Source organism: Thamnophis sirtalis, unplaced genomic scaffold (assembly GCF_051295495.1).
Source record: "Thamnophis sirtalis isolate CommonGarterSnake01/CBP01778 unplaced genomic scaffold, rThaSir2_p1.2 scaffold_2, whole genome shotgun sequence".
Lineage (NCBI taxonomy): Eukaryota > Metazoa > Chordata > Lepidosauria > Squamata > Natricidae > Thamnophis > Thamnophis sirtalis.
The window spans coordinates 3,357,175-3,427,071 of NW_028261382.1; the positions used below are offsets into that span (position 1 = coordinate 3,357,175).

General features: G+C 45.6%; 3 protein-coding genes and 1 long non-coding RNA gene across 4 annotated transcripts in view; 2 read left to right on the top strand and 2 right to left on the bottom strand.

Moving 5' to 3' along the window:
- The first annotated feature begins 3,066 nt into the window (after positions 1–3,066).
- Positions 3,067–20,300, top strand: TSPAN3 (tetraspanin 3). Its single transcript, XM_087704011.1, has 7 exons — positions 3,067–3,225; positions 11,861–12,052; positions 13,079–13,153; positions 15,583–15,684; positions 17,549–17,701; positions 18,704–18,787; positions 19,971–20,300. The coding sequence occupies exons 1-7, from the start codon at positions 3,163–3,165 to the stop codon at positions 20,061–20,063; spliced, it is 762 nt and encodes a 253-aa protein (XP_087560137.1). The 5' UTR covers positions 3,067–3,162; the 3' UTR covers positions 20,064–20,300.
- A 671-nt stretch (positions 20,301–20,971) lies between these two features.
- Positions 20,972–22,533, top strand: LOC148048428 (uncharacterized). The gene is made up of 2 exons (XR_015695333.1): positions 20,972–21,809; positions 22,332–22,533. It is a non-coding gene; the product is annotated as an uncharacterized LOC148048428 (long non-coding RNA).
- A 2,512-nt stretch (positions 22,534–25,045) lies between these two features.
- On the bottom strand, positions 25,046–57,200 carry PSTPIP1 (proline-serine-threonine phosphatase interacting protein 1). The gene is made up of 15 exons (XM_087704013.1): positions 57,077–57,200; positions 48,523–48,623; positions 46,374–46,448; positions 35,885–35,919; positions 35,014–35,120; positions 34,369–34,431; positions 34,180–34,278; positions 33,229–33,274; positions 32,800–32,879; positions 30,896–30,994; positions 30,530–30,626; positions 29,280–29,370; positions 28,050–28,120; positions 26,552–26,661; positions 25,046–25,801 (listed from the first exon to the last, which is right to left on the bottom strand). Exons 1-15 carry the CDS (start codon positions 57,107–57,109, stop codon positions 25,670–25,672), a joined length of 1,239 nt encoding a protein of 412 aa, XP_087560139.1. The 5' UTR covers positions 57,110–57,200; the 3' UTR covers positions 25,046–25,669.
- A 3,836-nt stretch (positions 57,201–61,036) lies between these two features.
- Positions 61,037–69,897, bottom strand: part of RCN2 (reticulocalbin 2) — an 8,863-nt gene continuing 2 nt past the window's right edge. The window contains exons 1-7 of the mRNA XM_087704014.1: positions 69,733–69,897; positions 68,609–68,714; positions 67,341–67,537; positions 65,072–65,185; positions 63,619–63,715; positions 62,308–62,450; positions 61,037–61,694 (exon numbers count right to left, since the gene is read on the bottom strand). The exon at positions 69,733–69,897 is cut by the window's right edge and continues 2 nt beyond it. Of these exons, the coding sequence (XP_087560140.1) occupies positions 61,542–61,694; positions 62,308–62,450; positions 63,619–63,715; positions 65,072–65,185; positions 67,341–67,537; positions 68,609–68,714; positions 69,733–69,846 (924 nt within the window). The 5' untranslated portion in view covers positions 69,847–69,897 and the 3' untranslated portion in view covers positions 61,037–61,541. The remainder of the gene's footprint in view (positions 61,695–62,307; positions 62,451–63,618; positions 63,716–65,071; positions 65,186–67,340; positions 67,538–68,608; positions 68,715–69,732) is intronic.

Consider the following 69,897-nt stretch of genomic DNA (forward strand, 5'->3'; position numbering starts at 1 on the left):
CGGTATATAAGTCTAACTGCTATTAATCCTTTTCTTGAATGGATTTACCAAATCTGCATTTCTAAAAGTTGGCCCCTTAGTTTCTACTTTTGGCAGGGAGCTGAGGCTCTGAGCCGCTTTTCTTTAGAAACATGTTTCTCCTTTAGGGAAAATATAATATTCTGCCTTTTTAATATTTCCTAAAACATTTCATTCTTCTAAGAGGGGTGTCTGCTAACTTCTTCCTTCACTATCCATTTCTGCACACATTGATGGAATGCTGAAACATTGCATAATCTTCCAAAGGGTTCATTCCTACACAACGAACTATACTTTTTTTTTCCCAGCATAGGTATACAGTATATGAAAATACCTCCGTTCTTTAAAATATTCAATTCAGGGTTCTTATAACCCAGCAGATATTTTTCAGAGAAAGCATCTGCTTTGGTTTCTGGTCTGCTTGTAATATGGTAAATAATATTAAGACAGCCTAAGATTCAAGCTTTAAAACAAACGAAACAACATTTTTGTAGTATTGACTCATTGACTCATATTTTTTTCCCTCTTAGAAAAGTAGGTCAAGCAGCTAAAAGTATTAACTAATGGGAAGACTCCCGACAGGATCCTTTCCTGTTTTTATTTTTTCACTTGTCAACTTTTATTGTCAACATCATGCACAGCAGTCGGAATTGCTTCATACATGCCATACTTCAAATTCTGCCTCTCCATTCTTGACAGAAGAGTACATCCTATTCCTCTTTTTATTTAAATGTCAGCTTCCTCTTGGCAGTAATCAGATTATCCCATAATCACTTGCTCAAATCTGTCAGAAGTAATTAAAACACAAGCTATATATGCTATATCCCTCTCTCTCACACACACACAGACACACACCTTTCCTCTTTATAAATCATTTGATTCTTGAAGTTCAGATTGAAATAAACAGATAAAATTACCCAGGGAATAAATTTAAATTTGGAAGTAAAAATTGCGGGAAGCAACATGCATCTCTGATGGAAACTTGTGAAGGTAAAATGTTCTCTCTTTTTTTTAAGCCATGTTTTCCTAAATCAGGGGTCCTCAAACTTTTTGAACAGGGGGCCGATTCACGGTCTCTCACATTGTTGGAGGGGGGCGCAGATTGGCTGGGCAGGCGTGGCCAATTTAGCAGTCCATTTTGCCTTTGTCCTTGTTGTACTTGCTCAACCCAAGGAATCTATTTACTTAAGACCTCCCGCAGCAGCTTCAGGCTCCTTAAAATAGCCCATTAAAAAAAAGAATAAAACAAACAGGATTTCCTTTAAAATAACTCCTGATCATGTTTCAGGTGACCACACAATAAACCAGACTGAGAACTGCACCAATTAAGACTGCAATTAAAAACCCCAAGATGAGCACTGAGAGACATCGGAAGCAAGCGGAAGGCAGCAAGAATCAACACACACAGACACACACACACATAAACACACACACAGAGAGAGAGAGAGCCTCCAATGGTGAATTAAGGAGGGATCATGGTTCCTTAGACTGCTGGGGGCCGGACTATAGTTTGAAAAAAATATGAACAAATTTCTATGAACACTGCACATATCTTCATTTGTAGTGCAAAAAAATGCGAAATAATACAATATTTAAAATGAAGAACAATTTTAGCCAACATAAATATACTACTAATTCAATGGCGAGTGTGGGCCTGCTTATTTGGGATTACAGGGCTAAAGGTCTTTTAAGCCTGAAGGAGAATTCACAAACTTGAGTTGCTTTTTGCCACAATTGTGCAGGTGTATATTCACACATGGAATATCTACCAAAATTGTTCAGCGACCAATTTGGTGGATGTACTTTATATATGGGAAGAATCAAAGCAGTGGGTGAATTCTCCAGGAAGGCCTGGAGGAACATTGTCCATTGAGTCGCGATGGGTCAGGCACAACTTCGCAACTAACCACAATTAAGCTATAACTCACTATTGATTGGGAATCGGATCTAAAACCAGGCTGTATTCAGAAGGTAGTAAAATATAGCAGGTACCCCTGGCTCGCTGTGCTGCTTTTGATACCATCAGTCAGATAACTTGCTGGACTGGTTTTGCAGGTTGGATAAAGCATTGCACTGGTTTCATTTTTTTTACTGCGGGGGGGGGGCAGTTTCAGAAAATTTGCAAGCCTTCTATTTAACCCCCTGACATTTGAGCTCAGCCATCCTAGCAGAAAGGCCCTCTCAATTCAACATCCCCACCTTCCAATGGCTCAGCGGAAATTCCAGAGGGAACTGCAGGGCTGAACACCAGTTAACAGGACCAACCAGTTAGAAAAGCCTGTTTCCATGCCACTATTTGACCTCTCTGGCAAATCAAAAGATGGGTTAGGAGAATCTTCATCAGCTCTAACAGGGTGGAGTTGTTTACTTTCCCCTTTACACCCAAAATCCATCTTAAATTGTGTTTTAATAGCAAAGATGATGGTTTAAGCAACTCCTGGACAATATTTTTTTTTTAAAAGAAAACCTCATCCATTTGCCACCTAAGACATTTCAGCTGGCAGATCTGTGCTGTTGAGGTCTGTTGTGCCTTGCCTCATTGGGATAAACGTTCGGTTGTTAATATATATATATTCTTCCTCTCCGCTACGAGGCGGCTTCTCCTGTAGAACATTACATTTACACATCCTGTTGTGCTCAGGGAATAATCCATCAAAAATGCAGGACTGGGATTATCACCTTGGACATAGTTTAGATGTAGTCGAGCCCCTGGAAAAAAACAAAACCGAGGGAATCTTGCCGCCCCTCTTCAACGCAACCCAGATAAGATGCTGCCCTTCGCAAAACTCTCCAGGGAATGACCAAAAAAAACAACCCACCCCCAAATCCTAGTCCAGTTCCTTTCCGGGCTCAAAAAAGCAGGTTTCATTGCTTCCCCCCCCCGGGACTACATTTCCCACCATCCCTCCGCGCCCCGGCGGCGTCAAAACGCGTCACGCGGGGCGCGTAGGCGGGGCCCGCCCCTTCGCCTCTCCAAAGCCGGCCCGCCGTCACGTGACTTGCCCGCCGGCCATGTTTCCAGTCCCTCCTCCGAAGCGGCTCCGCCTCCATCCGGGTCCTGGGCAGGGGCGGAGCTTGAAAGCGGCGGCTGAGGCGGCCCGAGCGGGGCGGGGAAGCCGCGGGACGGCGGCGGCGGCAGCGGCCATGGGGCAGTGCGGCATCACCTCCTCCAAGACCGTCCTCGTCTTCCTCAACCTCATTTTCTGGGTAGGAGGCTCTAGGCGGCGCCCCCCCCCCCGCGCCCTTCTTTTCTCCCTCAGCCCCCACTTGAGGGGAGTAGGCCTTGCTCGAGCCTTCGCCTCAGGGGGCGCCTCGGGGGCGGCCTCGTCTCCCTTTCAGCCGCCCCCAGCTTCTCGGGAGCTTCTCCTTCCCGCCGTCCGAGGGGTTTGAGGCCCGTCGAGAGAACCCCACCCCACCCCTCTCTTTCCTGAGGGGGGGGGGAGACACGGGTCAACCGGGCCAGGGTTGACCTCTGTTGGGGGGGGGGAGACACCGAATAGAAGGGGGGTAAAGAAGGCCCGGGGTTCCTCCCTCCTTTAAGGGGAAGGGGGGAGGCAGGAGGGTCCTATTGAGGGTCCCATAAGAGGGGGGGCGGGTTGAATCCCCCTTTTATCCCCTTAACTTGGCCCCCTCCCCCTCAGGAAAATGGTCTTTTTCGTCTTTGAGTTCATCATTGCTGGGTTTATATGGGGGTGCTGGATGAGGGCTGCACAGAACTGGCTTCATTGGGGAAAAAGGGGGGGTCCTGTAGCCAGGTTTTAAGTTAATTAACGGCAGGGGGAGGCAGGACGGGGGGGGATGAAAGAAGCCCCTGGTATTCACCTTAAGAAGAGAGGGGGTGGGGGGTTCCTTGAGGGTCCCGTAGGAAGGAGTTTTTTGACCCCTCTAAATGCCCTCTTTGGTTCCCCTTTGGGACATAGGAAAGTGGGGTGCAGCCAGCCTTTTTTTTTTTTTCGAATTCATCATTGCTGGGTTTATATGGGGGTGCTGTGCTGGATTGGCTTTATTTAAAAGGCAGGTTGGGGGTTCCTGTAGACAGGTTTTTAATTAATTAATTAATGGCAGGGCAACGCAGGACTAGGAGGGATGAAAGAAGCCTCGGGTATTAACTTTAAGAAAGGGAGGGGGTCCATGAGAGTCCCGTAGAAAGGGGTTTTTTGACCCTTCTAAATGCCCTCTTTGGTTCCCCGTTGGACATAGGAAAGTGGGGTGGTGCCTTTAATGTTTTGCTTCATCGTTGCTGGGCTTATATAATTTTTGCGGGTTGTTGAACCACACAGAGTTGTATGCCGGCCTATTTATAGGGGAGATAAAGGATGGCTGCAGCCATGTTTTAAGCGAAGGGAACAAATACAGGTCCAGGCCATCCAGGCACCACCTTGGCTCATCAGTTGAGCCAAGGTGGCGCAGTGGTTAAATGCAGCACTGCAGGCTACTGCTAGATCAGCAGGTCAGCGGTTCAAATCTCACCGGCTCAGGGTTGACTCAGCCTTCCATCCTTCCGAGGTGGGTAAAATGAGGACCCAGATTGTTGGGGGCAATATGCTGACTCTCTGTAAACCGCTTAGAGAGGCCTGAAAGGCCTATGAAGCGGTATATAAGTCTACTGCTATTGCTATTGCTATTGCTATCCCTGCTTTTTACAGCATTTGGAGGAGAGAGAGAGAGATGCCCAGACTGCAAGTTGGCCGACACATAGATTCAATTTCTTATTTTTGTGATATGTACCTTTCCTAAGGCAGTCGGGGGCAAGATCAGACCGGGTTCCCCCCACCTCCATAGTCACAGATGGATAAATCATTGTGTCCTTTGATTGCTGTTTCGAATTTTGTTGGGGGATGCCGTAAAGAAAGAAAGGGAGCCCCCCCCTCCCCTCCTTGGGAAGGCAAGATGAGCATCTTGGGGAATTCCCCCATACTTAACTATCCTGTGGCTCTCTGGCCCAGTTTGTGACCCCTCTCAAAACATGGGATGCTGCCTCTGGAATGGGAATCACAGAACCCAAGAAAATGAGAGCAGGGGTGTGTGCAAACCTCAATTTATTACAGGAAGTCCCCCAAAGGATCTGCCAGTTCCAAAATGGTGAGCTCAGATGCAATTTGGGAATTGGACCAAGGACCAAGAAAAGAAAAATAAGACAACACCTCTTTTCTTGGTTAGATCACCCTCTACTCAAACAAGATCCTTGTCTGCTTCTTAAGAGCAGGGTTCCCACTGGGCTGAAAGCCTCTTTAAGGCTGCAGGCGTGCTTAGTCCTGCATTCAGTTCATCCTTAAATAGATCTTCTTCTCAAGCTTTAATCTGGGCTGGACAGATCTGGGCATGCATGGCAAGGGAGGGGGTGGTGGTGGAAGGAGATGAAAGGGTTTGGAAAGATAATGGAAAGGCTCCAAAGGCTGCCTTTTCTTCTGGGGCTCCTTTCATTGTGGCAGCAAGACAGCCGCCGTTCAGGGTGGATTTAGTTTGGAGTCCTGCAGGGTGGAGTTTGGCGTTCTGGTCCTCTGGATAGCTTAAAGGGCTCTTTGTTATTCCGGAAGGAAAATTCAGAAGCGCCTCCATAAGGGAGAATATGTGTAGCTCAGGTTTGAAATGAAGGCTCCTTGCTTTCGCTCTGAGCTTGGTGGATTCCTTGCAGGTGTTCCATTACCCAGTCTAGGTAACATCATCCATGCATCAGGGCATTGATAATGTTATCTACTTTGGGTAATGCAATCCTCATTCAGCAGTCAGGCAGCACCTTTTGGGACCTCTAACCAAACGGTGTGAGTTTTTAAAAGCTGCAGCTGACTTCATTGGGCACATAGACAGATAATGTGAGCTGCGTATCGCAGAAGCTGATGCCTTGTAATAAAATGTGTGTTAGTGTGAAAAGGTGCTGCCAAGACTCCTGATTTTTTTTTTTTTTTTTTTGTGACCATAGGCTCACAGGGCTGTTTGTACTGCATGTAAGAAGGTGGCAGAAATTGCTAAAGAGCAACTAATTGAAAATTGCTATATATGAGATCACAAGAGTACATTTTCTCCTAGTTAGTGATGTCATTTGAACTTTACACTATGCCAGAGATACTGCTGTGATCTGTACTATTGGTATGATTCTCATTTCCCAATTTCCTTGCCATTTTAGAGGAATGCTGCATATATAAGGAGCTGAGAAGAAAGGTTGAATAGTAAACAATGCTCTCAAAGCTGGCCAGGAAGGCTGATCTCCTTCTGTGTATCCATCTGGGCCTCTCCCATCTAGCTTCGCATCTTTGCTCCAGCTTTTCTTTCCTCAGTTTGGAGACCAGGAACCCACTGGTGGTTGATTAGTAACCGGTAACTTCTGGGGTTAATCCCAGCCTAGAGAAATATGAATGGATGAAGGGCCAGCACAGGCCACATTTCTCAAGGATGCCACATTTCTTAAGGATGGCCACCTCTGCCGCTTACACAAGTTCCTTCCAGTCAAATTTCACTTTGTCCCTTGATATTTCAAAACAGCTGTTGAAATAGAAATGTTCTGCACTTGTAGAGCATATTAAAATAGTGCGTGCAGGTTAGTCCCTCAATGGTGCAGTGAAGCTGGAGGAAGAGCACCGTGTTATGAACTTGGGAGCAGCAAGAGCTGATTGTGTGAGAGAACATAGCTCCAAACCATGATAGTAAACACGGTGCAGACTGCAGTTGAAATTTAATTCTGACATTCCAGATTCGTTCTCCCAGCTGTTTTAAAAATAGACCTTAGAAAGGGGGAAAGAGTCCCTTAATGCTATACAAACAAAAATATTGCTATGAGTAATGCTCATTTGTTTGTTTGTTTTTTAAACAGTTGTTGCTAGTGTCCAGCTTTTTCAGTTTCTTTTATTTAGCGTATGGCAAATACATGGACTTCTAGTGGTTCAAATGTTAATGTCCAGTCCACCCAGCTTTTTCCATGATAAATGCTTATCCCCAAAGATAGAACCCTTATTTGTATTGATAACTGAATATCAAATAAATACTTAATTGACCTAGTTTTTTGACTGCACTTTTGAAATGCTGTAAAGAACTGGAAAGGAGCTCTGGCAGCAACTTACTTGTATCTTCATGAGGCTCTTAATTATATTCATTTGTTGGGTTTCTATTCCATCTTATTATCTTCAGGACTTCATGGTGACCTACAGGTCGCCTCTTCCTCCAGTTTTCCCCTCTAACAGCCCTGTAGGTTGGGCTGAGTGAAAGTGACTGGTCTAAAGTTAGCCAGGACCTTCCCTGATTGACGGGGACATGATTGAAACTATGATCCCTTCTAATTCAACATCATCGCTGTTACATCACACAGATTCTTAAGGATGCACTTACGTAAGATTATATAGTCTGAACAGATTTTTTTTTTTAATTCCCTTTAAACGTAATGTGGACTATGTTCTAAGCATGTCAGATAAAGGCAATTAAAGCTGGTTTGCGACAGAGCACAGACAGAGCATTTGAGACTCAAGCTGCATTCTCTAGAACAGGGTTTTTCAACCTTGTCAACTTGAAGTCCACAGGACTTCAAGTTGACAAGGTTGAGAAACACTGCTCTAGAACAGGGATCTCTAACCTTGGCAATTTTAAGACTTGTGCACTTCAACTTCCACAATTCCCCAGCCAGCCCTAATGGGGATAGCGTTGAGATGTTTAAGATAATATTAAGAAACACCCAAACATTTCTTTCGTATGATTAATTCTGGCCTTCTTGGTAAGGCTTGTGAGTAAGATTTGTGTGCTTGGCAAAAATGAAAAAAATAACTGCATATTCAGCAATTACTCTTTTAAGTGGAAACGCATGTGATTTTTCTGATCTGGTTTTTGTTTTTAAACCACAAAGGCAGTTTTGAACAGGATTGTCATAAGCTAAATGAAATTTCATGTGCTGAACAAATGTTTAATACCATAAAAAGTTAAAATGAGGCTGGCTGTGCTTTTTAGAGCTAAATAAGGCAGTGAGCAGAAAGTACTTTTAGATGTTCTTAAATCATTCTGAAAGTGCTAAATGGTACATTTCTGTGAGGATAGTTACTGACAGTAGCCTATAATATAGATTTTCCTTCACGCCGTAGTTTATTTACTAGAAAAACAACGGCTGGGGCATTTTTCTCAGTTCATTTTCTGTGACTAGTATTCTTGAAGTGAATTATATGGTATAATTCCCAGGGAAATTCAAAAATGCTTGAAGTAGCAGGCACATATCACCAATATCAGTTAAGGGTTTAATTTTTTAAAAAATCCCACTTTAAAACCTAATTAGTTTTTCTGATTTTTCATATAGCTTGCCAAAATGTGTGAAAACTAGACTTTTGAATGAAAATATAGTAATGTTAGAATCATTCAGCCATTACAATTACAGTTCAACTGCTTCTAAGTGGAGGAAATAATGGGACTAAGAGATAGTGAAATTGATTGCTAAAGATTGGAAACATTAAAGATTCAGATCACTTCGTTTATAGAAGTCGCTGTGTTAAAATGTGATAAAAAGAAATGAAGGAAGAATAAGTGATAAGACGTACAAATCCTTTCTCGTTTTTCCTTGTATCTAATGAAGTGGACTGGGACCTGCAGAAACGTCTGTAAAAATAAATTGTTAAGACTTTTAAGATGCCACAAGATTTACAGTGCTTCCCTGCAGGAACCTTTAATTCTTTTTGAGTAATGATAGCCTGGGTGTACAATTCTGTAAAAGTAATAGAAACATGTAACAGTTGTAGGAGGAGATTAATGAAATGAAGCGCAGATAGGCCAGTTAGCAGCTGTAAGTCACAAGAGACCATTTGATGTTGAATTATCAGGTGCTGGGAGGGCCAGTCCTGCTTTTGGGGGTTAGGAAGGAGCTGTCGCTTGCTCAACAGCTGTGGAAAAACTCAAACCTGTCTTGATAGTATCCAATTGGACTCCTCTTTATATTAACAAATGCGTTAATATAAAGGAAGCACATTCCCTCCTAGCATCAGTCGGTTGGGGGCAAGATGCTGCCTCTGTAAACCGCTTAGAGAGGGCTGTAAAGCGGAATATAAGTGCTATTGCTATGCTATTTTATTGTTTGTTAAAAGAAGCATGTTCCCACCTAGACTTTCATCGATCAGCATGCCTAAGGCAGTGTTTTTCAACCTTTTTTGTGCAAAGGCACACTTTTTTCATGAAAAAAATCACGAGGCACACCACCATTAGAAAATGTTTAAAAAAATTAACTCTGTGCCTATATTGACTATATATAAAGTAATTCTCCCACGGCACACCTTACATTATGTCACGGCACAGTGGTTGAAAAACACTGGCCTAAGGGTCTTATTTTATTTGTGCTGTTAACATTTTTATTGAGGTCTTATTTTATTTGAAGATAGGTTTAACAACATGGCCAAGTTACTTTTCGTATAGCGTGTAACACAATTTGGTACCTGAGCCACCTTGAGTTGCTGTTTTCTAGAAAAAAAAAATGTATAAATATCATCACATGTATGCACCTCAATTCGCCACGAGACTAAAGCCTACGGCTGCATCGACACACAGGTTTCGTTGGGCTCCGAACCCATGAATTATTGCTAGATAGAAACCTGAGAACCGATGCTCATGTTCCCGCCTAATGTAATTTGAACCCGGTTTTGGAGAGTTCTTAAGTGGGAACAATGGGCCACAGTTGCTTGAAATGCATCAGTAAGTGTGTCGATCTCAGCAGTTCGGATCTTTCTTTCCATGGCCGTTTCAAATTGCATAACCGCCTTGGAAGGTGGTGGCCTCTGCACAGTCCGTGGACCTGGCAACGCTGAAGATTCAGCGCTCAGATTACAAAGCCACGTGACGGAGCATAGCAGAGAATAAGGGCATTGTTAAGGCCTCCTCTCTCTTCCCTGTATACCTTTCTCTCTCATTTTCCTCCACGTCTCCTCTGCCACGCATTGGGGCACTTTATCTCGGCCCTCAACAAAGTGGGCCTTTCTTTGGAGAAATAACTTTTGTAACTGAGAACTCTCCTGACCCACGTTGATGATTTCAACCCTCTTTCCCAGTCCTGGCGTTCAAAAACGTTGCTGAGAAAGACGGTGAAAGACTTGTTTTTGTGCCTTGGCTTTCCAGAAACTGGTCGGCCACGTAAGGAAAAACCAAATACTGACCTGCCTAAGCCCTTTGGTCATGTCCAGAAGAATTCATCTTCAGGAACATTTTATTTTTTTAAATTTTTCAAATTACACCCTTCCAAGTAGTTCAGAGACAGAGATAAGAAAGTTCGTGAGCAGGATGCATTACGCCCAGTTGTGAAATAGGCAAACAAATGTGTATGCTTTTGTTAGAAATAAAATGAAAGCTTTGCCATAAAATGCTCTGACTACAGTATTGCATTAATTGCAAAGCCACAGATTCTACATCTTTTTCAGTTGACCTGAATGTTTTGCTAAATGTGCATTATTTATATAAAGTTACACAATGAATTGGTTGTTTTTCTTTCTTCTAATGGACTCTAATAAATTAGGACCTGATGATCTAAGTGAGACTTTCTCTGCGATAGTAAAAATAAAAAATACAGGTATGTCATTAAAGTACAGAAGGAAGAGAGGAGAATCTTTCTAGGCTCCCCTCCCCCACGGGCATCTCTAATGATGAGGGAGATGATATCATTAACAAGCTATTTTTGTGCTCCATTGCTAGGCAACTGTTAATAATTATAGTATTCCCCATCTCTTGGCTGGTTCTCGACTTCAAAAGATCTTAAAATGCTGCACTCTAAAAATTTGAATTTCTTGGTTGAGCTCTCTAGAAAAACCATTGGCTGTGCTAATTCGTACTCATGGTCCATTCCATTAATGTCACTGTCACGATACTATAAATAAATAAAAAGATTAAAAGCCTCAACAACTGATTCACGGCCGATGAGTCATTGCTGTGTTAAACCTTCATCCTCGCTTAGCCACCACACATCGGGAGCGGCTGCGCCTTAGTTAGCTCACACAGAATGCCCAAGTTTGGCCTGGTTTTTGAGTTGGGCTTGCGTTGTGTGAACTTAGTGCTTGATGATTATTTGTGCCACTCCCTGTTGATTTATTCAACGAACGATAATTAAGTTGTGGCATAATGTGTGTGAGCACAGCCTGAGTTGGAGCACAGCTTCCTCCATCTGAATAACATCTGGAGTCATTGGCAACAGATCTAAGGCTGAACTGGCGGATTTTTCCCAACCTAGTCCGGGATCTCTACTCTGCAACAATAAACCTGCAAGTTTATACAAGTCTACGCATCCTGATCGTTGATAAGCATTTGGACAAAGTTGGTGGGGTGGTTTAACCCCTAATCTTGAAAGTTCTCTACCATGTAGGGAAATGAAATGTTGCTTTAATGTGGTTTTCTGTAAATAGAGCCCCATGAGCTTTTGATTCCTTCCCAGGACAGAAGACGATGTTTTCCCTCCAAACATACTTTTGAGTGGTGTGAATTTTAAGTCGTCTCCTATCCTAGCTGCGGTAAAAGACAAAGGGAGCCAACTTATTGTATTTTCTTGGTTTGAAAAGTTACTTCTCAGTAATTAGGGTGGTAACCGCTTAAGTTGTGTGTCCTTCTTTCCACTAAGATTGAATGAAAAATGAAACGTAGGACTGTCTCTGTTCATGGCCAGGTCATAGTTACCGTCACATTTAACCAGGCTTGTAACTTTAAGCAGGCATTACTTGCCACTATGGAATTGCGTAATGTGAATTACAAAGCGTGCAAGAATAGGAAAACCCTCCTTCCTTCCTCCCTCCCCCCACCGCTCCAAAAAACCCCCAAATTTTAGCTCATAAAACCAGGGCCAGCCCTTGTGGGAGACGAAGGGACGTCTTCCGAGTGGCTCTTATTTCTCTCCTGCTTTGTTTTCTAGGCTGCTGCAGGCATCCTGTGCTACGTGGGGGCTTACGTCTTTATCACCTACGATGACTACGACCACTTCTTCGAAGATGTTTATACGCTCATCCCTGCAGTGGTCATCATAGCGGTGGGGACCCTTTTATTTATCATCGGTCTGATCGGCTGCTGTGCCACCATCCGGGAAAGCCGCTGTGGCCTTGCCACGGTAAGTTTAATATCGGGAAGCCGATTTCCATTTTTTTTGTTTTTTTTTTAATGGGCTTAGCCGTATTTTCTGGACCTCAGCTGACTTCACATTTTTGCTTGGCCTGTGTGAGATAACACCACGTCAGCTCCTGCAGCTGACTGTAACTTGGTTAAAGCAGCGGAAGGATGCATTTGACCCCAAAGACTTTATTAATGGGCAAAGCATCAGCCTGCCTGCAAGGCGTATCAGATTCCATTCAAGTATCTTTAGTTCAAGGGTTTGGGGTGGGGGAGAAACTCTTATTTAAAATGCTACAAAGCCACTCCAGATCAGTGTTTCTCAACCTTGGCAACTTGAAGATGTCTGGACTTCAAGTTCCAGAATTCCCCAGCCAGCGAATGCTGGCTGGGGAATTCTGGAACTTGAAGTCCAGACATCTTCAAGTTGCCAAGGTTGAGAAACACTGATCTAGATTAATGTAGGCAATCCTGCACTGTTCTGTGCTGCCCCCCCCCCTCCTCGACAGGTTAGTCAGCCTTTTAAGTTTCCCTGGAGATATAAAAAATAAAACAGGCCCCCTTTTTTATAAAAGCAAAGCAAAACAAGAAGCAAAGCTGTTTTTTTGATCAGTTCTTCAGATGATTAATGCATAAGCGCTTTCAAATACCTTAAGAACATGGTCCTAATAAAAAAGGATTGTAGACCGAGGCTCCTCGGTGTTAAAAATCACAGAAATGAGAACATGCGAGGAATTGGGCAGACGATGGACGATTAGGAACACGGTGAGCAGCTTAGCTTCTTAGGTTGTCACGCTGGCTTCCTGATCAGTAGAAACAGCCTGATAAAGTCCCTGGCCCGATTCCCCATCCCGTTGGCTTCCTAGGTATTACTACTACAGCCTGCTCTCCTCGCTGTGTTATTTTTAAGTTGAAAGATAAACGGTCCGGCTAGAGAGGGAAGGGAAGGGAGCAGCAGCCAAAATAGCAATGCGTATGTTATGTAGGTTCTTGTGAATGAACATAAAACTGTATTTCTGTCTTCCAGTTTGTGATCATCCTTCTGTTGGTTTTCATCACAGAAGTTGTGGTAGTGGTTCTGGGCTATATCTACAGAGCAAAGGTAATTAACCTCTCTTCTGAAGTGCTGATACATAATTAGCTCAGAACAGAACAGAGAGTAGAATAAGGAATGACAATAGAATATGGAATAGAATACAGAATAGAATAGAATGCAGAATGGAATGCAACATAGAATAGAATATAGAATAGAAAACAATAGAATAGAATGCAGAATGGAATGCAATATAGAATAGAAAATAGAATAGAATATACAATAGAATATAGCATAGAATATGGAATGACAATAGAATATGGAATAGAATAGAATAGAAAACAGAATAGTATAGAATGCAGAATGGAATGCAATATAGAATATAGAATAGAATATAGAATAGAAAATAGAATATAGAATAGAATATAGCATAGAATATGGAATGATAATAGAATATGGAATAGAATAGAAAACAATAGAATAGAATGCAGAATGGAATGCAATATAGAATAGAATATAGAATAGAATATGGAATGACAATAGAATATGGAATAGAATAGAATAGAAAACAGAATAGTATAGAATGCAGAATGGAATGCAATATAGAATATAGAATAGAATATAGAATAGAAAATAGAATATAGAATAGAATATAGCATAGAATATGGAATGATAATAGAATATGGAATAGAATAGAAAACAATAGAATAGAATGCAGAATGGAATGCAATATAGAATAGAAAATAGAATAGAATATAGAATAGAATATGGAATGACAATAGAATATGGAATAGAATAGAAAACAGAATAGAATAGCAATAGCAATAGCAGTTAGACTTATATACCGCTTCATAGGGCTTTCAGCCCTCTCTAAGCGGTTTACAGAGTCAGCATATCGCCCCCACAGTCTGGGTCCTCATTTTACCCACCTCGGAAGGATGGAAGGCTGAGTCAACCTTGAGCTGGTGAGATTAGAACCGCCGAGCTGCAGATAACAGTCAGCTGAAGTGGCCTGCAGTACTGCACCCTAACCACTGCACCATCTCGGCTCTAGAATGCAGAATGGAATGCAATATAGAATAGAGCAGTGGTCTCCAACCTTGGCAACTTTAAGACCTGTGGACTTCAACTCCCAGAATTCCTCAGCCAGCTTTGCTGGCTGAGGAACTCTGGGAGTTGAAGTCCACAAGTCTTAAAGTTGCCAAGGTTGGAGACCACTGGAATAGAGAATATAATAGACTATGGAATGACAATAGAATATAGAATAGAATAGAAAACCATAGAATAGAATGCAGAATGGAATGCAATATAGAATAGAAAATAGAATAGAATATAGAATAGAATATGGAATGACAATAGAATATAGAATGGAATTGAATAGAGTGTGATTGGACACACAAGGAATTTGTCTCTGGTAGCTTTATTCAAAGTTTGATACCAGCTATAGTTCTCGGTAGCTTTATTCAAAGTTTGATACCAGCTATAGTTCTCGGAAGCAAAATTGTGAGAAATTATTGGGTGAAATCAAAAGCAACATCCCTCTTCAGAAGTCATACAAATCCTCAGAGTGAAATAATGTAAACCAAGCGATGGAATGCTTTACAGGAGGGTTAAAAATACAGATTTTCCTTCCCCACCCCCTTTTTTTTAAAGGTCACAAAGTCCTGCAGAAAACATTTGTTAAAGCTCTGAAGTAAATCCTTTGCTCTTTGTAAGGGTGTGGAACATAAGAGACTTTGACCAGCTTCAGAAATTTAGCAATATGGATAGGAGAAAATATCCAGGGTTCAACTCATTTGTCCCACTAGAGCTGTGTTTCTCAACCGTAGCTACTTGAAGATGTCTGGACTTCAACTCTCAGAATTCCCCAGCCAGCTGGCTGGGGAATTCTGAGAGTTGAAGTCCAGACATCTTCAAGTTGCCACGGTTGAGAAATACTGCTCTAGGCAAATGAGGGATACAGAAAACAGACCTTGGTGAGAAGATCTCAAGAAGACAAATAGCAATAGCCCTTGGATTTATATGCCACTTTTCACAGTGCTTCCCAGCCTTCTGAGCAGTCAGCCTCTTGCCCCCCAACAATCTGGGTCCTCATTTTACCCACCTCGGAAGGAGGGAAGGCTGAGTCACCTTGAGCCTGGTGAGAATTGAACTGCTGGCAGTGGGCAGAGTTAGCCTGTAATGCTGTATTCTAACTACTGGGAGGGAAAGAAAGAAAGAAGCAATAGCAGACTTATATACCACTCTCTCTAAGCAGTTTACAGAGTCAGCCTCTTGCCCCCCAACAATCTGGGTCCTCACTTTACCCACCTCGGAAGGGCGGGAGGCTGAGTCAACAAACTACAAAGGATAGCATTCTAGGAGCCCTATAGACACACACACACACAGACAGCATTTCTGCAAAACACTGGGCCAGTTTGGTTGGTTGGCTGGCTGGCTGGGTCATCAGGCTCCTCCTGTCAACAGAGGGAAATGTTAAGCTGTGTTTGTTCTACCAGGTGGAGGCCGAAGTGGATCACAGCATCAAGAAAGTGTACGACGCATACAATGGCACCAACCCGGATGCTGCCAGCCGGGCGATTGATTACGTGCAGAGGCAGGTGAGAGCCAATACAAACACAGCTGTTGGTGCCAAATGTGCACAGACCGTTTTCCACCAGCACAGGATCTTCTGCAGGCACCCAACAGCTACTAAGTAGGATGATGTAAGGGAGCTTCCTTCCTTTTCTGCCCTCAGGAAACCCGACCATTTCTCTCCGCGCTTCGAGCCGGTTCTTTCCGTTTCACCCCATAAAATGCTCTCCTTGGCTCTAGCCTGAAGCAGCAAGGGGCCAGAGCCGGGCCTTAGTGAGAATTGGGTCTAGATTTTGGGGCTGGAGGCCAGCTGATGCTACAAGTAGTCCCTGGAGTCTCGTTGAACCACCCGCTTGAAGTTGTGATGGTGTTAGAAGCACCAGTTTTGCAACGAGCCCTTTGCATTGGTAGCCATCACAATATCCTGCGGTCACCATCAGCACGCTTCCTAACCTTCTTGCGACAAGCCCTTAACGGAGAAAGCAGAAGTGAAGTCCCAAGTTGCGGCCCCGTGGTGTCTCTCGGGTGATTCGCTTAACAACGAAATGAAAAAATTAGGTTGTAAAGCCAGACTTTCACCTAGCCACCATGGTGCTCAGCCACAGAGTTGCCCGTCCCAATTGTAGTCTCTAAGCGAGGACTTTATCCCGTACAGAATAAATTTATGAAGCATTGCATGCATTAAGATGTTGTTATTCATCTTATTTCCGGTTTAATTTGATTTTAATGCATTTTTTTTTTTTAAATCCCCTTTCAAAAGACTCGCTGGGGAATTAAGAGTATACTCTCCTCTTTCCCCGGAGGAAGATCTCGCTTGTTTGTAGGTTCTCCGAAGAAGCTCGCTCTCTTTGGCGAGAACCTCCGAGGGGAGGGTGGGGGGAGGAGATAAAACAAGCCTTGCCACATGCGGATTCCCCAAATGGATTGGAGGGCAACCTCTGTGAAAACGGCAGCCTCTGCAGAAACGCTGCTGAGGGAGGAAACTGACATTTTCCAGATGAGATGGCAACCTGTGGTTTGGAACCAGCCTTTGTTAATGTCCCGAGTCATTTTGAAAAGAGAGAAGACATGCAGAATTTGGGCAGAATTAGGTGATGACTGAAAATAAGAGAGATGCAGTTCTCCTCCCTCCTCAAGCATTGAGGGGGAGGTTGTGTTTGTTTATTTAATTGGCCGGCTGGGGAATTCTGGGAGTTGAAGTCCACAGGTGGTTGTGGCCCACCAGCAGAGCTGGCAGCAGATTCAGACAGTGATTTGGGAGGGGGGGGGGACATGGGCCAGTCCTGGAGTCTGGGGAAAGCTCAGATGAGGGCTCTGTGTCGGAGGCAGAGAGGGGGCCAGGGCCGTATGCCAGTTATCAGCTGCCTTCAGAGTAGATATCAGTGAGGCAGAAGAACAGCTGGAGCCTGTTCCCAGTGTGCACATGCGCAGAGTTGCCAAATGAAGGGAACAGCTAAAGAACAGGGGTGGACTTGGGAGTAAGGTCACAGGTGGACGATGAATGGCCCCTCCCAGTGGGAAGAAAAGAGGAGCGAAAGTGGAGTGGAGTTTGCAGGAGGCAATTAGTTCGCTTAATTGGTTCCTGACTCTCTGAGGCTCCTTGCCAAGTTCTGCAGAGATCGGCCTGGCAGCTCTCCAAGCCAGATAAGGTCTTGTGACTGTAAATCCTCCCTCGAAAGACTTTGCTGGATGTGAATGAGCAGAATTCACAGCAAATTAATAAAAGGGTTTTTTTGTAGGGACCAGGAGTTTGCTTCCTGCTCTCGGGAAGCCTCGGGTCAGAACACGTCTTAAAAAGTTGCAGAGGTTGGGTATCCGTGCTTTGGTTTACGTTGCGCCTGAAAGCATTGCCCGGCTTTCTAAAGAGCTGCTCTTGATTCTCTCTTGCAGCTGCACTGCTGTGGGATCCACAACTACACAGACTGGGAGTCGACCGCCTGGTACAAAGAAGCGAAAAACCACAGCGTGCCGCTCAGCTGTTGCAAAGCCACGCTCAGCAATTGCACGGGGAGCTTAGCGCATCCCGCAGACCTTTACTCCGAGGTGAACTGCCGTCTCATTTTGCCGGGTTTTCGATAAAAGCTTACGTTGGATGGAGGCTTAAGGGTTTGTGCAAGATCAGCCCAAGTCCAAATCTCCATTTAAATCCAGAACAATAACCCATTTATCATCCAAGCTGATTGTTAATTAAGGTCCTGTTGTTTAATTAGAAATGGAAGTCATTTGCATATAGGTTGGGCATGCCTTCTCTCCGGCCTGATGGGGCTTCATTCTTTTGGAACAGTGGTCTCCAACCTCGGCAACTTTAAGACTTGTGGACTTCAACTCCCAGAGTTCCTCAGCCAGCTTTGCTGGCTGAGGAACTCTGGGAATTGAAGTCCACAGGTCTTAAAGTTGCCAAAGTTGGAGACCACTATTTTAGAGGACTTAATTTTGAACATATTTTTGTAATCTCATAATTTGGGGTAGAGTTGGAACCACGAAACGGAGCTCAGCATTTACCTGCCAGATGCCCTTCCTGATGCCTATGCAGAATTCGCAGCAGATACCTATTCTTCGCAACCTAGGAAAGAAACCTGCCTCTACCTAGAATTGGAACTCTCAACCTTCCAAGTTGGGGGGGGGGCAGGGGGCGAGCATCTTTACCACTAGGCCACCCTGCTGCCCTTATAATGTGCTTGCACATAATTACTATACCTTGTGTTGGGCCACGAGGGCAGTAATTAAATTTGCTTCCTATTAATTGTTATATTTCAGTAGGAGATGTCTTGCCTCGGTTATTATATTTTACTAGTTCCTCTTTATGTTGTGTGTGCGTCTTTCCCTTTATATTAGTTATGTATGTTTTTTTAAAAAATTTACCTTTACAAAAGTTAGAAACGACTGTCACTACTGCCCCATACATACACAAAAATACAATAAAATGTATTTTATAAATTATGTGGATATCAATGATAAGATATCAAAGTTGGGAGGTTGTAGCTGTTCCAGAATGCAGCCTTAATAAGCTTGAAAAATTGTTTCCTCAACTCCTTTGTGTTTCAGGGTTGTAAAGTCTTGGTGGTGAAGAAACTACAGGAGATCATGATGTACGTTATATGGGCTGCCCTGGCATTTGCTGTTATTCAGGTAAGATTCAAGACCCTCTGCTTCGTTCTCCTGAGGATTAAAAATAAGACCCTTTTCGTTTTCTCTGCTCGGACGCATCGGTGCCCCTTGAAAAGATGCAAATAGTTACAGCCGTTCCACCTATTGGGACAGCTAATATTTGATGACAGTTTCCAGCTTTTTGAGCACAAAAAACAAATGCAATTGTTTCCTTGTAAAAATACAGAATGAGGTCATTTCCAGGATTCACAGCTCACGTATGTTTCTTCAAAGTCTGTGTAAATAGTGTGTTGGACCCAAAGCACACAAATGTCAGGACATTACAACGGTTGTTAAAAATAATAATAATAAGCAGATATAAGCTGAAAACAAACAAAGCCAAAACCCTCTTTTGAATAAAAGCAACAGAATAAACCCAGGATTATTTTTAAGGAGGCTCGTCTTGCAGGGACAAAAGGATTTCTAGGCTGCAGAACCAACCAAGGATAGAGCCCAGATGTCTTGAAGCAAAGTAGGTTGGAGATCTACGTTAGACAGATTAACTGAGTTGGGAGAGACCTTGTAGGTCATCTAGTCCAACCCTCCATCCAAACAGGAGGGTTGGACTAGACCACCACTTCTGACAAATGGCAAGTCAGTCTCTTCTTGAAAGCCTCCAATGATGAAGCTCCCACAATTTCTGAAGGCAACTTCTGTTCCATGGGTGGATTGTTCTCCCTGTCAGAAAATATCTCCTTATTTCCAGGTTGAATCTCTCCTTGGTCAGTTTCCATCCCATTATTCCTTGTCTGGCCTTCAGGTGCCTTGGAGAATAGCTTGACCCCCTCCTCCTCTCTGGCAGCCCCTCAAATATTGGAAGACTTCTATCATGTCTCCCCTGGTCCTTCTCTTCCCTAGACCCAGCCATGCCCAGTTCCTGCAACCGTTCATCGTATGTTTTAGCCCCCAGTCTCCTAATCATCTTTGCTCTTCTCTCTTTAACTCTTTCCAGAGTCTCAACATCTTTTTTATAGTGTGTTGACCAAACCTGGATGCAGTACTCCAGGTGTGGCCTTACTAAGGCTTTATAGAGTGGTGTTATTAGTACCTCCCTTGATCTTGATTGCATCCCCCAGTGTTGTGTCAGCTTATCTCAAAACCAATTCTTTAAAAAGTTTCAATCGTGCCGGTCCGCACTCAAGTTTCCTTCTCTCCCTCCTCGTAGCTGCTGGGCATGCTCTGCGCCTGCATTGTGCTCTGCAGAAGGAGTCGGGACCCTGCCTACGAGCTGCTCATCGCCGGGGGGACCTACGCCTAGAAGAAGGTCCGCAGCGAAGCTCCCGAGTCTCGTTTTCTCCGCTCAGAAGCCACCTCGGCAGTTTCACCTGCCCCAGTAGCTCCCCACTGACTCTGGACGATTAGCCCCTACCCACCGATGATGGGCAGAGCTTGGCTTTCGGCCCCTCCCATATTACCGGCTCCCTCTCCTTCTTCGGCCAGCTTCCCACTTATCTATCCATGGTAGCCACAAGTAACACTAGTTTTTTTTTTCTTTTTTTAAAAAAATACATTTTATTTTAAATGGCATGAAAGCTACGGGTGACCTCTAACTGTGGCTTAAAAGGGTGCAGTGATTTATTCTTATATCCTTCAGCGTTTGTTGGGTGGCATCATCGCCAGTCAGAATTGTACGAGGGAAGTCACTTATCTTAATTTTGTGAAGTTTAATTCTGCTGCTGCTTGCCTCTCACCAGTGTTTTCTGTCTTGTTTTCAATATATATATATATATATATATATATATATATATATATATATATATATATATATATATATATATATATATATATATATATATATATATATATATATATATATATATATATTCATTCATTAAGTCCAATCCAGAACACTACGAAATGACTAATCAGAATTTTAGAATCCTATAAGTGCATCTCTTGACTTCTTTAAATTCAGATGAACAAACTTTCCAAATTTTTAGCGTATGTATGTATGTATGTATGTATGTATGTATGTATGTATATGTAGGTCTCTAGTTATTTGGGTTTTCTCCCACGTAAAATTGGAGATGTCTTGGCGACGTTTCAACGAAATCTCATTCGTCATCTTCAGAAGAAGATGACGAATGAGACCGTTGAAATGTCACCAAGACATCTCCAATTTTACGCGGGAGAAAACCCGAATAACTAGAGACCTACATACTAACACCTGCGAAAACCTCAGAAAACATACATACATACATACATACATACATACATACATACATACATACATATATAACGTGCTAAAAATTCAGAAGGTTTGTTCATATATATATGAATATGAGCTGGCTTTTTCAGGAGTGTAAATGTCTTGCACTTCTGTTCTCTAAGGAAATTTTCATTTTTTACTATATCGGGTCTGTTTCTGTATCGAGTGACTTGTTATCCTAGAGTAGCGAAGTAGAACGTGATAAAGTGAAATGTAAATAGGAAAATAGGAAACCAAATGAAATAAATCTTCTGTACATCTCCCCCAAACTAAACCATGGTTAACCTTTTTAATCGTCGTCGGCTTTGAGAGTTTTATCCAGTGCCGCACTGTTTTCCATACACCGTAGAATGACGTATACGGATGAGTTTTAAGTCTGGGTCTTTCTTGGCTGCACTAAAAGTCCAAGAGGGGAGGGGGGGCAAGGTCAATTGAGGTTATTTGTCCTCATTTCCACTAATATTGAATGCATATATTTTTTTTAGCAGACTGCAGATTGTCAGAGCTGATCATCCTTGCTCTTTAACCCTCTTAAATTCCCTGTTACCTGATCTGTACCCAGGTGCTCTGTGGAGGCCAGCATCCGTTAGCCTCACCTGAAGCATTAGATCAGGGATGTCCAACCTGGGCAACTTTAAGACTGGAGAGCCTTCTCTGTGGCTGCTCCGACCCTCTGGAACGAACTCCCCGTGGAGATTCGAACCCTCACCACCCTCCAGGCCTTCCGCAAGGCCCTTAAAACCTGGCTGTTCCGACAGGCCTGGGGCTAAAGAGCTTCTGCCCCCGTCTCGAATTGTATGACTGTTGTGTGTTTTTAAATTATGCATTGTGATGCTTTGTTTTTTAAATTTCTTTTGTCTGTATTCCCCTTCCCTGGTTTGAGTTGTGAGCCGCCCTGAGTCCCCTTCCGGGGAAAAGGGCGGCATATAAATGTAATAAACTGAACTGAACTGAAGATTGGTGGACTTCACCTCCCAGAATTCTGAGAATTGAAGTCCACCAGTCTTAAAAGTTGCCCAGGTGGGAAATCCCTCCGTTAAATATTCCCCATCCCATCCACGGAAATGGAGAACATTGAGACTTCTCAAAGTCAGGTCATGGAGAAGATGGAAGAGCAGCTTTTCTTCCCTAATTTCTGAGGACAGCGGAAGAAAACCCTGGACCCTCCCCCTTTAAAAACCTTTGAATCTATTTTGGCTAAAGCACGGCCCCCCCTCCAAATCCTCCTGATGCCCAGGAAGGCTTTTTCCCATTGTCTCATGTTTAACATCCCTTCCCATGTTTTTCCTCACTCGCGTTTTCTCTTTAACTCCATAGAAATGGGAGAAGACGGCCCTGGTTGGTGTCCCTGTCGAAAGATAAGCAGCTGACTAGGACTTTGATCGAGCTGGAGTCGCAGCATTTTAAAAGGTTTTACGTAGGTAGTGTTCTCCCCTTGGGTTTTGCATCACAAGGTCAAAGATGTGAGCTGCGAAAAGCAACCCACTGCAGTGAGAAAGCCAGCAGTTTGTAAGAAAGAGAAAGAAAGAGAGAGAGAGAAAGAAAGAGAGAGAAAGAAAGAAAGAGAGAAAGAAAAAGAAAGAAAGAGAGAGAGAGAAAGAAAGAAAGAGAGGAAGAGAAAGAAAGAAAGAAAGAGAAAGAAAGAAAGAAAGAAAAAAGAGATACAGAGAGAAGGAAGTATTTTCTACCCTGAAAGCATCCTCCCCTGGTTTCCCCGGCTTAGCTGAGCCCTGGGACTTCGCAAACCCCTCCTGCTTTTGACAATGAGATCTGGAGTGCCTGCTTTTTTCTCTTGAAAGGCAGCGGTTTTATTCCCACATCTCTTGAGCCCACATGACCAGACAAAACCACTAACAGAGAAGAGGGGTTAAAGGTTGCCGCTTTCCCACGAGATCCAGCCTAGGGCTCCCCCAGCCCCCCCCCCCCCCCCGCAGCACGAATCCTTCCTTGGTTGAATGCAGCTGCTCCAGACAGAACACACCCCCCCCCCCAAAAGCAAAGGTCTCGTTTTCAGGCAGCCCCCTCTCCTCCCACGAGCCCTCAAGTCAGTTACTCATCCCCTCTTACTGATTTCTGGCAGTAAAGGATCCCTTACCAGCATCTCTCTTGGCACGAAGGAATGGAGTGGTGCAGACGGAACGGAGGTGAGCTGGTTGCCTGATCAACACTTGTGGCGTTATAAAACAAGGAATGTCATTGTTAAGCTCAGTCACTACCCTTTTCCCCTGAAAATAAGACCTCCCCGGATAATAATCCCAATTGGGCTTTTGAGTGCATCCGCTAAAATAAGCCCTCCTCTGAAATATTTAACCGCAAGCGCAACCATTTCCCCCGCCATTTCCTGGGGAGGCGGGAAGGAGGGGAACATTCCCCGCACACCTGCCATCGACGCAGAATGCCACTCCCACAAACCCTACCTCCCGCGCCCCTTAGCGGCGGCCGCCAAGAGGAGCGGCAGGCAAGAGTGCGCCAGAAACAGAGATAGAAATTCCGGCCCTCTCTGGATCAGCTGATCCCCGGACCGCTGGCCAAGGTTAAGGGGCCTCCTGCACCTCAAAAATAATAAGACCTCCCCGAAAATCAGGCCAAGGCGCATATTTCGGGGGCCAAAGGAAAATTAAGAACCTGTTCTTATTTCCAGGGAAACACGGTAGCGTGGAAATTGTAAGGAAAGCCAATCACACTGGCTCAAGGATGGAAAAAGGACAAGACTGTCATCCTTACTACGGTGCTTTCTGCAGAATTCCCTGCATGAGACTCGTAGAGTTAGTCCTTGATTTACGACGGGCTGCGTAACCACCATTTAAAGTTAGAACTGACCTGAAAGCAGGTACTTATAACTAGAAATTAAAGTCGTGACAGTTGGGCCCCTTCCAGAATCACGTAATCAAATTTTGGGGGGCAGTGGGTCATTTCCAACTATTTGCAGGCATCCCATGGTCCCACAGAGGGATGTGGTGGCTCATTAGCTAAGACGCTGAGCTTTTCGATCAGAAAGGTCAGTTCGAATCCCTAGCGCCGCATAACGGAGTGAGCTCCCGTGACTTGTCCCAGCTTCTGCCAACCTAGCAGTTCGAAAGCACATAAAAATAATGCAAGTAGAAAAACAGGAACCACCTTTGGTGGGAAGGGAACAGCGTTCTGCGCGCCTTTGGTGTTTAGTCATGCCGGCCACATGACCACGGAGACGTCTTCAGACAGCGCTGGCTCTGTGGCTCGGAAACGGACATGAGCACCGCCCCCTAGAGTCGGGAACGACTGGCACATATGTGCAAGGGGAATCTTTGCCTTTATCTTATGGTCCCATGACTGATGTTTACAACAGTTTCAATGAAAACTAGCAGTCATTGGGCAAAGGGTCTCCAATCTTGACTGCCTGGGGAATTCTGGGAGTTGAAGTCTACAAATCTTAAAAGTTGCCAACTTTGGACACCCCCGATATAGGCAGTTAGGAACCGGGTGTTTGGGGGGGTCATAAATGGTCACTGCAGTTACAGGTTGCAGCAGATAAATAATAAGGTGTAATACAGAAAATGAACAACTGCCATCATTTCTGCCCACTGGTGTGTTCAAATTGAAACATCATGAAAGGTTTTGACAATATTTAATACAATGAAAATATTTGAAACGGAGATGAGCACTGCCCCCTAGAGCCAGGAACGACTAGCACATACGTGCAAGGGGAACCTTTAGCTTTAATGCAATGAAAGGACTCTCTGGAGAGATCTTGTTATTTATTTATTTTTTGGGGAACTTCCTTTTCTCGATTCGGGTCAGATTTCTCTACTGCTAAAACTTCAAATGTTGATGTCTACGTGCACTACTCAAACAATTGCAGATGCTTTTCCAATGAATAGCTGAGAATTGGAGATGGTAGCGTTTAGGGCACATTCCCCACACACACACACACACCTCCTCCTCCACCCTGACTCAAAACTTGCAAGGCTAGAGAAAGGATAGTTGCAGTTTCGCCCATAGCAAGAAAGAAATGAAAGCATCGTTTCTGGAATTGAGAACTAACCATTTCAAAAAAAAAAAAAAAAAAGCACTTTAATCAATGGTTTATTATAAAGTCCACTGTGTTTCTGTCTCCACCCACGTCAATGGAGAACGGCAAAGACAGTTTTTGCAAAATAGAAAACCGCTACCTAAACATGGATGAGATCGGAAGGGTACCTGAATTTAGCAAGGCAAAAAGGACCTTTGCGATCATACATCTTTCGAGCGAGATAATTGTCCTTTAAAAAAAATAATAGCAATAGCAGTTAGACTTATATACCGCTTCATAGGGCTTTCAGCCCTCTCTAAGAGGTTTACAGAGTCAGCCTATTGCCCCCACAAAGAGTCTGGGTCCTCATTTCACCAACCTCGGAAGGATGGAAGGCTGAGTCAACCCTGAGCCTGGTGAGATTTGAACAGCCGAACTGCAGAACTGCAGTCAGCTGAAGTGGCCTGCAGTACTGCACTCTAACCACTGCGCCACCTCGGCTCTAAATAAAAAGACAGGGTGGCGTTTATGTTAAAATAAAGAGTATAATTGTAGCTCTTTGCCATCTGCAAAGAGTAAAACTTGATTTTATTTTATTTTATTTTTAAAAAAGAGGTTTCTAGCTGGTAAAAAATTAAAAATGTAGCACTGGGAAGTTTTCCTCCGGTCAAAGTTTCTCCAGATAGGAGCCCGGCACAAATCCTTGTTGCCCGTCCAGTTCTACGGTCCACCAGCCGTCTTCGCCCGCTTCAATGATGTTGACGATATCACCCGCTTGCATGTCCAGCTCATCCTCATTCTGGAAAAGGAATAATGGAAAGAAATTGGGGAGTGGGGGGAATCTAGTCCCGTAAGATGGAATTAAGATGGAATAAGCATGCAGATATTCCTTGATTTAGGACTCAAAATTGCCATGGCTAAGGGAGACAGTTAAGTTAGTTTTGCCCCATTTTATGACTTTCCTTGCCACAGTTGTTAAGTGAAACCATTGCAGTTGTTAAGCTAGCAACAGTGGTTGAGTTAATCAGGCTTTCCCCACTGACTTTACTTGCCAGAAGGTCACAAGAGGGGACCGCATGACCCCGGGACGCTGCACACGTCGTAAGCGTGAGTCAGTTGTCAAGTGTGCCTGAATTTTGTTCACGTGACCATGGGAATGTTGCATAAGTGTGAAAAATGGTTGCAAGTGTGAAAAACAGTCCTAAGTCACTTGTTTTACGGGCCGTTATAACTAAGAACCGTCGTTAAGTGAATAGTTGTAAGTTGATATAAAAATCAAGCTAATTTGGAGTCTTTGGGTTAACTTAGAATGATGATACCTTCAGAGTAACTTAGAAATATTTTTCTCTCTCGGCACAACGAGAATATATCTGCCGAACGAAACTCCGCATTGGCAACAGGATGAGCATCCGGCCACTAAATACTCAGCTCCATTCAGTTGCCCCGACTCCACCCCGCAAGGGATTATGGGGTCATTAAAAAAAGAAGAGGAATGTAGGATGATGATCCCTGAGAGTTACTCTGTCCTAAGCGGGGGTTTGATGCTTACCTGGGCTTCGTAGTCATAAAGAGCTCTGTAATCATGGTCCATAGAAGCGTTGGCCTCAGCCACACGGATTGCTGCATAGACGCCGTCCGTCCTTTGCTCAGCTACGCCCCCTCCAAAAAAAATAAAAAGTGGAATTAATGTCTGAAAGAGGCAAAAGATTTTACCCAAGTTCCAAAGTTTTTAAAATCTTTTTTTCCAGTTGGACAGAGAATGTATTAACACCATTCCTATTTCTACAATCCGTCTGTTACTGTCAAGGTGATGCCACCCTACATTCCTAGTACAAAGGAATAATTTCTGTTGCTAAAAATTTCACCAGCTGCTACCCTGTTTTCCCCCCCCCAAAAAAAATAAGACACCCCCAGATAATAAGCCCAATTGGGCTTTTGAGCACGTGTGCTAAAATAAGCCCTCCTTGAAAACATTGCAACATAGCAGGAGCCATAAGGTGATCAAACTCACCGCCTCCTGCAGCACCTCGAAAATATTAAGAACCCCCCCCCAAAAAATAAGACCAAGTGCTTATTTCGGGGGGGTGTCAAAAGAAAATAAGTCCCTGTCTTATTTTCAGGGAAACATGGTACTTTGGGGAGTTTAAAAAAGAAAAAGACTTAAATTTTTAAAAAGTGTTTTTGAAAGACTAGAGGCCTGTTTTCAGGCGAATCGAATTCTGCCTTCCTTTCCCCAAAACCAGATTTACAATTTCCATCCTAAGACTTTTCTGCTCTGTTGTTTCCTGAAAATTGGTCCGTCGATAGGGTGTTTTTATGTAGTTTCCAGAAATTTGGGGAAATAGGATTAGTCCAACTTGAAAGGCAAAAAAAAAAAGAGGAACTTTTGGAAGTTCCCACAGCAACACTCAATCCCTTAGGACAGCGATGGCAAACCTTTTTTGACACAGAGTACCCAAACTGCGAGGTGGCGCAGTGGTTAGGGTGCAGTACTGCAGGCCACTTCAGCTGACTGTTAGCTGCAGTTCAGCGGTTCTAATCTCACCGGCTCAAGGTTGACTCAGCCTTCCATCCTTCCGAGATGGGTAAAATGAGGATTGTTGGGGGCAAGAGGCTGACTCTGTAAACCGCTTAGAGAGGGCTGAAAGCCCTATGAAGCGGTATATAAGTCTAACTGCTATTGCTATGTGCGCGCGCTGCAGTGCCGGAAACCCAGACCAGCATGCCTGTTTTGGCCATTTTGGGGGAATTTTCAGGCCATTTTTTGAGCAGTTTTCCAAAAACAGCTCGAAAAACAGCCTGAATATGGCCCCAAAATAGCCCCAAGCCAGCCTCAAAACCGGCCTGTTTTTGGACCTTTTTTTTTTGTGCTGTTTTCAGGCCATTTTCTGGTGCCCGCAATAATCACGTGGCCACAACCAGAAAAGGTTGCCATCGGTTTGCCATCCTGGCCGTAGGAACACTTGATAGCAGAGCCTGATTTAACCCAAGGACACTCGGACTTAAGAGATGACTGCCTTTGTCCCCGGAAAAGCCATCCTACCTACCAGTTGGGGTTATCGTGGAAATATTGTTATCTGGAGCATTCCGTGTACTGCCATGCAGCAAGTGGGAGAACCTGTGGATCAAGAGGAAATCTGCCATGAGCCTTTCAATGACGCCTCTTCCTCTGTTTCTCCATTTTCAACTTCACTCTGAAGGACAAGATTTGGGACAAGGGAGACCAAAACCAGCCAAGCTGGCAGCCCTAAACAGGTGATCAAAGCCCTGTGTTGTGGCCAGCAACGCTGGCAGCAGAGTCGGACAGTGAGGACATTAGGGAGGAACATGGGCCAGTCCTGGAGGCCGAGGGAAGCTCAGACGAGGGCTCTGCGTCGGAAGCAGAGAGGGAGCTAGACAACAGTGAGGCAGAGGAACAGCTGGAGCCTGTTCCCAGTGTGCGCATACGCAGAGCTGCCAGAAGACAAGAACAACCAAGAAAGCAGAGTCGACTTAGGAGTAAAGCCACACTTTGGAGGTGATTGGCCCCTCCCATAGGAAACAAAAGAGGAGCGAATGGGGAGGGGGCTTTTGCAGGAAACAATTTGTTCCGTCGGTCGTGTCAAGAGTGGAAAGTTCTGTTTGTGACTATAAGAGACTCTGTGCCAAGTTTTGCCTTGCCCTGCGTTTGGAAACTAACTATTTGGCAGCTCTCCAAACGAGATAAGGTTCGTGTTGATAAACATTCCTCTGAAAGACTTCTTTGCTAAGCCTGGCTGACGGTGAATGAAAGGAATTCACAGCCGTGTAAATCAAAAGGGGTTTTGCAGGGACCAAGAGTTGCTTCTTGCTTTTTAAGGAAGATTGGGTCAGAACACCTTTTTTTTAATGTGCATTGCAACACAAATACACACACACACACAAAAAACAGCATTTTGAGACCATCTTTTTAACCCCTTCCTCGTTGAAGCTATTGTAACACGCATTGTCGGTGTTTGGATAACTTATTTCTGGTAAGTGCCCCTCAGGGCTATTTTAGAGAACAGCGGCCATAAATAAAACATTCTCTACAAGCAGCTGGCCAAACACCACTTCAGAAGATCCGCAATGGAAGTCCCCTCTTTGCCCTTTTCTTCTTAATTTAGCTCATGTGTTGGAAATCTTTCTTGGTCCTCATTCAAGGAAGGGAAACAGCTACTCTCTGGCAGCTTCTGGCAATTGGTGGAAAATTCAAATGGTAAAACAAAAGTTCCACCCATTGATGATTCTAAAAAAAGCCATCATAATGATAATTTTACCTTTTCATCATTCCACAACTCTGGGGTGTTGGGCTGCTGGAGTTTTTCGCCGGTCCGGTTCTCTCGTAATAATTCTCGTATCCAATGGCAACTGTTTCAGAAACAAGGAGGAGTAGGAAAATGTGACTTTGGGGGAGGGGAGGGGCTTGGTGCTCTCTGTGCTTGGTGATTTTCTTGCAGATGTTTCACGACCCAGCTAGGTAACGCCATCAGTGATTTTCCACCCCCAGAAATCTCATGGCAGCCAAGAATGAATCATTCTCGTGGCCGTTAGTCTACCTTATTTTCTTTAAAAACCTCCCCATTTAATCGGGGGTATGTTTTTCCACCCTCTTAAAAGATGGTTTTGAGTCTGGGTGTCCTTCTCCCTCTCCCAAAATTCACAGCCAAAGATAGTCACCCCAAGGTTAGGGGAGGCTCGACTCAAAAGAGATCTTCTATAAGCCAAAGTTTCCCCTAGACCAGGGGTCGGCAAACTGGCTCCGGAGCCGCATGTGGCTCTTTTATCCCTCTGTTGGGGCTCCTTCCTTTCATCTCTCTGCTGCGGAAGACGCGCCAAGAGGTGGCTGGGAGGGGAGGGGTGAGGCGGAGCCAGGAGGGGCAAATAATTTAATAACCGGTTCTCTGCCCTAATGACGGTCTGGGTAGGCGTGGCTGGGGGGTGTCATGTGACCGGGTAGGAGTGAGTGACGCCGAGTTGGCCACGCCCACGCAGTCCCACCGGTTGTTAGTTTAGTTTAGTTTATAGTTTTATTGATTTTGTATGCCGCCCACTCCCGAGGGACTCCGGGCAGCTTACAATAAAACAAGGGAGGGGGGGTAATACACAAAACAACATATTAAAATATACAACAGTCACAATTTCCGAGGGGCTGGATATTTCGAGAGCCCCCCAGCCTGCTGGAGCAGCCAGGATTTAACGGCTTTGCGGAAGGCTGGGAGGGTAGTAAGGGTCCGGATCTCCACGGGGAGATCGTTCCAGAGGGCTGGAGCTGCGACAGAGAAGGCTCTCCCCCCGGGGAGTCGCCAGCCGACATTGGCTGGCAGATGGGATCCGGAGGAGACCTAACCTGTGTGATCTAATCGGTCTATGGGAGGTGATCGGTTAGATTATTGGGGTGTTTTCTGTGGGAAGGGGGGTCCAAATGGCTCTTTGAGTGTTGTAAGGTTGCAGGCCCCTGCCCTAGTCCTCTTTGTTGTTTTTCCCGAGGTCATTCCCTCTTCGAGATACAATTAAGAAAACGGCAGACCTGGTGCTTCCGTTCCCGTCATCTTATTCTGAACGAAGAAGTTCATATCGGACTCCACGTCGCAGTTTTCCAGGCTCACCCGGACCTCCTCATAAAGCTTCGACAAGAAAAGAAAAAAAAGGCGATTTGTTTGAAAGGAGCTCTTGCTTATTGCTTTGAAAGCAAATCCTCTAGTGCAGTGTTTCTCAACCTTGGCCACTTGAAGATGTCTGGACTTCAACTCCCAGAATTCCCCAGCCAGCGAATGCTGGCTGGGGAATTCTGGGAGTTGAAGTCCAGACATCTTCAAGTGGCCAAGGTTGAGAAACACTGCTCTAGTGGAACTGTTGTTAACGGGTGGTTTACCTCCCCTGGCCTTCCTCCTACCTCATCGTCTTTCACGCACTGCATGGAGAGTTGATTGCAATGAACCCAGAGAGAATTCCGTAGGATAGTGATCCGGTCGCATTCCTGAAGCTGGAAAGCCTAGTTCAATACAAATAAAGATCAATGGTGGATCCTGTCACAATATACAATCGCAGTAAAGAATCAACACACCGAGCTAAGCCAAAAAAACAAACAAACCATGGTTTATAGACCAAAACCGGCCAGTTTCGTACAACGGGCTGATGATGGTTGAGGATTGAACTTACACCTATCCTCCGCGAGCTGCACTGGCTACCGATCAGTCTCCGGATACGCTTCAAAGTGCTAGTCGTAACTTATAAAGCCCTTCATGGTATTGGACCTGGGTACTTGAGAGACCGCCTGCTGCCAATTACCTCCCACAGACCCGTTAGATCTCACAGGGTCGGCCTCCTCCGGGTTCCGTCTACCAGCCAATGCCACCTGGCTACTACCCGGGGGAGGGCCTTCTCTGTGGCAGCTCCGGCCCTTTGGAACGAACTCCCCGCGGAGATTCGGACCCTCACCTCTCTCCAGGCCTTCCGAAAAGCCGTCAAAAGCTGGCTTTGCCGGCAGGCCTGGGGTTGATGAGTTCCCCTCCCCGCTCGACCTGTGTGGTTGTGTGATTCTTGGCTATTTTAACTATTTGTATTGTGTTTTATGTTCTCCTTTTCCCCCTTTGAGTTGTTCGCCGCCGCGAGTCCCGGTTCCACCACAAAAGCGCGTAGGACAAAATCGCGCTCGACAAAAGCGCGCTGTGACATCATCACAGCGCGACGAAAAAGTTCGAAAAAATGTAAAAATAAAGCGAAAACCTTACCCTAAGCCCCCCAAACCTAACCCTAAACCTAACTCTTAACCTAACCCTAAACCTAACCCTAAACCTAACCGTTAAAGTAACGAAAAACCTAACGCTAACCCTTAAGCTAACGCTAACGCTCTAAAGTTAACCCTAACCCTTAACCTAACCCTAAACCTAAACCTAACCCTTACCTTTATGTGAATCGGCTTGCTTTAATTTAATTTTTATTAATTTTTATTTGAATTTTTCGATCTTTTTCGTCGCGCTGTGATGACGTCAAAGGCGCGATTTTGTCGATCGCGCGTTTGTCGTCCGCGCTTTTGACGGGTCACGGCGAGTCCCTCCCGGAGAAGGGCAGCATACAAATAAAATAAATCTAAATCTAAATATACTTAGTGAAACTGATATATTTAGTGAAATAAATGCTCTCTCAAGCACAACTCTTGGAATCACACAAGTCAGGTGGTTTGTTTGTTTTTCAAAAATGATATTTTTCCTTCAAGAGGTTTCATTTTTCATCCAAGAAGCTTCTTCGGTTCTGAAGAAGCAACTTCTTGGATGAGAAGCGAAACATCTTGAAGGAAAAACCAAGTCCAGTTGCCTTTTGAAAAAGCATCTTTGGGACATCCGTGGCCTGGATGACTGAGGATCTCCATAGATCCTAAACCAGAAGTTTCCAAACTTTCTCCGTTCTTGGCACGCCTGGTATCCTTTTAGCTTTTCGTGGCGCCTCCAAGCTTGTAATTTGCATGGTGTCCAAGAGATGCCAAGTACTGCTGTATCATCCCGCAGAGTTTGGGAATCTCAGCCTTAAAGCCAACCTCCATAGAACATTCTATACCTTAACATGGCTGATCCCTAGCAAGGAAAAGAATTTGGATGGAAGCCAACTATTGGCCACATCTCATAAGCAAATACTTGGTTGAACAAGCTGGTCATCTCTTGGTTGTGCGAGAGGAACCATGTTGAGTGTGCCTCACCGCCCACCTTTGGGTGAGAGGCAAGAGACCTCCAATAGCATCTCGCCGTGATCAAGGCAAAAACCATATCAATTCTCTGCTGATTGAACACAACTGCTTCGTACCTCGCAAGTACTAACGTGTTCTTGTTCCCACATGGTCCTCGTCTGGTCTAGGGTCTCGATGTTCTGTTTGTACACTCTTTCTGCGTGAGAAACAGCAAAGCAGTGCAATCACAGAGGTGTTAAAGTGTTTTGCAGTTCATTGATAAAAACGAACCTATTCTGCGGTTCATTGGTTAAAAAAAATATCGTGAAATAAGAAGAGCTTTTAACTGGAGAAGATTCCTCCAAAATGTCGGAATGGCAAGTCAGCCCTTATTTTTTTACTCTGTTTTTAATGAAGGGGACAATTGAATTTATGGTTTATTCAACTCTTCGGTTCTTGGAGCTTTGCAGGTAAAAATGGAGGTCTGGGAAGATTCCATCTAAGAGATGCCCAAGGCGAGTCTCTCTTAGAGTAGGTCTTGTTTTCATTGGCGCTTAAAACGTTACCTGCTTCGTTGGCAGAGTCTCTGGACTGTTTTGCTTTGGTCTGGCTCTAAAAGGTGATAAAAAAAGCACATTGGTATGGGAAGGAGAGGGAGAGAGGGTAAGAAGGAAGGAGAGGGAGGAAGGAAAGGAAGGAGAGAGGGAAGGAAGCAAGGAGAGGGTAGAAGGGAAGGAAGGAGAGGAAGGGAGAGAGGGAAGCAAAAAAAATGGAAGAGAAGAAGGAGAGAAAGGAAGGGAAGGAAGAAAAAAGGAAAGAAATGGGAAGAAAGGAAAGAAATAAAGAAATGGGTGGAAGGAGAGAAAGGAAGGAAGAAAAAGAAGGAAAGATGGGAGAAAGGAAAGTGAGGGAAGGAAGGAAGCAAGCAAAAAAGAAAAGAAAGAAAAAAGGATAGGAAGGAAGAAAAATGAGGAAGGAAAGAAATGGGAAGAAGGAAAGAAATAAATAAATGGGAGGAAAGAGAGAAAGGAAGGAAGAAAAAGAAGGAAAGATGGGAGAAAGGAAGGAGAGGGAAGGAAGCAAGCAAGCAAAAAGAAAAGAAAAAAGGATAGGAAGGAAGAAAAAGGAGGAAAGAAAGAAATGGGAAGAAGGAAAGAGAGAAAGAAATGGGAGGAAGGAGAGAAAGGAAGGAAGAAAAAGAAGGAAAGATGGGAGAAAGGAAGGAGGGGGAAGGAAGCAAGCAAGCAAAAAAGAAAAGAAAAAAGGATAGGAAGGAAGAAAAAGGAGGAAAGAAAGAAATGGGAAGAAGGAAAGAAAGAAAGAAAGAAATGGGAGGAAAGAGAGAAAGGAAGGAAGGAAAAGAAGGAAAGATGGGAGAAAGGAAGGAGAGGGAAGGAAGCAAGCAAGCAAAAAAGAAAAGGATAGGAAGAAAGAAATGGGAGGAAGGAGAGGGAAGGAAAGAGATGGGAGAAAGGAAGGAAGAGAGAGAGAGAGAAAAGAAAGAAACTTGGAGATACCTTTTCTGTTTGTTTCTGGTTCCCAATAGCACTGATCCTCTCACAAGCCTGTTCCGCCTCATCGGCATCTTTGCATTTCTGGTCGTAGGCCTTCTTGGACTACAGGCAGAAAAAACGTGCACAATTACGGTCGCAGGTCAAGGACTGCGCACATCAACACCTGACCTTCCAAGAGTGCGTTCCTCTTACCTCCATGGTTTTCTTGAACATGAAGAGCTTGTTCTTGTGTATCCGTTCCATTGTGCTCTCGTACTGCAAGAAAGATGGCGCCCATTATCATCAGGTTTGGCCTTCCCCAAGAATTGGGGTACCCAGTTCTCTCTTAACTATTGATCAAAGTCCTTGTCAGCGTTCCAAGTATCATGTAGAATTAAATCAGAGTCCAAGGCAAAACGATCCTTAAAGTTCCAATTTAATAAAGCAGACATCTTAGCACATCTGTGTTAATCCCAATTCTGGAAATGACATCAGAATCCCACCCAGTTAAAAGTTAATGATCTTGTCCCCACACCCACAATCCATCACATCGTCCAATCTTCTTCCACGCTGGCGTCTCCACCCAGCTGCTTCCGGTCAGGTGTAAAAGTGCGGAGACAAAAGACGACCTTGGTCTTCTAGGAAAGAATGATAACAATACATTCCACAATCCTACTCCTGTCTATCCCCCCCTCCCATCAACTATACTAATGAAACAGCATAATGAAATAAGAGAAAGGGTGGCAGGCCAAAAGTCTAAAAGGAATATAATTGCAGGCCTGACAGTCCTATTCCCACAGCAGATTTTCCAGTCTCTGCTGTTTCACCCCACCCACCCACCCCCGGAATGGAGCTCACCTTTTTCCGTTGTTCCTTCTGCCTTTCTCGGAATTCCTCTAAGGCTTTTAGTTCCTCTTTCAACATGAGGGCCAGCTGGATGTGAGAGTTGCCCACGCTTTCAATTTCTGTGGATGAAATGCAGAGTTGGCTCTTCCTGTAAATCTGGCCTCTTGATACGGAACATCGCTTACCTGGGTGAAGGGGAGTTCTGGGAGGGCAACAGAATCGAAATGTAGGAGCAGCCAGCCGCCTCCCTTTTTGTAGGTATGCTATGTGCACAGGGATGGGATTCAGACGGTTCGGGCCAAGCAGATGCCCAATTTTACATCTAGTTCTCTGAACCATTAGTTGGAAGGACTGGCTGGCCCCACCCACCCCTCCCAGGACCTCCATGTGGCCTGTTTATTTTGCCAGGTAAATGCAGGGCGCGCGCAGAGCCTGGGGAGGGCGAAAAAACGGGCCTCCTGGAGGTTCCAGCACTCCAAAAACGGGCCTGTTTCTGGCCTCCGGAGCCTGGAGGAGGCCGTTTTTGCCCTCAACAAAGTCCATTTTCCCCTCATTTATTTCTGGGTGTCCCGTTTGCCATTGATAGCATTCTCCCACTCCACCACTAGAGGGCACTAAAACAGTACAGAAAACTCTCACACTCTTCTACCATCTAGTGGCTAGCCTGAGTCCTGCAGTTCAAATTGAATGTGTGGTGAAAATGGCCACGCCTTACTCAATCTTAAAGCCCCATCGGCAGGAAGTAGGAAGTATACAGTTGTCTTTTTCTAAACGCTGTATGAATTTGTCAAGATTCTTTGCAAAGAAAGGAAAACTCTTCAAAAATCATTAATTATTAATTTTGCTGCCAAATATCCCAAGCAGAACTTGCTAATGTACTTACGTAGCTTTAGGATTTCGAACGAAGCCTTTAAGGTGCTGAGGAGAAAGAAGAAAACTCATCAATTTCCTTCCTGTCCAAAGACTTTTGTCAGACTTTTAACTTCTATATTCCATTTACAAGAACAGCAATGGTCTGTCTATCTATCTATCTATCTATCTATCTATCTATCTATCTATCTATCTATCTATCTATCTATCTATCATCTATCTATCTATCTACCAAGGTATCTATCATCTATATCTATCTATCTATCTATCTATCTATCTATCTATCTATCTATCTATCTATCTATCTATCTATCATCTATCTATCTATCTATCTATCTATCTATCTATCTATCTATCTATCTAACTTATCTATTACATACTGTGGCGGAATTCAAATAATTTAATAACTGGTTTTCTGCTCTAATGACCAGCTGGCTAAGGAGGGGGGGCTTAGAGGTCATGTGACTGTGTGGGTGTGGCCAACTCAACGTCACGTCAATGGGCACTTCACCTTAGCTCTTACAATGTAATGAGGGTTAACCGGAGAGGCAGTTTCTGTAAGCAGGTTGATAAAGATCAGGCTAGAAACAACACCAGAATGTTTCCTTCCTGCCTTCCTTACAGGATTAGCCCTGTAAAGTGGGAAAAAACCAAAAGGAGATTTCTCCTAACAACCGGTTCTCCCAACTGCTTAGAAAGTTAACAACCGGTTCTCCTGGATAGGTGCGAACCGGCTGAATCCTACCACTGAAGGACAAGTGTGCAAATAAAAAAAAAGCCTTCCATCTTTCCTCTAATAGTCCAGCTGAAAGGTTTAATATTGGTAGGAGAAGAATCTACCGATAGGTGGGGACGGAGTTAAGAGAGAGAGCAGTTTAGAATCCCTACGTAGGCACAAGCCAATGAAGTCCAACCTGCCCTCCTTGAATTCCATTCATCTAGCTCAGTGGTCTCCAACCTTGGCAACTTTAAGACTTGTGGACTTCAACTCCCAGAGTTCCTCAGCCAGCTTTGGGTCCATCTGGGTCCATCAAGTCAGCCTCATCCGACTCTCAATGGCCAAGGAGCCCTTGGGAAGCCCATCGGCCTGGCATGGAAGGGATTTGAGACCCTTCCGTGGCTAAACACATACGCACGGATGGTGGCTATGGGTGTCAATCATCTAGGTCAATGGTCTCCAACCTTGGTAACTTTAAGACTTGTGGACTTCAACTCCCAGAGTTCCTCAGCCAGCTTTGCTGGCTGAGGAACTCTGGGAGTTGAAGTCCACAGGTCTTAAAGTTGCCAAGGTTGGAGACCACTGAGCTGGCTAACTGTTCGGAACCTAACTTCAAGATTCCTACAGCCCAGACTTTTAGCGATGAATCCGTTTAATTGGACCTTCATCCGTAGGCCCGGCCTCTCACACACAACAGTATTAAATCAGTTGAATTTCTTTCCAATTTTGCCCGTTTCATTCATTGCTTTGCTGTAGCTGTGACTTGACTAACCCTCGGGCCGTATATGTGCTTTTTCCCGTCCCTCTCAACAGCCATTATTTCTATTTCGGGTTGTTTTGGTTCCCCCCCCCTCCTGATGAAAACCAGTATAAAATAAGTTTCTTGTGTTTCTTTAATGCCCCCTTGTGGTATCTTTTGAACTTTTTTTATTATTATTAAATTCATATCCCAACCAACTCTGCATGCAACCCCCGGATTCATCCTGCAGGTGTCAGATGTGTGATGAACTAAGATTCGTTTTAACTCTAGATACGGCACATTGTCGCTAAAGAGAAAATAAGCCCATTGTGGACTTTTGAGGAAGAAGTTATTTTACCTTATCAAGTACAGAGCCGAGGTGGCGCAGTGGTTAAATGCAGCACTGCAGGCTACTTCAGCTGACTGCAGTTCTGCAGTTCGGCTGTTCAAATCTCACCGGCTCAGGGTTGACTCAGCCTTCCATCCCCTCTGGAATGAGCTCCCCGTGGAGATCCGGACCCTTCCTACCCTCCCGGCCTTCCGTAAAGCTACCAAGTCCTGGCTGTTCCGACAGGCTGGGGGCTGTTGAAATATCCAGCCCCGCCTCAATTGTGAATGTTGTGCATTTTTTAAATTCTTTGTATTGTCTTATTTATTTCCCTTTCCCTGTTTATTGTGAGCCGCCTGGAGCCCGGCATACAAAACTAATAAACAACAACAACAACAACATCCTTCCGAAGTGGGTAAAATGAGGACCCGGATTGTTGTTGGGGGCGATATGCTGACTCTGTAAACCGCTTAGAGAGGGCTGGAAGCCCTATGAAGTGGTATATAAGTCTAACTGCTATTGCTATTGTTAGTACAGTACTAATAAATGTTGTATGTCAAGAAAGAATCTTACACAATCAGGTAATCTTACCATCTTTTGCCAAAAGTAGCAATAGCAATAGCAGTTAGACTTATATACCGCTTCATAGGGCTTTCAGCCCTCTCCAAGCGGTTTACAGAGTCAGCATATCGCCCCCAACAATCCGGGTCCTCATTTCACCCACCTCGGAAGGATGGAAGGCTGAGTCAACCCTGAGCCGGTGAGATTTGAACAGCCGAACTGCAGAACTGCAGTCAGCTGAAGTAGCCTGCAATGCTGCACTCTAACCACTGCGCCACCTTGGCCTGAGCATAGATCTTTAACTCTTTAATAGCTGAAACTTTGAGGGTTTTCTAGCATTTTGGCCTGGGTGTTTAAATGTATTTCTCTTTCACAGCACATGATTAGAGATATTGTATTCTTAAAAACTTCCAGTGATGGAGAAAAGAGGAAGGAAGACAGAATAACACTATTGGAAGGGACCTTGGAGGTCTTCTAGTCCAACCCCCTGCTCAAGCAGGAGACCCTACACCACTTCAGACAAATGGATATCCAACATCCTCTTAAAAACTTCCAGTGTTGGAGCATTCACAACTTCTGGAGGGCAAGTTGTTCCACTGGTTAATTGTTCTCACTGCCAGGAAATTCCTCCTTGATTCCATGTTGCTTCTCTCCTTGATTAGTTTTCATCCATTTCTCCTCCATACTTCAGGTGCTTTGGAGAAATGGTTGACCCCATCCCCCGCTCCTCTTTGCAACAACCGTATAACAATTCTGTGACTAAAGAACTTTGAAAAATCAAATCAAGCCTTTCTTTCGATCATAAACCCACATAAAATTTGTAAAAATAAAAACACCAAAGCCCTTCCAGGGGAGATCAAAATCAAAATGCATTCTCGACACTGCAATCCCAATTCTGTCTCTTTTCATGCAGTGCAGTCACACAAAACCCTGAGGTTGCATGATTGACATCACAAGAAGTTTTATCGGCATCACCCTCATCGGGAACAGACTGTGATGGGCTTGGTGGTGCAAGAAAGGGACGGAGAGCACCCTTAAAACATTGCCCAATTCTTAAATTGCTTCAAGGTTTACACAATCCCTTCCCTCAAAGAGGAAATGCACAGCTGAAAAAAATTATGCTTTGCATCATATTTGCTCCGGCGAATTTATCAGTGGAGAAGCCATTCATTCCTCTCGGCCAAAAAGAAATCCCTCTCTTATTCTGCTTGGCTCTTTCGCATTCTGCAATCCACTTTTTGCAAAGCAGCTTTCTGGTTTTTCCAAACACAGCAGAGAACATGACCGATAATATGCTAACCTTATGCAAAATATAGGAAGTCGATCTGTGTACAATTCAAGCTGCTAAACTCGCCTTTTACAGTAAAATTAGGACTATTTGTTCCTTGTTTCCAAGGAACCATTAATAACTTCTCGTTTAATGCCCCGAGCCCAAACAGGAACTGATATTTGTAGTTTGTGAATTGAGTCTTTGTCTTAAAAAAAAAAAATCAAGAGGACTAGAGCCTCAACTGTTGCCTTGGGATTCTTCATTCATTCATTCATTCATTCATTCATTCATTCATTCATTCAGAAAATACAGAATAACATAGATGGAAGGAACCTTGGAGGTCCTCTAGTCCAACCCCTTGCTCAAGCAGGAAACCCTCTTACTATTTCAGACAAACGGTTATCCAACCTCTTCTTAAAAACCTCCAGTGTTGGAGCATTCACAACTTCTGGAGGCAAGTTGTTCCACTGGCTAATTGTTCTGACTGTCAGGAAATTCCTCCTTAGTTCTGAGTTGCTTCTCTCCTTGTTTAGTTTCCATTCCTTAATTCTTGCCCAGCACACAAAGGTACTTCGGGGAATAGAACAGAGTAACAAGGTTGGGAGGGACCTTCGAGGTCTTCTAGTCAACCCCCTGCTCAAGCAGGAGACCCTACACCAGGCTCTATACCATGCTGGCTGGGGAATTCTGGAAATTGAAGTCCACAGCAATTTTTAGAAACAAGTCCTTCCACTGATTAATTGTTCTCACTGTCAGGAAATTTCTTCTTAGTTCCAGTCATTCATCCATCCATCCATCCATCCATTCATTCATTCAAAACATTTACATAGTCCCCCATCTTAAAATAAAACTCTGGGCAGCTTACAGTCCAAAAATAAGATAACAGAGCAATAAAAACACAAGAAATAAAAGCATAGGTACCAGTAAAATCAAAACAGAAAAATCTGGGGCCACAATCACAGTCATAAGTGTCTCATCCTGTCCCAGCGTTTCTCAACCTTGGCAGCTTTAAGATATGTGGGCTTCAACTGCCAAATTCAATTACTTAATGTAGTTCTGAATTATTATTATACAATTGTATCACAGCGGCCAGTTGTTTCGCCGGATTTGGTATTGGTTACTAGTCGGGCCCCACCCAGGGGCCTAGGACGTCGTAACGTATTTTCGTAATATGCGTGCAGATCCAAGCAGTGCGGCTTTTTGCATTTGACTGATGGTGATTTTGTCAATTTTTAACTGTTTTAAATGTAATTCCAGTGCTTTTGGAATAGCACCCAGTGTGCCAATTACCACTGGAATTACCACTGCTGGTTTGTGCCATAGTCGTTGAATTTCGATTTTTAAGTCCTGGTATTTTGCGATTTTTTCATGTTCCTTCTCGTCGACCCTGCTATCACCGGGTATTGCGATGTCTATGATTGTGACCTTATTTTTCTCAACCAGTGTGATGTCTGGTGTATTATGCGCCAGTATTTTGTCGGTTTGTATACAGAAATCCCACAAGATCTTGACCATCTGATTTTCGGTGACTTTTTCAGGCTTATGTTCCCACCAGTTTCTTGCTGTTTTAATATTATAATTTTTGCACAAATTCCAATGGATCATTTGTGCTACTGAATTGTGCCGCAATTTATAGTCAGTCTGCGCGATTTTTTTACAGCAGCTGAGTATGTGATCAACAGTTTCATCAGCTTCTTTGCAAAGTCTGCATTTGGCATCATCAGAGGATTTTTCTATTTTGGCCTTAATGGCATTTGTGCGGATAGCTTGTTCTTGCGCAGCCAGGATTAGTGACTCTGTTTCTTTCTTTAATGTACCTGTTGTTAACCATAACCAAGTTTGTTCACTGTCCACTTTATCTTTTATTTTTTCCAGAAATTGGCCATGCAGTGCTTTGTTCTGCCAACTCTCCATTCTTGATTTTATCACATCTTTTCTGTATTCTTGTTTCGTCTGTTGGGCCTTCAGTAGATTTTTGTTCTTTACTTCGATTAATAGATGTTCTTGACTTTCTTTTAAATAATCAGCCAGTGCATGTTTTTCTTCTTCAACTGTTTGCTTCACTTGTAATAATCCTCTGCCACCTGATTTTCGGGGCAGGTAGAATCTATCAGTATCACCACGTGGATGTAAACTGTAGTGCATTGTCATTAGTTTCCTGGTTTTTCGGTCCAAAAGGTCCAAATCAGCTTGTGTCCAATTAACTATACCAGCTGTGTATCTTATAACTGGTATTGCCCAGGTATTTATGGCCTTGATTGTATTTCCACCATTCAATTTAGATTTTAAAATTTTCCTAACTCTGTTGGTGTACTCTCGCCTGACAATAGTTTTTACTTCTCCATGCTTGATGTTATCCAACTGCAGAATGCCTAAGTATTTGTAGGCTTCATTTTCTTTGCATTTAATTAATTGGCCATTGGGCATTTCAATTCCCTCACATGCAGTGATTTTGCCCCTTTTTATGGATACAGTGGCACATTTTTCCATGCCAAACTGCATTGAAATATCGGTGCTGAATACTCGGACTGTGTTTGTCAATGATTGGATTTCTAATTATTATTATTATTATTATTACACTCTCAAGAAACCTTACGATGCCTGATTGTAGCACTACAGTATTTTGCTGCCTGCACTGGTGAAGCGAGACGCTACCAAGAATGCAGCCTGATTCTCTTCTGAGAAAGGGGAAAAGGTTTGCAAAGAAAAAGCTTCAAAATGATCCTCAGCTTCAGTTTATAGAGGAAGAAGGAAACCTCTGCATAAGGAAAGTGAATCCTGTTGACCACACAATGAGCCTTGTGGGATGGAAAGGAGAAATTCCTCGCCTACTATTAAAAAAACCCTCTTAGGAAGCCAAGTTCCAGCACTTAACATTTTCTGCTTCTACCAGATCTGACTTGCAAAACCCCACACGACCACGAGAGAGTGCTCAAAGAATACAGGAACCTCTCGTCCTTCCGCCATCTGGTGGCTAGCTGGAGTTTTTGCAGTTTGATCCTGAACCTCGACATATAACCGTTTGTGTAATGACCGCGCGAAATGAAAACAGCGCTGAGAAAAGTAACTTGCAACTGGTCCTCACTTCAGAACAGCGGCAAAAATAGTCCTAAAATCAGACACGTCTCACTTAATAACTGTCCTGCTGAACAGTGGAAATTCTGGCTCTAGATGTGTCCACTACTCCTTGTAGTATCGAGATGACTGGAAATACAACCCCTGGTTGTTGTCATAATTCAAGGACTAGCTATCCTCTTCAAGCTTGCTTTGAAGAAACATCTTGAATAGGTTTTCCATGGTAGCAAACTGTTTAGAATAGAATAACAGAGTTGGAAGGGACTTTAGAGGTCTTCTAGTCCAACCCCCTACCTAAGCAGGAAACCCTACACCACTTCAGAGAAATGGTTGCCCAATCTCTTTTTAAAAACCTCCAGTGTTGGAGCATTTACAACTTCTGGAGGCAAGTTGTTCCACTGATTCATTGTTCTCCCCCTCAAAAAATTTCTGCTCAGTTCTAAGTTGCTTCTCTCCTTGATTAGTTTCCACCCATTGCTTCTTGTCCTGCCCTCGGGTGCTTTGGAGAACAGCTTGACTCCCTCTTCTTTGGGGCAGCCCCTGAGATATCGGAAGACTGCTATCATGTCTCCCCTGGTCCTTCTTCTCATCAAACTAGACATACGCAATTCCAGCAACCGGTTCTTCATATGTTTTAGCCTCCAGTCTCCAGTGCGACTTCGACTCTCAAATGAAGTCCCACTGGAGTGGATAACGGTTGGTTTTAAGGCCTCAGTCCATCAGTCTTTGCCCAAAACTGGAAAAACGGAGAAATTCCACAAGATGGGGAAGTAAGAAGGAAAATTCTTGATTTGTCCTGAAATGGATAAATTGACGTGGGAATTGAATCAGAATATTCTAAATTTTATCGATGGTTGGAACAAAAAAATAAATAAACCATGACTAAGATTTATAGAACGGAGATGAGAATTATGTATGAAATCGTAACAGTGAAAATATATAAGACAAGAACAGAACATGGAGGGAAATACGATATCTTTACATTTGTAAATACTGAAGAGACCAATGTGTAAATGAACACGGTGGTTATAATATTTAACTTTATATTCTAATAGGCATGGCAAAGATATTGCCAGGACGGTTACCCTGCGTGCAACGTTTTTAATGTGTGCTTAATAAATAAATAAAAACTTTAAAAAGAAAAAAGACCTCAGTCAATCGTTTGCGCTACTTAAACCGAGATCGGTTTCTTGCAGGGATGAATCGTGCAATGAATAGGAAACGGATCAGCCCCCCTCCCTCCGCCCCCACGTTTGCAGCTATGATTCTATATAAAGAGTCCTGGCACAGGAAGCATATACAGTAGAGCAGCAGATCTATTTTTCCTGTTATTATGAGTCAGAATTCGTATCGCTTCGGCTGCATTAGAAACCCTGAAGAATAGCAGTAGACTTATATACCGCTTCATAGGGCTTTCAGCCCTCTCTAAGCGGTTTACAGAGAGTCAGCATATTGCCCCCAACAACCTGGGTCCTCATTTTACCCACCTCGGAAGGATGGAAGGCTGAGTCAACCCTGAGCCGGTGGGATTTGAACCGCTGAACTGCTGATCTAGCAGTAGCCTGCAGTGCTGCATTTAACCACTGCGCCACCTTGGCTCTAAGAAATAACGCTCTGATGGCGTCTTCGAATCCAATGGTCTCCAACCTTGGCAACTTTAAGACTTGTGGACTTCAACTCCCAGAGTTCCTCAGCCAGCTTTGCTGGCTGAGGAACTCTGGGAGTTGAAGTCCACAAGTCTTAAAGTTGCCAAGGTTGGAGACCACTGTTCTAACCCCTTTTTTTGTCTAGTGAGATTCTTTCTGTTGAAAGAAACTTGTGTGCGTCCTTTCTATGGAAGCTCCGTTTTGGAAGAATTCGCCTCCTGGGACCTATTTAGCCATCCTATTTCTAGAGCTGCCCATCTCAAACAATGTTCTGACCGAGGCTTCCAGAGAGCATGAAGCCAACTCCTGGTCCCGACAAAGACCCCCTTTGATTAATTGACTGTGAATTCTGCTCATTCACCTCCAGCAAAGTCTTTCCAGGGAGGATTTACAGTCACAGACCTTATCTGGCTTGGAGAGCTGCCAGGCAGATCTCTGCAAAACTTGGCAAGGAGTCTCGGAGAGTCACGAGCCAATTAAGCGAACTAATGGTCTCCTGCAAACTCCACTCCCCTTTCGCTCCTCTTTTACTTCCTCTGGGAGGGGCCACTCATCGTCCCCCTGTGGCCTTACTCCCAAGTCGACCCTTGTTCTTTAGCTGTTCCCTTTCGTCTGGCAACTCTACGCATGCGCACACTGGGAACAGGCTCCAGCTGTTCGTCTGCCTCACTTATATCTGACTCCAAAGGCAGCTGATAACTGGCATATGGCTCTGGCCCCCTCTCTGCTTCCGACACAGAGCCCTCCGCAGAGCCTTCCACAGACTCCAGGACTGGCCCATCTTCCTCCCCAATCCTCCTCACTGTCCAGGTCTGTTGTCAGCTCTGCTGGCCGCTGGCGAGCCACAGTAAACAAGTGCTTTTGAACACTGAACGGTCATAATTAGCCCTAACTAGCCCTGTGGAGTTCGAGGAGATCCGGAGAAACAGACCCTGTGCTAGGCAAAAGGTTGGACTAGAAGATCTCCAAGGTGCCTTCCAAGCCTATGGTTCTATGGTTCTCCTATTATAATCTCCATACACAACCCAGGATGGGGTCTCCTAGAAGAGATGGATTCCATGGTGTCCATAATAAACGGGTCGTAGAATCATGGGATGCACCTACGAGGTCTACTAGTCCATCCATCAGTTCAGTGCAGAAATAGACAAGCGGCCATTTCTCAACCTTGGGAACTTTGAGATTGGTGGACTTCAACTCCCAAAACGTGGCACGACAAAACCGCGCTCGTCAAAATAGCGGTGATAAAACCGCGTGGCTAAAGCCGCGACGTCATCACCGCGCGTCATCACCGCCACGACAACAGCGCGGCGACAGAAAGCCGATTTAAATTAAGGTTAGGATTAGGTTTAGGGGTTAGGTTTAGGGGTTAGGTTTAGGGTTAGGGTTAGGGTTAGGTTTAGGGTTAGGTTTAGGGTGCTGAGTGCTTCGGAAGGCGCGGATTTGCCCTCCGCCCTTATGTCAGCGCGGTAAGGTCGCATTTGCTTTAGCGATTTGGACGGCGCGGATTAGGGTTCGCGCTTATGTCTCCGCGGATAAGGGCTTCGCGGTATTGTGGTGGAACCCTCCCAAAATTCCGCCAGCCAGCACGGGCTAAAAAACATCCGTAGGAATACAACTGTTTCACTTAATAACTGCCTCATTCACTTAACAATTGTGGTATTCACTTAACAACCTGCACAAAACATTCACAAAATCAGCCCCTGTCATCACATAAGCGCGTCAAATTATAGCAATAGACTTATATACCGCTTCATAGGGCTTTCAGGCCTCTCTAAGCGGTTTACAGAGAGTCAGCATATCGCCCCCAACAACAATCCGGGTCCTCATTTTACCCACCTCGGAAGGATGGAAGGCTGAGTCAACCCTGAGCCGGTGAGATTTGAACCGCTGACCTGCTGATCTAGCAGTAACCTGCAGTGCTGCATTTAACCACTGCGCCACCTTGGCTCTATTATGATGATCATGACTTATGATGGAAATTCAACTGAAAGCCATCACAAAGAATCTTATCAAAGAGTTAGATCAAGGGTAGGAGCTGTTGCCAATCCTGGTTCCTATGTTCTATCAACCCCTAGATACAAGTCCTAACCATCAATTAATAACATTGACTTTTAATATAAAACGAAGAAATAATTGCTTTTCACGTGACACCAAAATGGGCTTACTTGATTTCGCTTTGGCCTCCTGCTTTCCGGGCGATCTGAACCAGCTCCTTCCCGTAGCGTTCTTCAGCCTGGGCCCTGTGAAATACAATCCCATCTTTATTTGCCACTCAAACCATGCTGGGCTTCCCATCTGTTTCTAAACTGCATCCTCCCCGTGGTGTCTAATGAACAAATTTGAGAGTTGACTAGGCGAAGTCTCAAAACTGTAGAAGGTGGGAAGAGAAGAACTTGGACGGTGGCCTTCTTGACAAGAAGGGTCACCTTCTTTGGAGGACATGATGGGATAGAGCAGAAGATGAACCGAACCTTCTCTGACGCCTTCTGCTTGATCCATATTATGTGCTCACGTGAGCTTCATATTCAGTGTTGCTAATGGGTTAGGGTCTTCACTGCCTTCCCCACCAAGTTTCCCGAGAGGAAGGTTTGCAGGAAACACAGCTCCACAGTTGTGTCTCAGTAGATGCTGAAGTCACCTAAGATGCCTCTCTTCTAGGAAAACAGGTACCACTGGAAGGTTGGGTGTGTGTTTTTTTTCATGCAACTTGATTACTTCTCAAGAAGTTCTCAAGAAGATTGTGATCTCAACAGTGGGCTAAAAATCTAACCATCATCATCATCATCTCTAGAGATTTGAAAAGTGTGAGATGGAGGAAGGCAGAAAGCTTACATTTGTTCTCTCTCCTCATTTGCAACTTTCATCTTCCGAGGGGAGATCCTTTGGTCTGGATCGAAAGTGATCTACTGCTTGCAAAGAGTGTTGTCCTCCACCCTGGTCTTCTCATCCCCGTCCCTCTAAGGGAGCCACTGGATCCAAAGGTCTTCAAATTGCTCTGAGATGCCTCCCCCCCACCCTCCTCCTCCTCCTCCTTCCTTTCCACAACATTTTCAGCCCACTAAATTCCAAGACAAAAGCAGCTTTTCCACCCGGCTTCAGAAATCTTTACTCACAGCTTCTAAAATAGCTCTGGTGAGGAGCAAATCCTCGCTTTAGACTCTGAGGTGATTCATTTGTTTTCCATACAACCCCCGAATATGTGATAATCTAGACATAGACTTCTTCAAATCTGAAGACGTCTGAGGAACGTCTTCAAATTCAGGACTTAGCAGATGTAACAGATTAACAGATGAGTTGGAAGGGACCTTGTAGGTCATCTAGTCCAACCCCCCATCTACACCATTTCTGACTGATGGCAGTCCAGTCTCTTCTTGAAATCTTCCAGTGATGAAGCTCCCACAACTTCTGAAGGCAACTTCCGTTCCATGGATCGATTGTTCTCACTGTCAGGAAATTCCTCCTTATTTCCAGGTTGAATCTCTCCTCGGTCACTTTCCATCCATTCTTCCTTGTCTGGCCTTCAGGTGCTTTGGAAAACAGCTTGACCCCCCCACCCTCCTCTCTGTGGCAGCCCCCCAAATATTGGAAGACTGCTCTTATGTCTCTTCTGGTCCTTCTCTTATTTAGATAGTCCTCAACTTACAACCACATGGTGGGTGGGGAGCAGAATTTCTGGCAGTGTGATGAACAGTATTTTGCTTAACAATGTTGGCCAAAAAAAGTCAAAACCCAGGCAGGACTCACTTAAAAAAAAACCTCCTTGTTTAGCAACGGAAATTCTGGTTCCCGTTGTGTAAATCAGTTAGCAGTTAGCAGTTCGACTTATATACCGCTTCATAGGGCTTTCAGCCCTCTCTAAGCGGTTTACAGAGTCAGCATATTGCCCCCAACAACAATCCGGGTCCTCATTTCACCCACCTCGGAAGGATGGAAGGCTGAGTCAACCTTGAGCCGGTGAGATTAGAACTGCTGAACTGCAGATAACAGTCAGCTGAAGTGGCCTGCAGTACTGCATTTAACCACTGCGCCACCTCGGCTCTAATCAAGGACTATATTGTAATTTATTTATTTATTTGTTAAATAAATCTAATATCAAGATGATTGGGGAAAACGCCTGCCAGGATGTGGCAGCTGGCATCCAGCGTCCATATAGATGAGGAGTCTTGGAAGTTTAAATCCCACCAAAGGAGAAGAACCAACTGGGGGGATCCGATTGACATCCAAAGGAGCAAAAACCCCAAAGCGCTTTCGAAGCCTTCTTGAAACTCCCAGCTCCCCTTGTTTCCCTCCCTCCTTCCTACGCTTTGCATTTACCTCTGCTTGATCAAATCTTCCACGTCTTTGCACATTTTCCTTCCATCCAGCAAACGCTGCAGGAGCGCTTCGTACCCGGAATGAAGAGTGAATTCTTTGCACTGGGGGAAGAAAGAAAAAAAAGAACAATGGAAGATCCATCAGCTCTCACCATTCTACCGCCTTCCCCTTGTTTGAGATGAGCAGAATCATCCCTCAGAGACCCTCTTAGTCGCTGCTGGCCCCCTCTGATCAATGCCAAGGTAGTGGATCTGAGTACTTGAGAGACCGCCTTCTGCCGATTACCTCCCTCCGACCGATAAGATCGCACAGACTGGGCCTCCTCCGAATCCCATCCGCCAGTCAATGCCGACTGGCGACTACACGGAGGAGAGCCTTTTCTGTTGCAGCTCCGACCCTGTGGAACGATCTCCCCGTCGAGATTCGCACCCTCACCACCGTCCAGGCCTTCTGCGCAGCCCTTAAGACCTGGCTATCCCAATAGGCCTGGGGATAAGTCTCTGATTTGCCCCACCCGAGTGTGAATGTTGAATGCAAGTTGTGTTTTTATTACTTTATTTATTTTGTTCACATATTGTTTGTTTTGAATTTCACCCCCTCCCTAATGATTGTAAGCCGCCCTGAGTCCCCTCAGGGAAAAGGGCGGCCTATAAATCCAAATAAACTAAACTAAACTAAACAAAACAAGGGATAGAAGATCCTGCCTGTGTCCTCCAAGCCCAGATCATCCGAGCACGATTTCCCCAACTCCTTAGTTTCCATCTTTGGATCTAAACCTATCGACAGTGCAAACTATCAATTCAATTCCGAGTAGATTAAAGCTCATGAGCCAAGATCCAGAGAATTCCCTTAATGCAATCCACTTTGGTCCCTGGTGTCTCCAGAGTCTCAACGTTGGTACCTTTAAGATGGGTGGATTACAACTCCCAGAATTCCCCATCCAAATATTTCCTAGCCGCCATTCCAAGAGAAACACCGGATCAAAGGAAATCAAGAATCAGCCTGATTTTGCCAAGAAGCACGAAAAGAATAGCAATAGCAATAGCAGTTAAACTTATATACCGCTTCGTAGGGCTTTCAGCCCTCTCTAAGCGGTTTACAGAGTCAGCATATTGGCCCCCAACAACAATCCGGGTCCTCATTTTACCCACCTCGGAAGGATGGAAGGCTGAGTCAACCCTGAGCCGGTGAGATTTGAACAGCCGAACTGCAGAACTAGCAGTCAGCTGAAGTAGCCTGCAGTGCTGCATTTAACCACTGTGCCACCTCGGCTCTAGACCCCCATTCCCCCCCCCAAAAAAATACCTACAGGTGCCTTTGCCATCCGTACGTTGGCCTGCAGAAAATCTGGAGCCTTCTCCACCCCGAGGGTTGCGTGAGAGTGCCGTTACACACCAGCCAGGCTGGAGAACTCGCCGTTCAGACGTGGGTCAAAGAAATGTGACTTCTTCACCCAACTGTCTTTCAAGGCTGCTTTGGGCTGGTTGAGTCACCAACATCAAGTCAAGGGTTGGACAGCAGCCTTTTTCCAGGACAAGAGTCATCCTGACCTTCGGGAATTTAGGACCTTTGCAAAGCTAACTTCTTCTGGGCTCTACATGGGGTTGCCCTTGAAGAGCATCCGGCGACTGCAGTTAGCCCAGAATGCAGCCGCGCGAGTGATAGTGGGTGCACTGCGGTTCGCCCACATTACACCTATCCTCCGCGAGCTGCACTGGCTACCTGTAGGTCTCCGGGTGCGCTTCAGGGTATTGATGACCACCTTTAAAGCACTCCATGGTAGTGGATCTGGATACTTGAGAGACCGCCTTCTGCCGATCACCTCCCTCCGACCGATTAGATCGCACAGGCTGGGCCTCCTCCGAATTCCATCCGCCAGTCAATGTCGACTGGCGACCACACGGAGGAGAGCCTTTTCTGTTGCAGCTCCGACCCTGTGGAACGAGCTCCCCGTTGAGATTCGTACCCTCACCACCATCCAGACCTTCCGCACAGCCCTCAAGACCTGGCTCTCCCAGCAGGCCTGGGGATAGGTTTCCAATTTACCCGCCCGAGTGCTGACTGTTGAATGCATGTTGTGGTTTACCATTTTATTTTGTTCACTATTGTTTGTCTCTTGGTTGCACCCCCTCCCCTTGTGATTGTAAGCCGCCCTGAGTCCCCTCAGGGAGAAGGGCGGCCTATAAATCTCAATAAAATGTATTAAAAAATGTATTCTGAATCGGGTGTGTCGCTCCTCTAGACCCTTCTGGATCTCTGGACTTGAATCTCTAGGGGGAAAGAGATCTGGCCAAGAGGTTTTTCTCAGCACCTTCAGGAGGTCAATGACTAAATGTGGGGGGGTCCTCTGCTGACCCCCATGTTTAAAATCACAGGGCTCTATCAGCCTCCTCCTCCAACTGTGCCTACTAAGGCCACTCCACTGGAAAGTGTGGTGGACAGGCTTTTTGCATCCAAATGGGGAGAAATGAATCCGTGGCACGACAAAACCGCGGTCCACTAAAGCGCGCCCGATTAAAGCGCGTCGCTGACGTCATCAGCAGCGCGACAACAGCCACCGCGGAGAAAAAAGGGCGCTTTAAAAAGCGCTTTTAAAGCAAGGCGATTCACGGAAAGGTAAGGGTTAGGTTTAGGGTTAGGGTTAGGGTTACGTTAAGCGTTAGGGTTAGGTTTAGGGTTAGGTTAAGGGTTAGGTTTAGGGTTAGGTTTAGGGTTAGGTTTAGGGTTAGCGTTAGGTTTAGCGTTAGGTTAAGGGTTAGGTTAAGGGTTAGGTTAAGGGTTAGGTTTAGGGTTAGGTTTAGGGTTAGGTTTAGGGTTAGCGTTAGGTTTAGCATTAGGTTAAGGGTTAGGTTTAGGGTTAGGTTTAGGGTTAGGTTAAGGGTTAGGTTTAGGGTTAGGTTTAGGGTTAGGTTTGGGGGGGTTAGGTTTAGGTTTACGCGTTAATTTTAGCTTTACCGCTCACAGCGTGCTTTTTTCGTCGCGCTGTGATGATGTCAGGTACGCGGTTTCGTCAAGCGCGCTTTAGTCGACCGCGGTTTTGTGGTGGAACCAAATGAATCATCTTGAATCTGGTGGATCTGTGCACCGAGATTTGCATTACAGTTTCCTATTTTATATTTTTTCATATATTTCGATATATGTGTATGTATGTATGTATGTATGTATGTATGTATGTATGTATGTATGTAGAGAGGGGGAGAGAGGGGGGAGAGAGAGAGAAGGGAGAGAGAGAGAGAGGGAGGGAGGGAGGGAGGGAGGGGGGAGGGAGGGAGAGAGAGAGAGAGATATCACCAGCCATCAAGAGGTTTGAAACTGGTCTCCTAACAGCCTCTCCATCATTTCCATTCGACACCAAGCACGTGGTCAGCCAAAGTTGGGATTCCACCCCCAACAGGATGGACAATTTCTGACCCCTGGGGTAATTCTTTATGCCCCCCCAGAGTCTCCCTTTACCAATATTGACAGTGTGATTAAGTCTATGCAGGTATCAGATGTGAAGTTCAACTCAGATTCATCTTCCCTATGGATTTGTTTTATAGACAGCGCTGTAGAAATAAAGAGAGAGGGGAAGAAGAGAGGAAAGATGATGTATGTATGTATGTATGTATGTGAAAGACAATAGAGCATGACAGAAGGTGATAGCTGGCTGGCCGGCCAGGTGGATGGATGGATGGATGGATGGATGGATGGATGGATGGATGGATGGATGGATGGATAGTGGGTAAATGGATGGATGGGTGGGTGGGTGAGTTGGTAGGTGGGTGGGTGGGTGGGTGGATGGATTTGATGGTTAGATGGATAGGTGGGTGGGTGGATAGATGGATGGATGGATGGTTAGATGGATAGGTGGATGGGTGGATAGATGGATGGATGGATGGATGGTTAGATGGATGGTTAGATGGATAGGTGGATGCGTGGATAGATGGATGGATAGATGGATGAATGGATGGTTAGATGGATGGGTGGGTGGGTGGATAGATGGATGGATGGATGGATGGATGGATGGATGGATGGATGGATGGATGGATGGATGATGGATGGATGGTAGGCCGGCAGGCAAGTTGATAGATGATAGGTAATTGATAGATAGATGAAAATGGATGGATGGATGGATAGACAGATGGACTGAATAAATAGACCAGTGTTTATAAACCTTAGGAACTTTTAAGATGTATAAACTTCAACTTCTAAAAATGGCTGGCTGGGGAATTCTGGGAGTTGGAAGTCCACAGATCTTAAAGTTCTCAAGGTGGAGAAAGACTGAGATAGACCATCCAGTAGGTCAGAAGAGACAGAGAGAGAGAGAGAGAGAGAGAGCGAGAGAGAGATGAAAATGAGGAGGGGGGGAGATCACAGACAGGACTAACCCACCAACCACCAAAAGTAACCCCCCCCCCGGTGAACGCCCTCTTCTTTCGGCTTAAGTCTTCCTCACCCCTCCAAACGGTCCAAATTCAAGGCTTCTGCCTCTCACGAACCCTTCCCCGTCCCCTCAAGAGCAGCACCTCCCTCTCCTTCTCACTATTAAACCAAGGCAGCCCCCCCCCTCCCACCCCCAGCCGCTTCTAGGCAAACCACAAGGGCTGCCTGGAACTGCAACTGCCAGGCCTCAGTGGGGCGGTTTCCTGCCGTCCTACGCTTCACAAGCGGCAGTCTTAAATAGGCACAGGTTTGATGTCGAAGGAGAGCCTACACTCCCGGGGGGGGGGGGATGTGAGAAATATACATATATATGGAAGTGTGCCTTTTCCCGGGTCTTCTGCAAAGAGTTTGCCGTCTCCACATCACTCAAACTTTGACTGCCCTGGTGCTTGTTCCGTTTTTTCTTTTCTTTTGTTTTTGCAATTCTCCGAATTTTGCAACACTCTGCTTCAAACGTAGATCAAAATGCATATTTTCACAGGCAAACCAGACCTAAGGTGTGTGTGTTTTAGCTAGGGATGAATGCAGTGGTGAAATTCACTTTTTTTTAAACTATCGGTTCTGTGGGCGTGGCTTGGTGGGCGTGGCAGGGGAAGGGTACTGCAAAATCGCCATTCCCTCCCCACTCCAGAGGAAGGATACTGCAAAATCGCCATTCCCTTCCCACTCCAGGGGAAGGATACTGCAAAATCCCCATTCCCTCCCCACTCCAGGGGAAGGATACTGCAAAATCCCCATTCCCTCCCCACTCCAGGGGAAGGATACTGCAAAATCTCCATTCCCTCCCCACTCCAGGGGAAGGATACTGCAAAATCCCCATTCCCTCCCCGCTCCAGGGGAAGGATACTGCAAAATCCCCATTCCCTCCCCACTCCAGGGGAAGGATACTGTAAATTCTCCATTCCCTCCCCACTCCAGGGGAAGGATACTGCAAAATCTCCATTCCCTCTCCACTCCAGGGGAAGGATACTGCAAAATCCCCGTTCCCTCCCCACTCCAGGGGAAGGATACTGCAAAATCCCCATTCCCTCCCCACTCCAGGGGAAGGATACTGTAAATTCTCCATTCCCTCCACACTCCAGGGGAAGGATACTACAAAATCCCCATTCCCTCCTCACTCCAGGGGAAGGATACTGCAAAATCCCCGTTCCCTCCCCACTCCAGGGGAAGGATACTGCAAAATCTCCATTCCCTCCCCACTCCAGGGGAAGGATACTGCAAAATCCCCATTCCCTCCCCACTCCAGGGGAAGGATACTACAAAATCCCCATTCCCTCCTCACTCCAGGGGAAGGATACTGTAAAATCCCCATTCTCACCCCACTCTGGGGCCAGCCAGAGGTGGCATTTGCCGGTTCTCCGAACTATTCAAAATTTCCGCTACCGGTTCTCCAGAAATGGTCAGAACCTGCTGGATTTCACCCCTGAAAGAATGCCTACTCTGTTCTCACTTTCTCTCACCACCTCATTTTCCTGGGATTTCCCCCCTCCCCTAGGTTTAGGGTTAGGTTAAGGGTTAGGATTAGGTTTAGGGTTAGGTTAAGGGTTAGGATTAGGTTTAGGATTAGGTTTAGGGGGGTTAGGTTTAGGGGTTAATTTTAGGTTTAGGGTTTACAGCGTGCTTCTGTCTCCGCGCTGTTGTCGCCCTGTTGATGACGTCAGTGACGTGGTTTAGTCGGGCGCGGTTTTGTCGGTGAACCGAAATATACAACCCCCCCCCATGCACTCTGATATATTGAGAAATATGCATGTGTTACATAGAGAGAGGGGGCCTCTACGAAAATCAGGCCCCGTAAACTAATCACAGTATCTTTTATTATTATTATTTTTTTCAGAGAAAATGCTGCTCTCCTTAGGAATGTTGAAAGGCCAGGCAAAGGAAGAAAGTGAAAGGAAAAGGCAGCAAATCAGGTAATTTAATGTAATTTATCTAACAAATTGACTTTTGGTAAAACTGGTGTATGTATGTATGTATGTATATGTATCTTCGTCTGTATGTATGCATGTGTTGGTATCAAAGAAGGAAGGAGCATTGCGTATATTTGCCACCTTGAGTTATTTATAATAAATAAATATAAATAATTCAGCCTGGGGATAAACAAAACATACATGAATAGAAGGATGCTCATTTGCATCCATGTATATGTACGTAGCTTTTGCAAAATCCTGCATGCTTTTGAGTAAAGTAATCAGTTGTGTATCCCACTTCGGGCACAGCGCAAAACTCTCATTTTTAAAGTGGAAAACCCATCCTGCAAAATTCTTTTTTTTTTTAAATGCAAATAATGCGCATTTTAGAAACCAAAGCACGCCAAAAGGTGGATAAGGGATAAAGGATGGGATAAGGATAAGGATAAAACCACACCTTTTGCCCTTTTAGAAACTGCTGACGCAGAAACGGAGGAGGCAGGTGAGTGAAAACCGGCAAAACTCACATCGACCGTTCCCTGACGGGGAGAGAAAGCATTGCCCCATTTTTTATCTAGAATTAAGTGATGGGTGGAAGGATCCAGAACCAGCTGAAGCCTGGCCAGCTAGTTTTCACAAAACAGCCAAGTCAGCAAAATATGAACAAAAAACAAAAAAAATATGCCCATCAGCAATTCATAAAGTCTTACTCAGATATCTCCTTCTGCCTTTAGCGTGCTCCATTTATGAGAAGGCTACAGGCCACCCAACAACCAGTTTTGTAAGGCCGGTGTGGCTAACAGCCACCACTGAAGCATGCTTTCACCAGAATTAAACTCAACGTGGTGGACACAGCCTTGTCCTCAACTGGCGGAGATTAACAGAGTAACAGAGTTGGAAGGGACCTTGTAGTTCATCTAGTCCAACCCGCTGTCTAAGCAGGAGACCCTACACCATTTCTGACAAATGGCAGTCCAGTCTCTTCTTGAAAGCCTCCAGCGATGAAGCTCCCACAACTTCTGAAGGCAACTTCTGTTCCATGGGTTGATTGTTCTCACTGTCAGGAAATTCCTCCTTATTTCCAGGTTGAATCTCTCCTTGGTCACTTTCCATCTATTATTCCTTGTCTGTCCTTCAGGTGTTTTGGAGAATAGCTTGACCCCACCTCCTCTCTGTGGCAGCCCCTCAAATATTGGAAGACTGCTATCATGTCTCCCCTGGTCCTTCTCTTCCCTAGACTAGCCAGGCCCAGTTCCTGCAACCGTTTTAGCCTCCAGTCCTCTCATCATCCTGGTTGCTCTTCTCTGCACGCTTTCTAGAGTCTCTTGACCAAAGGTGTCCTCCCTCAACAGACCACCAAGGAACCTCAGGTGTGAAGGTGAGTCTTGGCAGGTTGGTGTAGACCTGAAAGATCCTGAGATCCAACACCAAGGGTTCAACGTTGCTTCATCCACACCACCTCCATCTCCTTTTGCGTCTTGGCGGAAGCTTCTAGGTTATGGTCAACGCCCAAGCGAACGTAGACTTTGTGCGGGCCGGGCACAAGGACTCATCCATGCACTTTCAAGGATCTCTCCAAGGTCCAAAAATTAGATGGCGCCCAGCGCCCAGCAGCTGGAGAAGGACCTCTTCCCTCAAAGCCTTTTCCAGAGACATTTCGTCTGAAGTCTTGCAACCACCCAGACGTTTTGCAACCTCCGGGGGTGAGGCCCCGAGAGCCAGGGTGTGGCCCAACGTTTGCATCATACCTTTCCAGTTTGCATAAACCAGCAGCCCGCATGGCTGGGCTAAACCTCTGGGTCTGCCCTAGCATTTTTTACTGAAGATAGGCAGAATTCCAGTTGAACTCTTTTTTTAAAAAAAGAAAAAAAATATTCAGCTCTGCTTTGGGAGGGAGACTAAACCAGCCTTTTGCCTTGGAGAAATAAAGCAATAAGTGGAATTTTTTTTTTAAAAAAAAGCCACCCCATGAGTAGGGAAGGGAAAGGAGGATTTTTTCAGTGCTTAACCCCGTCTTCCTTTCTTTAAAGCGTGGCGATTGGAGTTTTGGGGTTCCCAGTTGAGAGCCCCCCCCCCAACCAGCTCTGTTCAATTTGCCCCCCCGAATGAACCGTAACATCCCCCCCCACCCCCCAAAAAATCTCCCATGCAAAGGACTGGGCCAGCTGTTGGCAAAAAAGTTACCACCTCTGGAAGTCAGAAGGCAATAATTCGTTGGCACTTACCCAGAAGGCATCCTTAAACTGCAGGTGCGTCATCTCTGGCTGGTTGGATCTGTAGGAGAGAAGCTGTGCGAAAGGAGTTCAGCTACTGGAGTGTGTGTGTTGTGTGTGTGTGTGTGTGTGTGTGTGTGGTGTGTGTGCGTGCGTGCACACGCTCTGGAGAGAAGTCTTCTTTAGAACTTAGCTTGTTCTGCGATGGTTTTAAGGAAGCTGAGACAGGGTTGCTTGCTGCTGAAAAAACGCAAAGCACACCCCAGACCTCAGAGCCCTTCCCCTTGCCCCACCTCTCTGGGGCTGATGTCAAACTCCTTTCGCTTCGGGCCAAGAAGTGCTGCCTTTCACCAATGCGTGGAAGTGCAGGCGTTGTCGCCATCCTCTGGGTGCAAACGAGCCACTTCCTTCAACACAACCCTGTTGAGAGTGACGCTCCAGAAGGCGAAAGGGAGGTAATTTGGACGGCAGGTGGAGGAACTCCGCAGAGGGCCTCCTCCAGGGGGGTTGGAGGTTACCTTTGTGGACCACCGAAAGGAGCACAGCAACAGGTGTGTAAGGGGTGTGTGCTGGAAACCTTTTGCACTTCTTGCATGTGTGTCTACGGGAAAAAGGCGCAGGGTTTGGTGGCGTGACGGGCTCAGAACTGGTGCAAGAACGGAAGGATTTTTTTTTCACCCCCTCCGTCGAGCGAAGGAAATGCACAGCTCGCGCCTGGGTGTGTGTGTGTGCAGGTTTCGGTTGTGCGCTGCATCTGTGCCACACGAGTGGCAGCGTTTTTGGGGCAAGGGCAAATAGGCTTGCAGGACAGCATAGACACCCCCCCCCTCTGAATTTTGGCTCATGCGTTGGTCCCAAATCATTTGTGGGTTGCCCCGAAGGGGAGAGACAATAGTTTGCTTAGGAGAACTAAGTATGAAAGTTAAACTGGCTGCATTTCCTCTGCGGCAGGAAGTAAAGGGGGGGGGGGTTACGGAGTGAGTTGCCCAGCTAACGTAAAGACATTTATCTGTAGAATAGAGTTGAGTGGAGTGGGGTAGGGTAGGATAAAATAGAAGAAAGAAGAATAGAATGGAAGAAAGAATAGAAGAAGAAAGCATAGAATGGAATAGAATAATATGAAAGAAAATAGAAGAAAGAATAATAGAAAAAAGAATAGAAGAATAATAGAATAGAAGAATGGAAGAAAGAATAGAAGAAAGCATAGAATGGAATAGAATAGAATAGAATATGAAAGAAAATAGAAGAATAATAGAATAGAATAGAAGAATAGAAGAAGAAATAATAGAATAATAGAAGAATGGAAGAAAGAATAGAATAGAAGAAGAAAGCATAGAATAGAATAGAATATGAAAGAAAATAGAAAAAGAATAATAGAATAGAAGAATAGAAGAAGAAATAATAGAATAATAGGAGAATGGAAGAAGGAATAGAAGAAAGCATAGAATAGAATAGAATAATATGAATGAAATAGAAGAAAGAATAATAGAATAGAAGAATAGAATAGAAGAAAGAATAAAAGAATGGAAGAAAGAATAGAATATGAAAGAAAATAGAAGAAAAAATAATAGAATAGAATAGAAGAATAGAAGAAAGAATAGAAGAATAGAAGAATATGAAAGAAAACAGAATAGAAGAAAAAATTAGAATAGGATAGAATAGAAGAAGGAAGAATAGAGTAGAGTAGAAGAAAGAATGGAATGGAATGGAATAGTTGGAAGGAACATGACCTCCGGGACATTGCAAACCCGTCGTAAATACAAGTCAGCGGCCAAGCATCTGAATTTTTGAACGCTAGGCTGTGCGGATGCTGCGACAGTCGTTAAGTGTGAAAAAAAGGGGTCGTAAGTCACGTCGTTTCAGGGACGCTCGAAGTTACAAGTCGAGAACTACCTGGAGCAACATTTCAAATGTAAACTTTCGATTGCACCTGCCGGGGAAAATAAATAAATAAAAGGCAGGGTGATTTTTTTTTTGAGAAAGAAAAAGGACCCTTTGGCCAGCCAGGCCATAGAAATCCGGATGCTGGGGGGGATTCCAGGCACAATCAATGGCTCTATTCAGCCATGAACCGAGACGGGGGAGGGAGGGGGGGCTTTTCTGCCAGCCTCCCCTGGAATGAGGAACTGGAGGCTGAGGGGCCTTGTGTTTTTTCCCCCACATTACAGCTGTATGCAAATGGAAGGAGAGGAATTTGTTTACCCACAGATGAAAAGAATTTCTTTTAAGAAGCATTTTCTTGCCAATTACCAGTAAGATTAAACTATGAAAAAGATAACAAGTGCAAGGAGGGAAGTGGAAGGGAGAAGTGGAGTCTGGAGGGAGGGAGGGAAGGAAGAAAGGGAAGGGAAGAAGGAGAGGAGAGGAGGGAGAGAAGGAGGGATGGAAAGAGGGGAGAGATGGAATGATGGAGGGGGAAGGGAGGAACGAAGGAAGGTAAGGGAGGGAGGGAGGAAGGGGAGAGATGGAGGGAGGGATGAAGAGGGAAGGAAGGGGAGAGATGGAAGGATGGAGGGAGGGGAGGAAGAAAGGCAAGGGAAGGCAGGAAGGAAAGGGAGAGAGATGGAGGGAGGGAAGGAGAGAGAGAGGGAGGGATGAAGAGGGAAGGAAGGGGAGATGGAAGGAGGGAGGGGGGAAGAAAGGGGAGGGAGGATGGACGGGGAGATATGGCAGGAGGAAGGGAGGGAGAGGGAGGAAGGAGAGAGAGAAGGAGGGAAGGAGAGGGACAGGAGGGAGGGATAAAGAGGGAAGGAAGGGGGAAGATGGAAGGAGGAAGGGAGAGGGAATGAAGGGGAAAGATAAGAGGGAGGGGATGAAGGACAGAAGGGGAGAGAAGGAAGGAGGTAGGGAGGGGAGGGAGGAAGGAGAGAGAGAGGGAGGGAAGGAGAGGGACAGGACGGAGGGATAAAGAGGGAAGGAAGAGGAGAGATGGAGGGACAGAGGGAGGGGAGGAGAAGGGTGTTCAACTTTCAGGGTTTCAATCCATCCATCAGAAGAGAGCTGGAAGGGACCTTGGGGGTCTCCTTGTCCAACCCCCTTACTCAGGCAGGAGACCCTATACCATTTCGTGGCCCAAAGTGGCAGGCACGTGTGGCCTTGCCTCTTTCTCTTCCGGGTTTCTGGCACACATGCGCAGGAGACAAGCCACTGCCCTTCACGCGGGTGGCAGTGCTAAAAAACAGTCTGCACACACACGCTTGGCCAGCTGATTGCCGGGTGCGCATGCGTGCCAGAAGTTTGGCTTTTCTGAAGGGTGATCCTTTCTCCTGTGTGGCACTGCCAAAATCCATGCACACTGCCCAGCTGAACATCAGGCGCCCTGGAACCTGGAAATTCGGCTTTCCCGAAGCGTGGCCCAGACAACATTTCCGTGCGACCTTTTCCACCCACCTCGGAAGGATGGAAGGCTGAGTCAACCTTGAGCCGGTGAGATTAGAACCGCTGAACTGCAGATAGCAGTTCAGCTGAAGTGGCCTGCAGTACTGCACCCTAACCACTGCGCCCCTTATAGATCCTGGTTTGAAGTACGCTTCCTTTTAAGAAGCTGAGTTAGATAGGTAAAGGTTCCCCGGGCACCTATGTGCTAGTCGTTCCCGACTCTAGGGGGCGGTGCTCATCTCCGTTTCAAAGCCGAAGAGCCAGCGCTGTCCGAAGATGTCTCCGTGGTCATGTGGCCCGCATGACTCAACGCCGAAGGCGCACGGAACACTGTTCCCTTCCCACCAAAGGTGGTCCCTGTTTTTCTACTTGCATTTTTTTTACGTGCTTTTGAACTGCTAGGTTGGCAGAAGCTGGGACAAGTCACGGGGGCTCACTCCGTTATGCGGCGCTAGGGATTCGAACCGCCGAACCTTTCTGATCGACAAGCTCAGCATCTTAGCCACTGAGCCCCTTCGAGCTAGACAGAATGCAGTTTTTAAGAGATTCATACAAAGAAGCAGCACGAAAGGGAAGGGAAAAAAAAGAGAGGCGGGCATTTGAACATTTTAATCCAAGTAAATAGAATACTTTCCAAATGCGAAAATATTTCCCTATCGTTCTACCACCCAAACCGGTGAATACGCACAGAAACCTCGCATGTAACACTTCATCCTCCCGAATTTTGTAATGTACAAAATAGGATAGAAAAACTATTTAACAACACGCAACCACACAGCTACAACTGCATTTTCCCTTTTCCTAAAATAATTTTTAAAAATCTAACGAAAGGAGGGCTGACACTTGGCAGTCAAACCCTGGCATTTTCAAGTTTCAAAAAGCGGTATCGAAGTCTCTGTTCTCTTCCTCTTTAAAAAAAAAAAATTAAATTAAATTAGACCGCAAAAGTAATGCTGGCAACGTACAGGGAATGTTAGCAACATAAAATTGCTGCCCGATTGGCATTATTATTATTTTTTTAGAGCTCAACAACAAGGGGCTGGGTGGGGGGAGAGAAAATCTCAATTTGGAAAGGAAGGGAAAAGCATCTTTTTGGAAATTAAAGCTCTTCGTGGTAGAAACTTTTGTCGTGCAGCTGTCGGCCGTAATCGGTGGCTTCGCTGTTGAGAAACAAATCTTGGTTTTCGAGGATTTCGTTGGCGGAAAGCCTCCGGTCTCCATCCAAGTCCATCTCATCGAGAAGGTGAACGGCCTAGAAAATAAATTTGATCAGCACCAATTGGAACTTAGCCGTATTAACTTACACCGGGGGGGGGGGTCTCCAACCTTGGCGACTTTAAGACGTGGGGACTTCAACTCCCAGAATTCCTCAGCCAGCGAGAGAAATATCTGCCTCTACCTAGGATTGAACTCACAGCCTCTGGATTGAGAGGCGACAGCTCCGCCTCTAGGCCACTTGACTTACAACCACAAATGGATCCCCCAAATTTCTGTGGTTAGTTTCTGTTCTGTTGGCTAAGCGAGTTTTGCCCCACTGTACGACCTTTCTCGCTTTTGTGGTGAAGCGAGCCATTGCAGTTGGTAAGTTAAGTGAATCGGGCTTCCCCATTAACTTTGCTCATCAGAAGGTCGCAAAAAGGGGATCACGTGTCACACACACACACACCCACACACCCCGCGTGGCACAGCAACGGCCGTAAGTACGAACCAGTGGCCGAGCAGCCAAATTTTGACCCTGGACACGTTCCAAAGGTCGTAACTGTGAGAAACGGCCAATAAGTCCCTGTTTTCAGTGCTGTCGTAATTTTGAATGGTCGCTGAACAAACCGTCGTAAGTTGGAGTACTACTGAAATATTCTTCTTACCTCTTCCTGGGCAAGGCCTTCGTTGTTGGGCATCACCCAAGCCAGCAACTCTTTGGCGTTCAGCTTCCCGTCCTTATCCTTGTCGTAGTCGTTTTTAAAGCGGTCTTCTTCCACCACGATCCATTCCGGATCTTCTTTGGCCGCTGAAAAGAAAAGTCGCAATTTTATTTTTCAAACACGTTAATTTGATTAAACCGCCTTTTTTTCTTGGAGCGAAATCCCATTAAAACATGTGTTTTGCCTAGGGGGCAAGCTGGGAAACTCTTCTGAAGAACGGTTGCGGGAACTGGGCATGGCTAGTTTAATGAAAAGAAGGAATAGGGGAGACAGGATAGCAGCCTTCCGATATCTCAGGGGCTGCCACAAAGAAGAGGGAGTCAAACTATTCTCCAAGGCACCTGAGGGCAGGACAAGAAGCAACGGGTGGAAACTAATCAAGGAGAGAAGCAACTTAGAACTAAGGAGAAATTTCCGGACAGTGAGAACAATTAATCAGTGGAACAACTTCCCTACAGAAGTTGTGAATGCCCCAACACTGGAAGTCTTTAAGAAGATGCTGGATAGCCATTTGTCTGGAACAGTATAGGGTTTCCTGCCAAGGCAGGGGGTTGGACCAGAAGACCTCCAAGGTCCCTTCCAACTCTGCTATTGTATTGTATCGTATTGATGTAGAAAAGATGTGGAGACTCTAGAAAGAGTGCAGAGAAGAGCAACAAAGAGGATTAGGGGACTGGAGACTAAAACATATAAAGAACGGTTGCAGGAACTGGGTAGGTCTAGTTTAATGAAAAGAAGGACCAGGGGAGACATGATAGCAGCCTTCCAATATCTCAGGGGCTGCCAGAAAGAAGAGGGAGTCAAACTATTCTCCAAGGCACCTGAACGTAGAACAAGAAGCAATGGGTGGAAACTAATCAAGGAGAGAAGCAACTTAGAACTAAGGAGGAATTTCCTGACAGTGAGAACAATTAATCAGTGGAACAACTTGGCTCCAGAAGTTGTGAATGCCCCAACACTGGAAGTCTTTCACTGCAAGTCAACAATGAATATTGTTGTAAATCTTGATTTTACAAAGATATTTGTATCCTGACGACACACTGATTAATTGAAGATGGAATTATTATATTAAAAAAATATTTTTAAAAAAACACAACCATTTTGAAATATTTTAACTTTCTGGACATCCCTGGCCCTTCCCTGCTTTCTCAAGCTGGGACCTCCTCCAGGTATCTTTAGAAGAACTTTCAGGCTTCCTAACCATTCGTGATCTTTTGAAGACCCCAGGCTGAACAGGAACGGCCCGCCACTCACTTGGATCTCTTCGATAGTCCCCAAGGAACTCCCCGAGGCTGATAAATCCATCCCTGTCTTTGTCGTGTTCCTCCAAACCTTCCTGGATGACAAACTCCTGGTGGGAAAGAGAAACCACCAGAAGGTCAGAAAAGTGATCAGGTCAAAAGATTCCATCCCTCCACGGGACTGTAAACCAGGAGTCTCCAAACTTGGCGACTTTTAAGACCTGTGGACTTCAACTCCCAGAATTCCCCTGCCAGCCATATTGAAGTTGAAGTCCGCCAGTATTAAAGATGGCAGGTTTGGACTCCTCCCGCTGGGAACTCACCAGTCTCAAGTTGCGTAATTAGCTTACAGATCCTTTGAAACTTGCAAACAAGAGTTTAGTTACGTGTGGGTACGTGGTATGCGAATTGGGTATTGCCAACTAGATAGGCCTGCTGCTGTAGAAGTGGCTAGTATATATATATTATATATGTTATAATATATAGTAATTGTTCTGACCCCCCCCCCTCGTCCCACGCCAACACACTCCGAGTCAAAGATAAGTTGCGGCATTTAATTAACAGACAGACAGGTCCTTGGCAGGAAACCGGCACAGACAAGCTTGGGCAGCAATAAACACAGATAAGGCTTGGCAGCAATCCAGCCTGCCAAGCTCATAACAATGTTCTCCGACATTCTATCCTGTGTTGACTTCTGCAAGAGGGGCGTGTGCACAAGTAGCCTTTTTATAGTCTCGAGAGGAGCCTAATGACCACCAGCTGAGCGCAATTACCTCCTGTAACTGCGCAACTGTTCCTGACGCCTATTAGCTCTTCGGTGCCAGGCATCCAGGAACAACTCACTACTGGCGTCCGGCTCTCTCTCCCTTGTCTCCTCCCCACTGGTCCAAGGCTCATGCGCCACCTGGTGGCCTCTCTGCGCCCTGCTCGGAGTCGGAACCCTGTCCAGGGTCCTCCACATCCTCCAGAGCCGACTCAGAGCGCCCCTCGCTGTCGGAGTCTGGTGGCAGCTCCAACGGCTCCTGCTGGGCCACAACAGTAATATATTATATATTATTATAATATACTAGCTGTTAATCCAGCGTTGCCCCGGTATTTGTTTATTCCGAATACTGTATTAAGACATTCACAAATATCTGGACCAAACGTAATTTCTAATGTTGGATTTTCCCCCTTTACCAGAGGGAGCCCCCTTGTGGAGTACTGTGAAGCCGTTACCATGTCAGCTCCACTGTGCTGTACAGTAGAAGCCATTTTAAGGCAGAACGGTAGAATCCATTTTAAGGCACAACAGGCTGTATCTTAACATAACGCACACCCTGAGCCTTTTCCCTCCTTATTTTTTCATCATCATTATTTTTCTTTGTAGGTTTTCTACTTTATATTTTGATAAACCGACAAAAGTGGGGCTGGGGGGCGATGGGTAAAAAGCAGCCCCTCCTGCAGCCCGTTTTTACGAGACTTGCCTTCATGTAGTCGGCCTCCTCCGGATGCTCGAAGGCGACAAATTCCTCAAAATCTAACATCAAATCGCCATCCTTATTAGCCTTTTCGAACCTCTTTTTGTCCTTTAAATGGAGCTGTGGGGAAGAAGACAAGAATAAAACCTGAATTTGCAGGCCAAGGTGTCCCTTTCCGCCTCCCCGAAGCCCCTTGGGCCCCTTGACCCTCAACCAAGCAGGCTCCCAGGTCCACCCAGCCCACCTACCCAAGGGTGCCATCCCTTAAGCAGGTCAGTTTCTCATCTTTTCCACGTCTCGCAAAGAGGAAGGTATTTCTTGATTAAGAAGACCAAAAAAATCTTGATATTTACAGTCCGCTGTTATAGTCCCCTTTCGAAAGCTTCCCGCCAACATTTCAGACCCGGTTTCATAAATAGAACTAACCGAATAACAGAGTTGGAAGGGACGTTGGAGGTCTTCAAGTCCATCCCACTACTCAAGAAGGAAGCCCTATACCATTATGGACGAATGCTTGTCCAATCTCTTCTTGAAAACCTCCAGTGATGGGGAAAGAAGGAAGGAAGGAAGGAAGGAAGGAAGGAAGGAAGGAAGGAAGGAAAGAAGGAAGGAAGGAAGGAAGGAAGGAGAGAGAGGGGGAAGGAAGGGAAGAAGGAAGAAAGGAAGGTAGGAATGGAGGGAAGGAAGAAGGAAGGAAGAAAGAAGAGAGAGAGGGAAGGGAGTGAGTGAGTAAGAAAGGAAAGAATGAAGGTAGGAAGGAACCAAGTAACAGAATTGGAAGGGACCTTGGAGGTCTTCTAGTCTATCCCACTACTCAAGAAGGAAGCCCTATACCATTATGGACGAATGCTTGTCCAATCTCTCCTTGAAAACCTCCAGTGATGGGGAGGGAAGGAAGGAAGGGAGGAAGGAAGGAAGGAAGGAACGAACTAGAGAGAGGGGGAAGGGAGGGAAGGAGGAAGAAAGGAAGGTGGGAATGGAGGGAAGGAAGAAGGAAGAAAGAAGAGAGAGGGGGAAGGGAGTGAGTGAGTGAGTAAGGAAGGAAAGAATGAAGGTAGGAAGGAACCAAATAACAGAATTGGAAGGGACCTTGGAGGTCTTCTAGTCTATCCCACTACTCAAGAAGGAGGCCCTACATCATTATGGATGAATGCTTGTCCAATCTCTTCTTGAAAACCTCCAGTGATGGGGAAGGAAGGAAGGGAGGGAGGGAGGGAGGGAGGAAGGAAGGAGAGAGAGGGAGGGGGAAGGGAGGGAGCGAGAGGCAAGGAAGGAGGAAGAAAGGAAAACCAAATAACAGAATTGGAAGGGACCTTGGAAGTCTTCCAGTCCAAAGCCCTCTTCAAGCAGGAGACCCCATATCTTTTCGGACTCTTCTTAAAAGCCTCCAGGGATGGAGCTGGTCTTTTGGGGACCAATTATTCCATTGGTTAACTGTCCTCCCTGTCAGGAAATTTCTCCTTAATTCCAGGTTGCCTCTCCCCTTGATTGGCTCCCATCCATTTCTTCTCCTCCTGCCCTCATGTTCTTTGCAAAATAGGCTGACCCCCCCTCCTTCCATGTGGCAGCCCCTCAAACATTGCCACACTGCTATCATGTCACCCTAACTAAACTCCACTGAAACTAAACAAAACCGGTTAGTTTTTCCAAAAATGAAAATTGAAGGCAGGAGAATATCACCACCCATCTTTGAGTAGCCACATGGGCTTAGCTGCAAGTCAACCGGGTTCGTGTCACTAACAACGTTGTCCAAAATCAAATCTAGGAAACTGATTGGAGAGTCAACCGGAAGTCCGGTTCCCCCACCATAGAGTCTCCTCCTAGCATGGCATCCTTTTTCCTCTGCTGACCGGAAGTCCAGTTCCCCCCCCTCCATAGAGTCTCCTCCTAGCACGGCATCCTTTTTCCTCTGCTGACCGGAAGTCCAGTTCCCCCCCCACCATAGAGTCTCCTCCTAGCACGGCATTCTTTTTCCTCTACCTGTCCTAACCGAAAGCCCTATCAACTGTGGAGCCGATCGGCAACTGGGAGCCGCAGCAGAGGGCTGAAAGAGCCACATGCGGCTCCGGAGCCACAGATGGCCAACCCCTGTTCCAACCCAATGAACAGAGGGTGCTTCCACCACTACCCCAGCCCAGTTTTTATGCTTCCCCAGAAAGGGGATTAAGTCCCATAAGCGGAAATATTAACTTTTTAACCATCCAGGAAAGGATAAGAGAATCACAAATAAAATGGAGACATTCCGTGTTTTTGGTGCTCCTTTGAGGCCGTTCACCTGCCGGAAGGATTCTTCTTCGGCATCGTCCAGCGTGGTGTCCTCTTCGAAGTCGATGACGCGGTCATACATCTGGATATTATACTCCTCCCAAGAGATCCGCCCGTCGCCATCTTTGTCGTAGTGGTGGAATTGCTGCTTGGCGTCTTCGATGATGTAATCCTTGAAGGAGTGCTGGATCCAGGAACTCAGCTCATCTGGGGAGACTTCCCAGTTAGCCTGGGGAATGGGACACCCTCCCCTCCCCCCCTGGTGGCTGACCTTCAACCCCTTGGCAGGGGATACCCCCTGAGAACAGATTGGGGGGGGGGTGTCCTGCAAGCTTTGGGTGAGATATATATAATCAAAATAACATTCCTTTCTCAGAGAGTCAAGGACGCCTTGCCCTGCATCTGGAGTGGTGTGACTGGGAGGCATCTCGAGTTTTGGACGGGGCCTGATTGGACCACGTGATGGGCATGTGGGTGCAGGGCAGGGCCTTGGACTTTCTTTTGGGTGGGGAAAACCTGGAAGTTTTCAGATTTGGGTTCCCCCAGATGTGCCAATAAGGCGTCTCTAATAAAACAGAACTTTGAGGAAACTTAAGCCTGGGATTCTTCTTTCGTTGTCACCCAGCTGTCTTTCATGCCTCAGGCGGGACTAGAACTCCCCGTCTCCTGGTGATTGGCCAAAAGTCACCCAGCCAGCTTTCATGCCCAAGGCGGGACTAGAACTCCCCGTCTCCTGGTGATTGGCCCAAAGTCACCCAGCCAGCTTTCATGCCCAAGGCGGGACTAGAACTCCCCGTCTCCTGGTGATCGGCCCTAAGTCACCCGGCCAGCTTTCATGCCCAAGGCGGGACTAGAACTCCCCGTCTCCTGGTGATTGGCCCAAAGTCACCCGGCCGGCTTTCATGCCCAAGACGGGACTAGAATTCTTGTCTCCCGGCCTTCACCACTAGACCAAACTGGCTCTTGAAAATTGACAATTTCTATCACTACAGTTAGTCCTCAACGTTTATGACAATCCATGGCAGTTATTAAGTGGATCATCATGTGACAAACACTACCCCCCCCCCATATCAAACCATTTTTGTGGTAGTTGTTAAGGGAACATGGCAGTCGTTAAACGAATCCAGTATACTCAACGGGTGGGGCCAGGGCCTCACTTTGTGGCGGGGTCTCATTCACATGACCGGCTTAAGCCCAGCCAGAGAAAGCGGTCAGTGGCTGGGCTTGGCCAGGGTGTGGGTGTGTGTATGTGTGTGGTGTGTGTGACGTGAGTGGTACCTTCTGTAAGGAAGCCGTCCTGATCTGCGTCGATCTTATTTATAATCACTTTCAGGCGTTTCTGCTGCTCCTCTGGGCTGAGCTTGGAAAATTCCTCCACTTCGTCCTTTTGGGGGGGGGGAGTCGGGGGGGGCAGAGAAACAGCACTAAAATGACCCCCGATTTAGGAAGATCTTCTCTTTCTCCCTCTCTTTTTCTATCTCTCTTTTTTTCTGTTATTCTTGTCTCTCTTCTTCTTCCTCTCTTTGTCTCTCTTTCTTCCTCTCTTTTCTTCTCTTTCTTTCTCTTCCCCTCTCTCTCCCTCTCTTTTTCTATCTCTCTTCCTCTCTTTTCTTCTCTTTCTTTCTCTTCCCCTCTCTCTCCCTCTCTTTTTCTATCTCTCTTCCTCTGTTTCTACCTCTTTTTCTCTTTCTTCCTTTTTCTTTCTGTTACTGCCTCTCTCTTCTTCCTCCTCCTCTTTTCTTCTTTCTCTTTTTCTCTCTCTCCCTTTTCCTCTCCCTGCCTCTTTCTTTGTTACTCTGTCTCTCTTCTTTTTCTCTTTCTTCCTCTTTTCTCCTCTCCCCCTTTTTCTTTCTGTTGCACTTTTTCCCCCTCTCCTCCTCTGTTCCTCTCTTTTTCTCTCTGTTGCTCTCTCTTTCTTTCTCCCTCTTTTTCTCTTTCTGTCTCTTTTCCTCATTCTCCCTCTTTTCTTCTCTCTCTTTTTCTGTCACTCACTCTTCCTCTCTTTTTCTTTCTTCCTCTCTTTCCTGCTCTCTCGTTTTTCTGCCCTGCTCTCTCTTTCTCTCTCTTTTCTCTCTCTCTCTCCACACCTCTGCCCACCCACTCTTTTTAGTAGGAAAGCTAGGATGTGCCCCTCCCTCCCTGCCACCAGCCTGTCCGTCCCCCCACCCCCCAAAAAAGGATCTCAAGAAGCCCGGTTGCACTAACCCTGCAGAGAAGTTGCTTTTGCCCCCCACCCCAATTGCAGGTGGGCTGCCTTAAGAACCTCCGGGGGGGGGTCTCCCATTCTGCAACCCCCTCCTCCTCCTCTCCCCCAGGCTCATTGCACCCCCCTTTCTCTTTCCCCCTCCCAGCAGGGCATGCCCGGCCGTTCCGGCGGCGGAGGATGGGCTCGGGGGTCCCACCTGGCCGCCCAGCAGCGCCTCGCGGTCGTAATCGGGCCGGTGCTCAGCCAGGCCGGGGTCGAGGCCGGCCAGAAGCAGCAACAGCAGGAGCCCGAGCAGCGGCCGAGGCTCCATGGCTGCAGCCGGAGCGGAGGAGGCGGGCGCAGAGCCGGCTGTTCCCGGAGT

Bases quoted from the DNA above. Each gene is read 5' to 3' on its own strand.
- TSPAN3 (XM_087704011.1), top strand. From the start codon at position 3,163: ATGGGGCAGTGCGGCATCACCTCCTCCAAGACCGTCCTCGTCTTCCTC. The intron at 3,226-11,860 runs GTAGGAGGCTCT...TTTGTTTTCTAG, and splicing joins TCCTCAACCTCATTTTCTGG to GCTGCTGCAGGCATCCTGTG. The intron at 15,685-17,548 runs GTGAGAGCCAAT...TCTCTCTTGCAG, and splicing joins TTGATTACGTGCAGAGGCAG to CTGCACTGCTGTGGGATCCA.
- PSTPIP1 (XM_087704013.1), bottom strand. From the start codon at position 57,109: ATGACGCACCTGCAGTTTAAGGATGCCTTCTGG. The intron at 35,121-35,884 runs GTAAGTACATTA...TTTCATCCACAG, and splicing joins GTTCGAAATCCTAAAGCTAC to AAATTGAAAGCGTGGGCAAC. The intron at 30,627-30,895 runs GTAGGAGGAAGG...TTCTTGTCGAAG, and splicing joins AGTGCGTGAAAGACGATGAG to CTTTATGAGGAGGTCCGGGT.